At 50.9% G+C, this 70444-nt stretch overlaps 2 protein-coding genes across 3 annotated transcripts; both read right to left on the bottom strand.

The window, feature by feature from the left end:
* Positions 1–13868: 13868 nt before the first annotated feature.
* LOC124984808 (uncharacterized) lies at positions 13869–26610 on the bottom strand. The gene is made up of 3 exons (XM_047552862.1): positions 26138–26610; positions 15281–15838; positions 13869–14025 (listed from the first exon to the last, which is right to left on the bottom strand). The coding sequence occupies exons 1-3, from the start codon at positions 26608–26610 to the stop codon at positions 13923–13925; spliced, it is 1134 nt and encodes a 377-aa protein (XP_047408818.1). The 3' UTR covers positions 13869–13922.
* Positions 26611–31523: 4913 nt separating this feature from the next.
* On the bottom strand, positions 31524–61014 carry Ankrd10 (ankyrin repeat domain 10). Of its 2 annotated transcripts, none has more exons than XM_047552269.1 (6): positions 60658–61014; positions 57655–57807; positions 53724–53815; positions 43410–43645; positions 36358–36453; positions 31524–32966 (listed from the first exon to the last, which is right to left on the bottom strand). In XM_047552269.1, the coding sequence occupies exons 1-6, from the start codon at positions 60865–60867 to the stop codon at positions 32518–32520; spliced, it is 1236 nt and encodes a 411-aa protein (XP_047408225.1). In that variant the 5' UTR covers positions 60868–61014; the 3' UTR covers positions 31524–32517. The 2 variants fall into 2 exon arrangements, with proteins under 2 accessions (XP_047408225.1, XP_047408226.1); XM_047552270.1 differs by lacking the exon at positions 60658–61014 and adding an exon at positions 60083–60414.
* Between the last annotated feature and the right edge of the window lie 9430 nt (positions 61015–70444).

Raw genomic sequence — 70444 nt, 5'->3', positions numbered from 1 at the left:
GCTGCAAGCCCCACTACTCTGGAGGCTGAGGCAGGAGGATCAAGCTTGAGGCAATTTGGGCAACTCAGTGAGAGCCTGTCTCAAGATAAAATAGAAGGACCCCTCTGGAAGAGTGCTTGCGGGGGACGTGTGCAGACTGGGCCCCATCTCAGTACAAAAAAACCTATACTGATTTCTCAAGAGCTTTCCAGGGAAAGAACTTGAGGATTGTGGAAAACTTCAAAATGGCTCAGGGCCCTTGCTTCCTTCCACCCTAAACCTTGCCAGAGGTCTTTGTGGGCTTGCGTCAGACCAGCACCTGGGCAGTGCTGGGCTCAGGGAATTTCCCACTCCCCTGGACCGTCGCCCTTTCCCTAATTATACCCAAGCACACAGGGAGTCTGAGGAAACATGGAGGAAACTCGAGCAGAGGAGACAGCTGGGGAGAGCTTGGCCTGGCCAGGCCCGTCACGCCCTCGCAGAGACGAGGAGAGGGCTCCGGCGGCCAGCGGAGGCGGGGGCAGTGGCGGAGTTGAGTTCTCCCTCCTCAGGTTATAGGCTGTGCCGGGCACACCATCCAGTGCCCCTTGCGGCCAGGTGCAGACGTGCCTGGGTTCTGTGCTCAGAGCGTGAAGCAGGGTGAGTCCAGCAAGGGCCTTCAGGCTGGGGGTCTGCTCCGCCCCGTGCCCTCCTGTCCCGTCCTGCTGCAGCAGCCAGTGCTGACCCTGCAGATGGGGAGGTGGCCGGGAGCAGTGGAGCCAGCCTGGGAGGGCCTCACTCTCCAGCCTGCACTGTGGCTGAGGAGGGGACGTGGGGCCGTCGGGTCTCCCGAGGGGACGACGCACTTCGGCCTCGCTGGGCCCGGCTCCCTGCGCGTCAGCACAGTGTCTCCGTCACAGGAGAGGAGAATCCCAGCAGAAGCCGTGCGTGTGGGGACGCTCTCTGTCCAAGCACGGCAGAAACACGGCCACAGCGGAGGAACCGCTCGGTGGGCAGCTGCTGGCTGTCCACTTTCCTCAGAAGAGTCAAGTCTCCTTCCAGTGAGCATGGAAAGAACTGCCCCGGCCTGCGCTCACGAGGGGGTGGCCTGGTGTCTGGACAGGTGGAAAGGCTGAGCAGAGGGACACAGCTGGATGTCACTGCCCACCTTCCACTCTCCAGGGTCACTAAGTGAAGGGGCAGGACCATGTGGCCACGGCATCTCTGAGGAGACGACCCAGAGCAGTAACCAGAAATGACCCCCTGCCAGGCAGGTTAGAGAGGACAGCAGGTCTGTTCTGGGTACGGAGCACCTCACGGGCCCAGTCGCCCCTCACGGGGTCAGTGGCCCCTCATGAGCTCAGTCGCCCCTCACAGGGTCAGTCGCCTCTCACGGGGTCAGTCGCCTCTCACGGGCCCAGTCGCCCCTCATGGGCTCAGTTGCCTCTCAAGTGATGACCTTTGATTCTGGGGGAAAGCGTACAGTTTGAAGAACCAGAGGAAGACCTTGGGATGACCACCTGATCCATCCCAGAGGACCCCAAGCAAAGGGCCCAGCTAAGCCAGGTCCACACCATCAGCCATGGACACTGAGGCGAAGAATATAGCTCAGCCTGTAGGTCAGAACTCAGTACTTAGTGCAGATGAGCTGACATCTAATAACGAACAGGAGTTTGAGGTACATGCAGAAATTGGCAGCAAGAACATAACCAAGTGGAGGAGACGGAGGTAGTTGGGGCTCCCATTTCTCACCTTGGAGGCTGATCTGCATGTGGGGCCACCTGGCAATCAGGTGCTACTTGGGGTGCAGAATTGAGCTGGGTGGAGCAGACCGAGCTGGGTGATTCTGAGCCCACGTCCAGCTGTCAGCATCGATGGCCCTGTTGGCAAACTTCACAGGTCCCCAGAATCCCTGCCTCCAGCCACCCCCCTGCAGGCTGGGAGCCCCCCGAGAGCACAGTGGTTACTAAGATCCAGCAAGACCACAGGTTTGGATATAAATAATAGCCAGCAAATCAAACTCAAAGCCCCAGATGATCCCAATATTTATCTCCTTAAAAATAGCTGCAATGGGCTACCATGACACAGCCACATCCATGTTTATAGCAACTCAATTCACAATAACTAAGCTATGGAGTCAACCTAGGTGCCCTTCAACAGATGAATGGATAAAGAAAACGTGGTACATATACACAATGAAATATTACTCAGTCATAAAGGAGAGTGAAATTATGGCATTTGCCAGTAAATGGATAGAACTGGAGACTATCATGCTAAGTGAAATAAGCCAGTCCCCAAAAACCAAAGGCCAAATGTTCTCTCTGATATGCAGATGCTGACTCACAATAAGGAGGTGGCGAGGGAAAAATAGAAGTTCAATGGATTAGACAAAGTGGAATGAAGGGAAGGGAGGTGGGATGGGAACGGGAAAGACAGTAGAATGAGTCAGACATCACTCTCCCATGTTCATATCTGAAGACACCACCAGTGAGACTCCACATCACGGACAACCACAAGAATGGGATCCTAATTAGACCAAGTCATACTCCATGGATGTATAATTGTCAAATACACTGTCGTGCATATCTAAAAGGAGCAAATAAACAGAAACACTTAAAAAAAACAGCTGCAATGATCTTCACCTGCCTCTTCCTCCCATTCCTACAAATCGAGTTTCCTCAGGGATCCACCCTGAAGAAGAGGACAGTCCCCTCACCAATGCCATCACCGTTCCTCTCGTGTTATGGAATAAATCACGAACGTGTTTGAGGAAGGGATCCACGTGCTGCCCTGCAGGCCCACCTGGGTGGCGCCCCATGCCATCCGATCCAGGATTCCCAAGCCTCTCCTTGGAGCTCGCCACCTAGCCGTGAGCTGGCATGGAAACGCACCCCGAGCTTGTCCTGGGACCTCTCACATCGGCAGCAGACCACCCACTCTTCTGTGAACTGCCTCCCTCTGCTGGAGGCCCACCAGCCTCGCCTCATTCCTGGTCACCACTGAAGGGCGTTCTCCACAGCGCGAGGGTGTGGGTCACCTGCTTGCTGCCGAGGACCTTCTGCTGATCTGGACATTCTCGAAGACGCTCCCGCGGCACTGCTTCTCTGGGAACGTGCAAGGAGGGAACGTTCTGGACCCAGGCGGCCACCTCCACCAGACAGCTCCCCCTCTCCCAGTGGACCTTCCCGGGAGGGAGTGGGAATCCCTCTTTTTGCCACATCCCATCGTCGCCAGCGTTTGGCACAGCCCGACCTGTAAGTGTGAGAGGGCCGCTTAGTGGACTTTAGGGCTTCACGAGTGTCGGGGGCGCTGGCTTCTGAGCTCTCTCCCGTTTTTTCTAGCCTGTCTTTTTCTTGATCGTTGCAGACCTTCGCGTCCTGGTGTTGGTCTCTTGCCAGCCGAGCGCGTGGCCAGCACCTCTTCCTTCCCTGTCCTCCTGACCTCCTGACGCGCCTCCTGACGAGCAGCAGCTCTCGGCTTTCCCACAGCCAGCCCGCCACGCTTTCACGACCGTGCGGGGCTTGGAGTCCACGTCACGGCGCCGTGTGCAGAGTCTGTCCTCGGCCCACTGACTGCTGTCTGCTGACCTGGGTCTCCACCTGTGGCACTGAACAGGCACCACGGCCCTCGAACCTGCCGGCGCCAGGCCCACATCTTCACTGGGGCACCACCCACCTGCTGTGACGCCCGATCCAGAACTTCCCTGGGCTGCTGGAGGCGCCTCCCCACCCTCCTTCTCCTTCAGGAGGGTCTGGGCCTAGGTGGCCCTTCATTAGGTAAGTTCGAGAAGCACTGCTATCAAACGCCGTAAGGAGAAAACCCGCACTGAGACGCGAATGGGATCACACTGGCCCTGCAGCAGCGTTTTCCTTACAGTGACCGTTCCTCACTCAGCAAGGTGAAGCTCCCTGTGTCCAGCAGGGAGACACAGGAAGTCAGGGAAGGACCACGCCTGCCAGCTACCTCAAATGCACCGCCAGATAGGCACAGCTGACGTGTCCTGCCTTTTTGTCTGTATGTGCTGCTATATGGACACCCACTGAGCTGCGTGTGCCGTGCCACCCATGCCTGCGACACCCACCGAGCTGCGTGTGCCGTGCCACCCATGCCTGCGACACCCACCGAGCTGCGTGTGCCGTGCCACCCATGCCTGCGACACCCACTGAGCTGCGTGTGCCATGCCACCCATGCCTGCGACACCAACGGCTCCAGAGATTCTTGTCTCAAAATAAAAAATGATTTTAAAAACACTGATAACGTAGCTCAGTGGTAAAGCACTTGTCTAGCATGTGCGTGGCTCTGGGTTCAACCCCCAGTACTGAGAAAACAAACTAAAAAAATACCACACGAGCACACACATCCATGCTGACATAGTGTGCGCACATCACACATGCGTGCACACATGCAATGCATAGGCGGCATGGGCACACATCACAGGTGCATAGTACGTACGTGCGCACATGCCTGCACAGTGCGTGTGTGCACACAGCCACACGTACACAGCATGTGCACACGCACAAACGCACACGCCTGAGTGAGGTGTGTGTACACGGAGGCACAGTACATCGTATGTGCACATACACGTGGGTGCACATGTGCGGAGACGCGCATTCACTCGGGCCACGTCTTGTCGCGTGGATGCCCGGCTTTCCAGTGTGCGGTCTCTGGATCGCAGCCTGGTCCTGCTGCTCCGGACAAGCGGACCTCTGACCTTGCCTCTCGGCCTCCTCATCTGATCGGAGGCTGCACGGCCTCTGCCCGGTCCCAGGGCCGCTGCAGCTGTCCGTGGGCGTCGCCGCTCACCACGATTTGGGAGTCGGGACACAGGCCCCGACCCCGAAGCAGCACAAAACCCCCGCTGCCATCGTTTCTGCCCGTTTCCTAGTTACACAGCGAAGGAGGCGGGTGAGGGCGCGCCTGCCCTCGGCCGCAGGCGCTGTGCAGCGCGGAGCCTCCTTCCTCCGGCCACTTGGGGGCGCCCCTGTCCTCCGCGCTCGGCCCCGCCCGCGCCCGCGCCGCCGCGCGCCTGCCCCCTGCTGGCCGAGGGCGGCGTGGCGCCCCCGCGCAGGCGCAGTGAGGGCCGCGGCCGGGCGGGCGGCGACTTCCTCCCGGGCGCCCGGGCGGTACGCGGGTGACGGGGGTGCGGGCGCTTTTGCAGAACTTGGGTCCGCTTTATTTTGATCCATGTTCGCAGTGGTTTCTGGTAAGGTCCGCGCCGTGTCGTCTGGGGACTGACCTCTCGGCAGCGCGGCGGCGGCTTGCTCACGCCGACCCGGAACCGCGCCCCTCTGCTCGGTGCCGAGCGAGGCCCGGTGGGCCTCCGCCTCCTAGCCGGGCTCCCTGTGGCCATCTGCACAGGTGCACATCTGTGTCCACCTGCGTGGCTGTCCCTGTGGCCATCTGCACGGGTGCACATCTGCGTCCACCTGCGTGGCCTCCCCTGTGGCCATCTGCACGGGTGCACATCTGCGTCCACTTGCGTGACTTTCCCTTCTCTTTTGGGTTTAGTAGAAACTCACCTCATGCCTGAGCCTGACTCTGGCTGGATTCCAGGGCCCAGCGCAACTCGCTTGTGCCCACTCTCTGCAATGCGACTCGAAGACGGCTCTGAATACATGTATGCATGATGTCATGTGTTCAGAAGTGCCCTCGTGGACATGCCCCAGCCCCCCGCCCCGTCCAGCCATCAGTACCCAGGCTGCTGTGGGCACCGGCGCCCAGGACCTGGGCCTCACAAGGCCAGGGGCCGAGACTCCTCCCCTCTGGGGACCTAGGATGTGGGTTTGCAGCCCTGCCTGTCCTCTGGGAGCAAGTGTGGCAGAGTTGCTCAGAGAAGGCAGCTCTGTGAGCGCCACTGGCAGGGGACAAGGGCGGTGGTCCCCAGGCACCACGAGCCACCTCAGTCAGGCCTCCCAGGGACACAGTTCCTGGCTCTATGTCTCTCCCTTGAGATTTGCTCTCCATGTCTTCACGTATTTCTCACAAGCCGTGCACCTTCTTGCTGGTGAGCATCGCCAGCGAGCATCCCCTGGACGCGGCACCAGCCCCAACCTGTGCCTGTGGGATGCTACACAGTGGTGGCAGTGGCAGTTGGGTGACAGCAGGGCCAGTGCTCCCCTGGAAGGTGGGTCCTCCTGGACCTGCAGGGTGCTTACATCAGGAGCTGGCTGGATTGCTTGGACCCCAACTGTTTCGGGATGAATCACTATTCTGGAATGTTCTCATAGGGTCACAGAGACCAAGACACAAGGGTTTTCTCTTTACATTTCTCCCTCTTTTTCTGTTTCCTGAACCTTACGGCATCATTCACTGTAAGGCATTTGAATAGTGCCCCCCAGGATTCATGCCCACTCAGAATCTCAGTGCGATCTTGTTTGGAAAATGGTTTTTGCAGATGTCATTAGTTAACATGAAGTTATTCTTGATCCAGGTGGTCCCTAAGTCCAATAACTGGTGTCCCTGCAAGAGGGTAGGGCACATGAGGATCCCCAGGACAACAGGAGCGGAGATTGGAGTCCCGCATAGCCGAGGATCACTAGCCATTGCCTGTTGCTGGACGCGACAAAGAAGGAGCCGCCTGAGAGTCTCCATCAGGAGCGCGGCCCTGCACGGACAGCCCGTCCCAGACCCCCAGACCCTGCTGTGGCAGAAGGAGTTTCTGTTTTGAAGCCTCCCAACGCCGGGTCTGGGGTGCCTGTCAGCCCAGGAAACTGATCCACCCACAAATCAGTGAGGGGGAGAGCTGAGGGCTTCACGTGTCCTTTTGGGGATGAGGATGAGGGCAGCCCAGAAGGGTGAGTAGGATGTGGGAGACCCGGCGAGAGGGAGTCTCCGCCCTGCGACCTCCCAGCCCAGGTCGGTGGCACCAGGAGGCTCCTCTGCCGTCTGTCCGCCCTGGCTTAGGCTTGTTGCCTGTCCTCCTGGAGAGGCCCTCTCGCGCTTTCCTGTCCGCCCTGGGTGCAGCCTGGTTCTCTGCCTTCAGCACAGCTCGGCTCCTCGGGCCTCAGGCCTCCGGGCTTTGCTGCGAGGTCTGCTGCCTGGAACGTGCTGCTCACTCCTGTCCTCTCCTCGGCCGGCATCCTGCTGGGTTAGTGGAGGATGGAGGTCATTTTTTAGGCTTATAAATGTTCCTGCTCCCATGTGCTGCATAGCTGTCTTTGTCAAACCCTGCCGTTACCCAGCATCTGCTTCTGAGCCAGCAGAGGAAGGCCGCAGGATGCCACAAACCTCACTCAGACCCTGTCAGGCCGTGGACAGCAAGGCCAGGCCTGGGGGACAGAGCGTCTCACGTTGGTCCTCACACCCCACCCCTCGCTCCAGCTGCCCAGGACTGGGTCTTGTCCTGAATGAAGCACCGGTAACTATTGCTGGTGGCATTAATGGCCAGGCAGCTCCTGACCCGTGCATGGCCTCATGCTAGTGTCCCTGCTCACCTCATGCTAGTGGCCCCCCGTGTGGGTCCTCCTCACCCTGGGGCCCAGCAGCAGTGCATCCTGAGTCTGAGCATCCTGAGTCTGAGCATCCTGAGTCTGAGCCCCTGGCCACAGGGACTAGTTACCGTCCCCATTTGGAGGCACGGTCCCAGCTCTCTGGCCCTAATTCTTCTCATCCTGGACAGCAGTCTCTCAGGATGTCCTCACATCCCCATGGCCCCAGGTCTTGGTCAGACTCTACAAGGGGCCTCCCTGTGACCCGACCTGTCCTGTCCGTGGTGGTGGATCAGAGTGGCCCCCTGAGCCACCATTCCTCGTGGTTCACCAGGGTCTGGAGAGGGACTTGGGCCAGGGTCCTGCCCACCGATGGAGGCCAGCCGAGCATCAGGCCCTCCCAGGCCAAGAGGTGGGAGGGAGACAGGGCAGATTCCTCAGCAGAGGGCCAGGGAGCAGTGGGCAGTGTCCCACTCTGAGGAGGGACTGGACCCCACCTCCCTGAGGTGCTGTCCCTCCAAGCGTCCTGCATCCTCTTCATGGAACCCACTAGAAGCTGTCTCTGCAACTTTTCTGACAGAAACATATTACTCCAGGTGCCAAGGGCCTCTCTCTCTCTTCCTGGACCACGGAGGAGGATCTGGGCGGGCACAGAACTTCCGACTGCCACCTTCCTGCCAGCATCCCGTGGAAGAAGGGGCTGCTGAGGGCAGACGGGGACAGCAGAGGTGGAAGGGTCAGGAAGCCTAGTGACAACACAGGGGGACCAAGAGAACAGGGCCTCTGGAGGAGAAGAGGGAGGGAGTACTGGGGGAGGAGAGGCAGAGGACACAGGGGCGGAGGACACAGGGACGGGGGCCAGGAGGCCCTGGGCGGCTGTGAGGTGGGGAGATGCCCTCGGGAGCCTGCTGGGTCGCTGTGCTGCTGCTGCTCTGCACACGGCGTCCTTGGAGCTGGGTGGCAAGTCAGCGGCTCGTGGGTCCTGCCTGCAATGCGGGGAACCCAGAGGGGCTGCTTGCGGGTTGAGCTGTGTCTTCCCAAAACATGGGAGCCCTGGCCCCCGGCACCTGAGAGCCTGGCCTTCTTAGGAACAGCGTGAGTGTGGCACAACCAGTTGTGAGAGCGACGTTGGGGGACCCTGATCCAGTGACACTGCCGTCCTTGTGAGAGAGGAGACAAGCCAAGGGCAGCTGGCCACCAGAGACCCGCAGGAAGGACGCTCCCCATCCTGGGAGGGGTGGGGCCCAGCTGTCCCCTGAGCGCAGATGTTCAGCCTCCAGCTCTGAGGTGACAGTCCCTGTGGTCTGAGGCCCTCAGCCTGTGGTGCTGGGAGACCACTGGGTACCAGGAGCTGTACCTCAAGGCAGGGCCAAGGGCAAAGAAAGGCTCCTTCCACCATGGCACCCGTGACCAGTCCACTAGGCACCCCTAGGTAGAGGTTCTGCCATCTCAACATCGCCAGCCTGAGGACCGGGCTTCCAGAACATGGACATAGGGGTGACAAAACCCAGCAATGTGGGAGTCTGGAGCTCTTAGAGAGGCCATCATGCCACCTGCCAGCCCTCCGGCCTCCAGGCACAAGACACAAGCCTGTTGCAACTGACGGCCGGTCCTGCTGAATGTCTAACCAGCGTCTGTGGCGGAGCCCCATCAGGAAGCACCCAGGGCTGTCAGCATGATCTCTCAGCTTGTCCCTGTGCCACCAGTTGGGATCTGCTCAGAGGCCAGTGCAAGGTCCTTTGGGGACCAGCAGAGGAGCCCAGAGCTGCCAGGAACTGTCCATCCGACCGTCCAGGACTGGAAGGAGCCAGGGGCCACCAGGTGCTCTGACAAGTTCCCCTGAGGACACGGAAAGCATCCCGACTGTCCACACAGTAGTGTTGGGTGCACCAGGCATCCGGGGAATCCACCTGGCAGAGGCGGGCGTGGCAGACTGGGTGCAGCCCTGCCGCTGTCTATCAGATGCACGTTACGGCTCTACCTCGGTTTGGCCTTTGTTTTATTTCGGCGGTGCTGGGGGCCGAACCCGGAGCTTGTGCGAGGCAGCTGAGCTGCATCCCCAGCCCCCTGTGAAGGACCCAGACCTGAAATGATGTGAACGTTTATTTAAACACGAATTTTCATCTCAGGTCCAAGTGCAAACGAAGTAGCTCCAGTGGCTCTGGGTATCAGGTCCAAGCCCATGAGGCAAATGTGCCTCCAGGTGGCCGTGCACTTCACGGTTCTGACGCCTGTCGCCTGAGTCTGAGCCACAGTGCAGAACAGGACGCGATCATGGAGGAAAAGGTGGACCGTTTACCTGTCTCAGTCACAGATGCTCCGAGGAGGGTAGAACGCCACCCTCCCCGGAGGTGAAGCGGCTCCGGCCCGTGGTGCTGCTGACCAGCTAGCCACTGCCACGCGGCTAGGTCCCAGGAAGCCGCCAGGCTGTGCAGACGTGCGGTGCGGGCTTCGTGGTGTGTGTCTGTGTGTTGTGGCATGTGACGTGTGTGTCCCGGGTTGATGGGGCGTGTCGCGTGTCTCGCGTTGGTGTGGGACGCAACTTAAGAACAGACCGGTCACCGTTGAGAAGTCCAAATCTGAGAGTCTTTATTAAGCCGGCCGGCCGACTGTCTCACACAACGCCCCAGAAATGGCTATTGGGAGAACAGCCCTGACCACAGGGTTGTAGAGAGTCTTATACCAAAAATCACATCGATCATAAGTGTCTGTTGCTGTGATTCTAAATCACAAACTAACATCATGAGATCATCGACAGAGGGGGAAGTGGGTCAAAACAACCCTACCTAGGAACAAACTAAAGAACGGTTGCTAACATCCACACGATCATTATCGACTTCACCGTTCACATGGTGCATTGTTTAGGAGAAATAGGAATCAGCAATTTTTCATTTCATATTGCTAAACATGTCACGCTAAGCAACCAATGATGGGCACGGAGGCGGGTGTTCCCATGGGAGAAGCTCATTTCCTACATAACATGGAGTCTGTTGGTCATTGCCCATCTAGCCTGGCCTGTAACATTTCCTTGGAGGCAAACCTGTCGGCCCGTCTCAGTGCAGGAAGGTTTTCCAGGCACAAACACTGCTCTAGAAAGTTCAGCCAAGAATTGTCTTCACAGACGGGGTCAAATGTCCAGAAGCGCCTGCCTCTCCTCCGAACGGAGAAGTGTTGTCCATTTAGTAACTGCTGGGGAAAAGGCAGACACTCAGGTCTCCAGCCACGGCGTAGGAAGCGTTGTCTGTGGCTGATGAGAGGCCCCGCTGTGGGAACCACTGCCCCCAGCTGGCAGTCCCTGGAGGCCTTGCGGAAAGCAGCGCAGTTGTGCAGTAATCGCCAGCACGTCCTCTCTCCACCAAGGCCCAAGCTTGATGGAAACTGGACTAAATCAAGAACCAGAGCGGTGGGGCCCCACATGGCCTCCCTAGATTTCAACTTTGGCTTCCCGAGTGCGGGTCTGAAGTCGGCTGCCCCTTGCTCTCACCTGGGGAGTTCTGGGGTCCAGTCTGCATCCCATTCCATACCTGCGGGGCCGTGTAAGTGTTGCGTGAAGCCTCAGGTGTTTCTGATGTGCAACCACCTCGGACCACACTCCACCCTGGCCTTGACCTGGGGTTCCTGGGTCGGCAGTGCAGTTCACCTGGGAGTTTGTCAAATGCAGTCCTCGGGGCCCAGACCCACTGGACCGGAGCCTGTGGGGGACAAGACGCCCCCTGATTAGCATGCACATTAACGTTTGAGAAGCTTGGATCTGGAGTCTGTTTTCTACCTGCTTGGAACCTGGGGGCCACGTTTGTGACAATTCCTGCCAGCATGGAAGAAAACCTTTACCTGGGCCTGCATGCTCGTCTGGGTCCTTCGCCCAGCGGCTCCCGGGACCCCTGACGCCTACGCGCTCTTCCTTAGTGTGGGTCTGCCCGAGGCCACCTCCTCACCGTCGCCTCTGACCGCCCCTTCCCCGTTTGGCACCTCTCGGCAGGCAGCCCCCTCACGCCCACCCCACCTCTCCCTGGAGGTGTGTGCTGGCCTCACGCGCTGGCCTCCAGCGCTGGCCTCAATTGCAGGCCTCGATTGCTGGCTGTCTTTGCAGAAGCAGGCAGAGGACAAGCCAGGCTAAGGGGCCGCTTACGAGCAGAATGGGGGGACCAGGGAAAGGCGCCGGTGTCGGTTTGGAGCTGTGGTCAATGACTTGCACACTCCAGAAGTAAAATAGCCCCGGATGGGGGAGATACTCGGAGGCGAATGCCAGGGAGCGAGCTCCGCCTCCCAGGAGCGCTGCCTGCAGAGCGTCGGCGGAGCCCAGAGACCCCCTCTGCGCTCGCTCCCCTTCACGGCGGAACCTCGGCCCTCGCTGACACCGTGGCTGCTGGGCTCGGGTGCTGCTGACGCTCCTGTCGTCCAAGGACTCGGGTTCTGGTTTCCCTTCTGCAGTCGGTGACAGGGTTCTTTCTCCCTAGTGGACACAAACGTGACCTGTTGCTGGGTCCTGGGGCCTCCCTCTCCCCTGCTCCCTGGTGACCCTTCCTGGCAGCTGCTCCTTCCCTGGCTGAGCTGCCCGCTCAGGCTGCTCTCTCCCTTCCACTTGCTCCTGCCCCTGGCCATCCGGCTGGCCTCCCTGTTCTGCAGAGCCTCTTCTCATACGTGAACCTCGTTGGCGCTTTTCCAGCCTTGTCCTACCCAGGCTGCCAGCAGCCTCAGGCACTGATGCCCTTGTCCTTCTTGGGGCTCTCCTCCCAGCATGAGTCCCCCTGCTTCTTGGTTCTCGGCGGACACTGCCCGTCTCTCAGCCTCTCCTGTTCCTCGGGCCACCCCGCCCCCTCCTCTCTTCCCCCACCCAGTCTCCTTGGGAGTTCACCTGCTCCCCTGTCGCCTAGACCCCAATGGTGGCGTCTGCGCTCCATACCTGCCCAGATCCTCCAGTCAGGTGGAAACATTCACTCACTCAATGGCAACCAGATATTTTCACGGGGATATGGTTTGATTTCTTCCTGAACGATGGAGTCCTAGTCCCTGTACCTGGGAATGAGGGTATTTTCAGGTGATCATGTTGGGGGAGGTGAGCAGGGCGGGCCATGACCAAGGGTCGCTGCCTCCTTATGCAAAGGGAAAATTGGCACAGAGACGGACGGACAGACACAGGGCGTGTGCGCCCCACAGCCCGGGAGGACCAGCCCCACAACACCTTCCTTTCTGGCTCCTGGCTCCAGAACTGCGAGACACTAAGTTCCTCGTTTCACCGTACCAGTTTGGGGGGCTTTGTGCTGGTGGCCCTATAAGCAAGGGTTGCGAGGGGGACCCTCTGTGGTGCCACCTAGGGACCCAGTGCCCTCCGGGGACGTCTCTTCACCAACAGCTTAGCTCCACCCCGCCTGGGCAGCAGGTGTGCCCACTTCACAGCTGGGGAAGCAGGCGGGGCAGCCAGCAGGCGGCTCTCCAGTGGCCAGGCCCACAGCTCTTCTGCCGTCCCTCTGACCCACCAGCCCAGCCCATCAGGTAGCACCACTGCCCGCTCCCGCTCATGAGCATCTCCGCACTTCCCTGGGTGAGAGGAAGGCCAGGCCAGCAAACACATCCCGCCGGGTGCACCGGCAGGGAACCTGGACTCAGCTCTTCCTTAGGAGGTGCTGATCCACACCATGGCCAGACTTGGGCTTTAGAAGGAACTCCGGGAGGGCATGGAAGTTACAAGTCTTCCAAGTAGAAAGAGTCACTGTGTAGGACCAGGTGGAGACAGCAGGGTGGGGAGCAGTCGGGACTCTGGAAACCCAGTCAACCGGCAGGCCTGGTGGCTCCTGGGGTGAGGAGGAGCAGGCAGCCCAGGACACTGCTGTCCTCTGGCTTTGGGGCTAGGTTTCCATCAGCAGGAGAGGGATGTAGAGAAAGGTGGGTCTGCGGAGGAGGATGGGGCGCCAGCCGAGCCCGCAGGAGGTACGTCAATGTGCAGGGACGGAGCTCAGGAAGGTCCAGGCTGCTTAACAGATATCAGAGTCTGAAGCAGGCAAGGTGTGCGGGCTGACCTATTTGACTCCATGGTAGTGTTACGGGCCAGGCTACCTGGGGAATGACTAAACGATTCCATTCACCCTGAGACTCCATGTCACGTAGGAAATGCATCTCCTGTGGGAAGACCCCACCTCTGTACCCATCAACAGGTGCGTAGCATGTCATGTTTGGCAACACAAAATGGCAATTCTTATAAATGAAAAATTGTTCTCTTTTTATTTCCTAATTTCCTAAGCACCATGTACCATGTGAACAGTGATGTCAACAGTGATTGTCTAGATGTCAGTAACCATTCTTTAGTTTGTACCTAAGTAAGGTCATTTTGACCCACTTCCCCCTCTGCTGGTGATTTCAGATCCCATGATGTTAGTTTGTAATTTTAAATCATAGCAACAGACACTTGATTGATGTACTGATTTATGGTATAAAACCCCTGCAACCTATGGACAGGGCTGTTCTCCCAATAGCCATTTTTGGGGTATTATATGAGACAGTAAGCCCGCCGGCTAATAAAGACGATCAAATTAGGACTTCTTAGTGGTGATTGGTCTGTTCTTCAGTTGTGCCCCACAACACAAGGGTCTTCACAGACTCGAGTTGAAGGGGGCTCCAAAAGATGTCAGGCAAGCTCCACCACCTGGCAAAGAGGGATGGGAGGGAGGGAGGAGGGAAGGAAGGGAGAGAGGGAGGAAGGAAGGGAAAGAAGGGAGGAAGAAGGAAGGGAGGGAGGGAGGGAGGGAGGGAGGGAGGGAGGGAGGACAGACAGCTAAGTCCACCCCAGTACAGGAAAGAAGGAAGGAAGGAAAGAAGGCATTGTCCAGAGACCAACAACAAACACCATCTTAAATGATAAAATATTACAGGCATTACAGGAAGAAATAATTTAGGAAAGCACAGTTGCTTAATGCTGCTTCAGAAATTCCAAAGAAAACAGAGTACAAAAGTACTGTCAAGGGATTGGCAAGTAGCACTGGTTTTCTATTTTATAGTTGTAGAACTAGAACCTTGAAAAGTTTTTTAGTTGCGGATGGACACGATACCTTTATTCTTATTTATTTATTTATTTTTATGTGGCGCTGAGGATCAAACCCAGTGCCTCACCCGTGCTGGGCAAGTGCTCACCACTGAGCCACCACGCTTGTCCCTGACTAGAGACTTAAAGCCCTAATTTTAAAAAAAATGCTAGAATGAGAAAAATTCAGCAAGATGACTGCATACAAGATACATTTAAAGAAGAAATTCTTACATTGCTAGAAAAAAAGTTCTATTCATAATGGCAGCAAAAAGTGAGAAACACCGCCCTGTGAGCGTCCCCTGGATAGGTTCCTAGCGCCAAGCTGTGCCCTGTCACAGGGGCTTCTTACTGACAGGCAGCACCGCCCAGGACCTGGGCAGGGATGCAGCTTCTCCCGGGAGAGGAGACGTGGAAACGCCGCTCCTAGGTCCACCACAGAGGGTGGCTGCCGACTCGGAACCCCCAAGGGAGCGGGCAGGGCGTGACCAAGAGGTCCGGCTTCGGCGGGGCGGTGAGGTGTGAGGACAGCAAGAGGCAGTGGACGGACCTAGGCGCAGGGAGGAGAAGCAGGAGCACCGCAGGCAGCCACTGGTGCGTGTGTGGGGCCGCAGACGCCTGCCGCCTACCTAGGCAAAGGCCGATTTTAAGTGGACTAAGAACCAGATACAAAGCAAGGTCATAAATTAATAAAAGTAGGAAGCGAATATTTTTGAAATCCTGTGGGCAGGAAGCAATTTCATGTAAGAAATTATGTTCAGAAACCATGACAGCCGCGCCCAGATTTGACCACTTGTAGATAAAAACCTGTCCAGTAAAGACAGCAGAACGAGTGGAGAAAGGGACAGAGGGAGGCGCCCCCCGGGCTGCGAGGACTGACCTGTGCAAGAGCCGGGCTCCGCGGAGGGCGGGCAGGGAGCATCCCGAGGACCACGAGGGAGGCCGGCCCGGCAGAGGACACGCCAGGGTCGAGCCCTGCTTCAACCTGGGGGAGACACCGCATCCGTGGAGAGCTTCCAAACCGGAAGCCACGGGAGCTGGCTCCACAGCCCCGGAAGCTTCCCGCGCCGTGCGCCTCTGTTCCTCTGGGATCCACCTGAAGGAGCGGGAGGAAATGCCACAGGCCGCCAGTGCACGGCTGCTGTGAGTCCACAGAAGAGGGAGCAGGAGGCTCTGTGGGCTGCTCAGATCCCGCGGAGGGACGCTGCTCCTCCGGCTGCCTTTCCTGTCCTTGGTTGCTTGGAGGGAGCGCAGGAAGCAGAGCGCGCAGCTGATCACACGGGCTGTGGTGGCGACCAGAGGGCAGGCCAGCACTCCCCTGGCACGCACGGGGCTCCTGGTGACAGAGCAGCGGTCCAAGAGCAGAGGGCTCAGAAGCAGCCGGAGAGGCCGAAGACTCAGATCTGACCACCTGCCGGTTAAGACCTCAGGAGCAGGACTGGCTCAGGGCAGGGCGTGAGGACAGTGTGCTTCGGTTGTGCAGATGAAAACCGAGTCACCCCCGTCAGGGGGATGGTGAGCTCACACCAAGTCCTGGAGGCCCTGGGCTTCGGGGCAGCATGAGAAGCTGAGCTAAGCACGTCTGTGCTGCCAGCTGGAGGCACGCTGCTCCCAGCCTCAGTGCCGCGTCCAGAAACTGGGCACCTGGCTTCCCAGTCAGGGGGTACGGGCAAGGGATTCGCTCCCCGGAAGGGAGCTTGTGGCTGCACTAACCCGTTGTTATGGTTGGAAGTGAGGTGTCCCCAAAGCCCACGTGTGACACGAGACGACGCAGGAGTGTCCAGAGGCGAATGACCAGTGCTCGTGCCCTAGACGCGGCAGTGCATCGATCCGCCTCCGCCGATGGGATTAGCGCACACGGGCAGGTGGGGTGGCTGGGGAGCTGGGTCCCTGGCTCTCCATTTTGTCCTTGCGGAGGGAGTGCTCTGCTTCCTGCTGCCTGTCCCCAGCTTCCCTCCTGCACACCCTTCTGCCATGATGTGCTGCCTCCTCCCAGGCCCAGGGCAATGGAGCCGGCCGTTTATGGACTGAGGCTTCTGAAACTGAACCCCCAAATAAACCATTCTTCAAAAAATTGTTCTTGTCAGTTCTTTAGGTCACAGTGGCAAAGGAAGCTGGCCAAAATAACCGTCGAAAACATTTTGAAGCTACAGAAGTCACCAAAAACAAATTTAAAAAGAAATAAGAAGAAAATAAGCGTATATACATTGAAATATAAACATATACATAAGCATATATACAACAAAACACGTGGGAAACAGCGGCGGCGCGAGAGAAGTCTGTGATGGGAGTCCACACATTTAAAGAGAGGAGAGACGCCAAGTCAGTAATCTAAACTACCCCCTCAAAAACCCAGAAAAAGAAGAGCAAAATAAGCTCAGAGCAAGGGGAAAAGGAGAAAGCAACAAAGAGGAGAGAAATCAACAAAATCTAAAATAGGAAAACCACACAATGGAAAATGAATGGAAGAGCAAGCGTGGTTTTGGAAAGATCAATACAATTGACAAGTCTCTGGCAAGCGAAAGGGAGACAAGGCACAACCCACCGATGGAGAGTAAAACAGAGGCTGCCACCCACCGTGCGGGCAGCCAGGGAGCTCAGAAACGCCGCCAAGGCCACAGACGCAAAGTGGACCAGCTGCTCAGAGCCAGGCCATGACTCACCGCGCTGCAGTGACGATTTTAATAGCCCTGTGATCACTACCAGAACGGAACCTCTGATTTAACCCCTCCTGCCGCCAACCTCAGAGATGTCTCCAGGTCAAGACGGATTCTCTGGATAATTCTACGGAAGTTGAGAGCAATAAAGCAAGTTCTACGCAATCTCTTCCAGACAGGTGGACTTAGTATCTTTTTTTTTTTAATGAGTCACGGCCGCGTCCGGGGCATCCTGTCTTCAGGCAGGCGTCTCTTGCCCAGCCCACACTCCAGGGGAGAATCGGACGTCCTTCTGGGGAGGCCTCTGAATGGGCCCTGTTTAAAGGCCACCGCACGCTCTCCTCTGGTCAGAGGACCTGGGGAGCTGTTGGGAAGGGGCCAGACGCCAAGGGGAGCTCGGGCAGGGGCAGAGAGGAGGTGGGGAGAGAAGGCCTGTGAGACTCAGGAAGCCACTGTCCGGACACAGGTGTGCAACCTGAACCAGGGGACGGTGCGGTGGGGCAGGGCCTCGCCCCAGAGGCCACCAGAGGCCACCCTGTTGCCGTGTCTACCTGGCTCTGGTCCCTCCTCACAGCAGTTCTGGCGAGATCCCAGGGGAGATGGCACGGTGTGCAGGGTGTGTGTTCCTGACACAGAATGTTCTACTGTGCAGCTAGGACGAGGGGGAGCTGTCAAGGCCATGCAGCTGCTGACCAGCCCGCCCTGAGCCCAAAACCAGGCAGGTCTCACTGACTCTGAACCTCGAGTCACTTCCCTTCCTCAGCCTGGCTTTGAGGGACTGTTGCACGAAAACACACTGGGTCATTCTGCAGAGCTGGCAGAGCAGAACCAGGATAGGAACACGACCGGTCCTGGTTCTGCAGGAATACCAACTCACCCCCGAGGAGGACCCTTCTCAGGGGCTGGTATCCATCAGCTCGGTGCAAGGAGGAAATGGACATTTTCACACGTTCCTTACTTCTAAGCCTTCTAAGGACGAGAACGACACACAACAGAAATGCACAGCCCGAGTGCCTGCCGTACCCGAATCGCCAACCTGGGTCAGGAAGGGACACGGAGTGTCCCGCCCTCTCCACCCTTCCACCAGGACTTCCTCCCGCCGGCTTCTCTATCCTCCCCCTCCGGAACTCTGGACTTCCTGGCTTGTCCTGGACTCTCTGAAAACCAGTCCTTGACTGTCGGAGCCTTGACCTGGCTCCACGCACCTGTCCTGGGGGTTAGAGTTCATCTCCTAACGGTCCACATTCCCCGCGCTACCCACTGAGGTCAGGCGGTACCTTTGCCAAGTTCCTCTTCAAGCTGCCTGTAGTTTTACCAGGGACTGTCTCTCTTCTACACATAAGAGAAGATGTACTCTTTTTAAAAAATAAATAATATATTTACTTATTTTTATGTGGTGCTAAGGATCAAACTCAGTGCCGCCCACATGCCAGGCAAGCGCTCTGCCGCTGAGCCGCAGCCCAGCCCAGAAGGTGGGTCTTGACAGGAGGTGACTCTCAGTATGCTTTCCCATTCTCCAGCTCGCCCTTCTGTTCTCTTAATAACATCTGGACAAGAAAACATTCTTATTTTTAAAAATGTACATTAAAACGTTTTATAAAAATTTCAAATTTAATATTCGTGAACATGTTGTCAAGTCATATACCTGATAAGGGGTCAGTAGTCAGCATATATGCAGAACTGACAAGAGCAGCCACTGCAAAACATTCAAAAAGAGGAGAAAACGAGAAAGTCCCTTCTCCAAAGCAGACATACCAGTGGCCCATAAGCACGTGCAGAGATACCGGTGTTAAGGAATGCACGACCCACCGTCTCGCATCGGCAGGCGGCCCAGACGGAAAGAAAAATCCCTGGTTGGAACGCACGCCTGAACTCCAGGAGGCCCCCACATATAGCCCTCCTGGCTCTCCCCGGCCCTCCACCCCCAAAGCCCACTCCGCCTCAGCAGCACTTCCACCCTTTTCTGGGAGGGAGACAAATTAGGCAAACGTGTGACCCCAGGGTGCACAGGAGGGAACTTGGACTCAGTTCTTCATTAAAAAGTGCTGATCCAGCCGGGTGTGGGGGCTCGCTCCTGTAATCCCAGCAACTCAGGAGGCAGAGGTCGGAGGATCAGGGATTCAAGGCCAGCCTGTCCCAAACTGAAAAACTAAAGGGGCTGGGATCCAGCTCATGGTAGAGCACTCCTTGGTTCAATCCCGGGACTGGAAAAACAAATCCCAGAAACAGCAAGTGTGGTGTTGGGGATGTGCAGAACGTGAAGGGCCCAGACTGGCTGTCACCATGCTCCATGGCAGAGTGTCTGTTTCTGCCAGAGCCACCCTGCTGACCTCTGTAGCTCTGCAGGGCTGCTGGGGTCAAAGGTGTGTCTTTCAAGACTGACCACTATGTGAATTTGAGGATGAATTTTTTCATTTCTGCAAAAATCGCTATCTGAATGTCGCCAGGAATCCTGGCTTACTTTAGAGCCCTCTGTATCTTGGCCTGGCTTCCGACATTTGTCTGCACTCGAGTGGACGCTCCTCTGGACTGTGGTGTGGTGACGTGGAGACGTTACCCTGGGCAGGGGCAGACTGCTTGCCTAGTAGGCGTGAGGCAGCGTTAGGATTCGAGCTCAGCGCCCTCCCGGGCCGACGGCGCCCACAGCGCCGCATGTCGCGACCCGTTTGTCAGTCGCCTCCGCCTTTCTCAAAATACCTGAATTACTGCCCCATCCTGCCTGAAACTTGGGCACCTGCCTCCTACCAACAAGGATGCTCTCCCTCGTTGCCCACTGCCATCCATGTCAGGGCACACGGAGCCACCTGCCCTGGGTCCCCTGCAATGTCCTTCTTGGTGAAAGGTTCAGTTGGGAACCTCTGGGCACCAGCCGTGGGGTCCTGGCTCCGTCCCTGTGCCCCCCGCCCCCTGCCCTTGACCAGGCACAGCGTGTGGCCACAGAAGGTGCCGTGGGCTGGTGTCGGCTTCGGGCAGGTCACCTCTGCACACACGCACACGCCGTCCATCTGTGAAGACCTGAGCTGGCTTCGCTGCCTCCAAACCCAGCAGCCCGTCGGCTCTTCCCGCTCTGACCTGCAGCCGTGGCCTTCCGAGGGGACTCAGCGTTGGGGCTCCCACACTGTCCTCACAGCCAGGACCGGTCCTGGCTGTACCCAGGCCTGAGGGGAAGACGGTGCGTCTTCTGCACAGTCGTTGACCACCGCCACGTGATCACCCAGCGGCCGAGGCTGGGCAGCTCAGGGCCAGCAGAGCACTGGACAGTGACAGCCACCTCTCCACGCTGGTCCTGAACCCACGCCCACTGCACCTCTCTGGCTACACACTGAGGCGAGTCCCGCGCGGCAGGAGCACCAGGGCTGAGCTCCCGGGTGAGTGGCCTGGCCGTCAGTGTGGCCTGCTGCCCACCCAGCCCCGCTCACACCGTTTCTTCACAACGTGGGAAGGACTGGAGGGCGGGTCCTCTTGTCCTTCTGTGTCTGCGTTCACGGCTTTCTCCTTGCTTTTTGAACTCAGGAGGTGCACAGGACACACTCGCTGCAGAAAGGCAGGCGGTGCAGCAGCTTGTGAGGGAGAGTCGGCAGGGCCGAGATGGGCCGATGATCCCCGGCTCCTGGGTGAGGGCGAGCACTGCACAGCCCACGCAGATGTGCCCGGGGCAGCACGGGGGGCGAGCCTTGTGCCCGGGGCAGCACGGGGGGCGAGCCTTGTGCCCGGGGCAGCATGGGGGGCGAGCCTTGTGCCCGGGGCAGCACGGGGGGCGAGCCTTGTGCCCGGGCTGCACAGCCCTGAGCAGCAGTGGGCTCTCTTCCACCTGCCCCACGTCCCTCTCTGCACCTGGCATCTGCGTGTCACAGGTACATTCCTGCCCATGGGAACTGTCACTGCGCCTGGGCCACCCCGCTCACGCTCCCAGTGCCCACGGAGACCGGAGCCACTTCCAGGCCTGGCTTCCCGCAGGTCGCGTCCTGTGCGGGGCAGTCAGTGTCACAGGGCGCGGTGGTTTGCGTCTTTGTGCACGAGTGACTTCTGTAGGGATCCATCCTGGAAGGGCCTGGCCTGGGCAGTGGGCAGCCGCCAGCTGCTGGGAGAGTCCCCTTTCCTGCCCCACTTTTGGAGTGTCCACTCTCCACACCCCGCGCTGTCCATGCGGCAGAATTCTGGACATCCTGGGCCTTCAGCGAATTCACACGTGAACTGGAAACGACGGAAAGCCCGGGAGGCCCTCGCCCGCAGTCCACCGTCGTGTCTCGTCACCCAACCTTGGCCTCGAGCGCGTGGTGTGCGTTTATTGTGCCCTCTGACTGGCCAGTGTTGGCACCCAATCCAGGATTAGGATGAGGGCTCTGCTGCCCACACTACCCTGCTGGTTAGTGACCTCGGGGTCACTTCATCAGCCTGGGGCAGAGTGGCCCTGCTTTTCTCTAAGGCCCCTTCTCCATGTCCTTCTGAGAGGGACACAGACGCCGGCCAGGCATGGGGCTGAGCTCTGGGCAGGTCAGGGAAGCGCAGCTCAGCCCGGAGGCAGAGATTCACGTCCTGAGCTGGACGCCGTGAGGGGACTGCCGGCCGAGTCACTGTGCCTGGGGCTCTCCAGTTGATACTGTGACTGCGCCGTGGCCGTGCAGGCATCCGCTGGACCTAGGGGCAGTCATCTTGGCTGCCATGGCTGTTTGGCCTTCCAGGTGACCCCAGGGCCATCCCAAGCCCTGCAGGACAGGCAGTGTTGGTGACGCTTGGCTGAGCTGGGTGCCAGCGCCCGGCCTGGCCTGCCTCTGGTTGACGCTGACGTGCTGACACTTGGGACAGGCCCGGGCGTCTGGTTGGCCTCGGCCTGGTTCCTCTGTCAGGCACACCTGCTCCTCCTGCCTCGGGGTCAGCGTCCTCCTGTCCTGCTGCCACCCAAGACCTGCTGCTGTCCAAGGGCGCTTGAAGCTCAGTAGTGACGCTGCTCTGGGCTCAATCCCCAGCAAAGGGAAAAAGTGCAGGGCCGCCCCGCGTGGCCATTCGGAGCGCTCTGCGCTCTGCCCGCTTCCTCTCCAGCGCACCTTTGGCTGGCGGGGGTCCCGGGTGGTGGTCACGGCCCCGCCGCCGTCCCTGACTGCCCTGTGCGGTGTACACAGGGCGGATCCCACCTCGCTGTCTACCCTGGGGCCAGCTCCTCCGCAAGAGGGACGTGTCCTGTAACTGCTGGTAATTTTTATGATGCTCATAAAAACTTTAAACAGCTCTACCTTTTCAGAAAACCTGCAGAGGTCATACGGAGCTGCAGGTGACGTCTCGCGTCTGTGGGGTCCATTTGTCAACAACCCAAGAGTCCAGGCCAGTGCCCGTCTGCAGCTGTGGTGGACGGTTCGGATGGCCTTGGCCTTCTCCTGTCCGTCTCCTGGCCTGGCTTCCACTCATGCTCCCCCATGCTCCTTCTGCTGCTCTTGGTCGGCTGTGTCTGGCTTTCCTTTTTTCTGTGACAGGGCCCAGCCCAGAGCTCGGTGAGCCGGCAGTGCCCGCCATCAGCCCAGTGATGTCCCAGCCTGTGTGCCTCATAACCACAAAATCAGAGTGGAGACCGAGGTCAAGGGTAAGCAGGTAAACCTTTTATCCTATTTTAAGTCATTTTTATTGAGCGCTGTGATATAAATGGGAGATGCACTGAGATGCATTCACATACACACAGGAAACGTCTTGACGGATTTCACCCGTTCCTCCTCCCTCCTCCCGCCCTCCCCGATCCCCGTCTTCTGTGCTGCTTCTTTTTCACGAAAGCCCCTTTTTCTGGCTTCCCCGTGTGGGAGAAGATGTTAGGCCCCTGACTTTGAGTCTGGCTCACTTCATGTGACGTGAAGTTTCCTGCCAACGCCCTGGCTTTGTCCTCCTCTGTGGCTGCGCAGAACTCCCTGTGCAGTGGCCCACCCTTCTCTGTGCCTTCCGAGGGCTCCTGGGACTCCCTTCAGGTCTTCGTCTCCCTGGGCCTGGACATGCGCGCTCCCCCTGCTGCCACCCGCAGGCTCTGGCCGCACGTCCGCCTTCCTTTTCCTGTGTGGCCTCAGGGTTGAGGCCTTGTGGGCAGGATGGCAGCATCGCCCTGCCCAGTGGGCCTGAAGGGACCAGCGGGCCTCAGGGGCCTGTCACGCTTCCTGTGAGCCAGGCTCCATGGGTCCCAGGAACAGCCCACCGGGCGAGTCTCCAGAGCAGCGGGGCTCTTACACCACACTCTTCAGCAGACGTCACCCGACAAACCTGTCTTGGTCCCCAAGTTCTGCTGTGAAAACAGAAATCCCACCTGAAATCTGAGCTCATTCTTGCCTGAGGGGGCCTACAGCTTCCAAGGTCAGCACCAGGCACAGGAAAGAGCCAGCCCTCCCGCCCTCCCCGTGCACCTGGTAGGGACAGCCAGGCATGGTGAGAACATGAGGTTAAGGGATAAACGGGGTCCACTTTACTGACCCCGCATGCTTTGCCATAAGAAGGAATTTACCTGGCTGGGGGCGGTGGTGCACACCTGTAATCCCAGTGACTCGGGAGGCTGAGGCAGGAGGATTGTGAGTTGAAAGCCAGCCTCAGCAACTCATTGAGACCCTGTCTCAAAATGAAATATATAAAAAAGGGCTGGGAATGCAACTCAGTGGCTAAGCACCTTGGGTTCAATCCTCCATACCAAAATGAATGAATGAATGAATGAATGAATGAATGAATAAATAAATAACAAAACAAAACAAACAACCAAGACAGTTTACCTGCAGCCCTGCCTGGCTTAAGTCCACAGGATATGTACTCTCCTCAGCAAACTACCTTTATCTGCAGGAGAAACACAGGCCCTAAATGATAAGAGGAATGAAAGGAGGAGGAGGTGTGACCCTTACACAGACCGGTGGGGGAACCCAGGAGATAGGACATCCCCCTAACCGTAAGGTCTGAGCACAGGTTCCGACTGGAGCCAGTCTGCCTGGGTCAGTGACCTACCCTGGTCATGGCAGCAGGAACTTGAGAGTCCGACATCATCCCGTGCTCTGTCAAAGTCCAGAGGTGGACCTGGGCGGACTCTGGAAACTTCCCTGGGATCCCCACTAAAACCTGAGTGTGGGAGGCGTGTGCTGCCCCTTTCTTTGGCAGACCCCTCTCTCCCCCGAGCGCCTCTCTCCTTTCCCAACCCTTTTAATACACTCACGCCTGCTACTCAGAGTGCCGTGTCTGAACTCCTTCTGATTCAGGAACCGGGGTTTGAAGGGGGCTCCGCGGTGCGTTTCCTGCAGACCCCAGCCCTGCAGCACATCCACATCCACAGGCCCGATGCAGACCCGCCCGGCCCACTGCGTTCCCAGCAGCCCAGGATCCCGGGACGGCCCCTTCTCCCTTGACCTAGTTACAGGGCCAGAGCCTTCTGGGAGCTGAAGCGTGCGGAGCCCTCTCGCCCCAGGTTCTTGTGATCGAGAGCTGTAAGGTGAGCCCCTTCCTGGCTGCCCGCAGCGGGGAACGCGCTAGGTCCACTCCTGGCGTAGATAGGGACACAGTTCCTTCTCTTCACGTGGCCTGTGGAAGGCCCGGTGCTGCAGTTCTGGTGCTGTCCGCCACCTTGGGGCCAGCAGCCCGCAGGGCCATGTGGCCAGCCTGGTTCTTCGGGCGGCCTTTCACACACTCTGGTGGACGGCACTTGGGAACCCCTGGGGTGAGGCGGCAGCACCGCCGTTGCGCACTGAGACCTCACGTGCTATCGGAGGCACAGCTCCACGCTTACTTGCAAAACTGGCTTTGATCATCTTGAGTTATTGTACCGTCAGAAAAATCCCCCCACCTGAGGGCGACGAAAAGCCTCCTCCCCGGGGAAGGGAGCCGGAGCCCCACCAGCACACCTGGGCTGCACCTTCTGCAGCGGGTCCTGGGCTCTGATCACATCCAGGGCCAGAGTGCGCGGCCGCCTCGGAAGGGGCACCGCCAGCACCGAGGTCGCTCTGGAAGGTGCCTGGCGCGGCGCCCCAGAGGCCTGTGGCTTCCAAGGGGCCTCAGGAAACCAAGCAGGGCTGTTTCAATTGCTCCTCTGCCCCACCTACTTCCTGCCACTGCGACACTGGGCACGGTTCTGCCGGAGGAGAGGACCCGACACTGGACACGGTTCTGCTGACCGTCCTCCCTCTTGGGGGCCATGGGTGTGACGTGTGCCCATGTGTAGTTGCTTTTTAATATTAATCATCAATATGTCTTTAGAAACTTACTGGAAAAACATTGGGAAGGTTTTACTGTATTGGGACACAAAATAGTACAATAAAAATTTAGTAGTAATACTTAGATAAAATACATAAACGATTGTAGCTGTGCTCGAGTTAAAGGGAGCCTGTGACTGCTTTAGTATAATAATTTCTAAATATAGATGGATAGAGGCATTCCTCTGAGCTTGGATGCAGTGTTTAGCCTTTGTTGCTTTCCTAGTTTTAATACGTGATTCTAGAGATACTTTACATAATAAAAATATTTAGGTTAGTCATAAATATAATTTGTGTTTCTCCCACATGTAGTCTAATTCTTTGAGAATCAAAATAAGATTGTAGTCCGCCATTAAATGAAATAGAACAGACTAAATATTAACTGTAAGTTGATTTCTTTGCCCTTTGTTAATAATGGTAAAAGCTTTTCACTGTTAAACGCTGGAGTTCATGGTGGGGGTGTTTCTCAGAAAGTCTAGTGACGTGTTTGCTCTGGAGGTTGAAGGCTGGCAGATCGCGGTGCTCGGTTTGGCTGGGGACGGGGTTGTTTTGGTCTGGATGTCACACAGAGGGGCTGTGTACTTTGGGAAGAAGCATAGATTGTACTTTTGAAGGTTTTTCTTAATTTAAACTAACCGTAAAATGATATAATCATTACTAAAGAAAAATGCATAAAAAGGCTGGCAAACAATAAAGATCCAGACTCGGCCTCAGCACCCTTGTCTCTGCGGCTCCTCCACACGCCTGCCCATCCACCCAGGAGCCCGCTGCCAGGGCAGGCCCGGCACTCCTGGCTTAGACTCAGGCGTAGAGGCTTCAGCTCCTGAAGTACAGTGAAGGGACGGCACCCAGAAGCCCAGGCCTCCGGCCGCTGCCTGCCTCACTCACCTCACCTCGCGGCGCCCGCTGGGCTTCGCTGCTGCGCATCTCCTGATCCGTCCCGCTTGCCAGGGTGACACGCTCTGAGGACACTTACTGAAAGGCAGCTTCCCCGGGCCTCCATCTCTGTGCTGGGCAGAGGCCCTCGGCCCTCCAGGACCGTCCCGCCACCTGCCCGCCGCGACAGAGCCGGGAAGCCGAGGCCCGCAGTGTGCGGACGAGCCTGCAGCCTGGTGGACGCCCGTCTCGGCCGCCTGAGGGACACGAGCCCCGCACTGGGCTGCACGGAAGCCTCTGGAGGCCTGCAGCGTGCAGTCTCGACTTGGGCACAGTCGTGCCGTGACTGACGGCTGCTGCCGTGCCAGCAGTGCTTCCCGCGTTCCAGAATGGGGGTCGCTACGCCTCGGCCGAGTCCCAGGCACAGACCCTAGGCAGCCTCGGGTGGCGGCTGGTCCGCTCAGGACCGCCGGGCATGAAGCCATTCTGTCTGCGCTGACGTGAGCCAGTCCAGCTGCGAGGCCAGTCGGTGTCCCCAGTAAGGCTGCGGCTCTCGGGCTCCGTACGGGCTTTCGCTCTTGCTCCTGCCGTCTGTGGCCAGCTCGCTCCACGAGGCTGCTCTTACGCCACGCTGGTGACTCCGGAGGACTCTGGGCACATTCTCACAGGTGATCGGTGCAGACTCGGGCTGTTTCTGCGCAAAGTCGCAGATGTGGTCTGTTAGCACCGACCAGGGCCAACCGAGCTGTCAGGCCTGCGTGCAGCCCACCCCGGTGGGCTTCCCTACAGGCAGCCTTCTGGCGCCTGGACGTGGGCACGGAACACACCTCCAGCAGCACTCCGCACAGAGCCGGAAAGCCCAGCCGGAGCCCAAGGCCCGAGCTGGGAGCGTGTGGTGCACACGCCTGCCACGCACCAACAGCTGCTGCTGGCCTCCGGGCCTCAGGGAGCAGAATACACCCTCCTCCCGGTGACCGGTCCACTGGGGCCTCAGTCCATCCTCTCCAACCTCCTTCATCAACTCCTCGCAGGCACAGGCCAGGACAGAAGCTCGGTCACCAACTCTCTGAATCCCAAGACTAAGTGTCCCATCCCTGCCGTGGCAGCGACTCCCCAGGTCCAGTGCCCCGTCCCTGCCGTGGCAGCGACTCCCCGGGTCCAGTGCCCATCCTGTATAGTTTGGTCATTCTGTCAAACATCCTCTCAGATTGCTGTGGCTTCTGTCTGGCTGACGGACAGACCTCCCTGTACCCCTCCCGTCCTCCCTGGCCACCCACACGCCAGCCCTTCAGTGGCCGCGCACCCAAGGCGGCTCTCAGCTCTTGTCACCCTGCAGATGCTGGGCTCCTAGCCAGAACCTCCAGCGGAGGTGCTGGTGGCTTGAGGGTGACCCCGTCCTTCTTGCCCACCCTGCAAAACACTTAGGCTGAGCTGAGGGCCTGTGCACCTTCCTGCACTGTTTGTAGCAAAAAATAAGACATCCAACACCCCGTGTCCCCGAGACAAATCCACGGCAACTGTGGGCTGGCGACCGCAGCACCTTGAAGAGGAGCCTCGAGAGCAAGCCCCTCCCAGTTCTCCCCTGCCCACCTGCCCTCGGGTTCTGGCTCCATCTGCCCTGCACGAGGGCCGCACACAGTGAATGGCCACACCCGAGACCTTCCCGGGCCCCCGGAAGCCCCGGCCAGCTTAGCAGTGTCCCCCGGGGCGGAGCCGCTGCCTCTCGCCCACGCCCCACTGGCCTGGGAGGAAGTGCCGGCCTTCCTGGTCACCCCGCTGGCCGCACACAGCCAGTCGCCTCCTGGGGGCCCGCGGTGCTCCCTCGTTGCTGGGTTACCTCAGTGAACGCGGACCCTCTCCAGGAGAGGCGGCCATCTCCGTCCGGCACTTCTCCAATGTACTTTTCCATCTCCAAACTCTTGAGGACACGTCCCCTCTCAACCACTCTTGGCTCTCAAAATCCTTCAGGCTCTTCTGACTGGCGGACCCTCTCCCTGCTGTCCTTGCTCCTCGATCCGGGGAGTCATGACGAACCCCCCCACTCTCCAGAATTGTGACTTGGCTGCTGGCACCTCCCACCTCAGGACCATTCAGGGGGTCTGAGGGTCAACACCAGGATGCCCCTCGCCTTCCTCATAGATGGTTCTGGACAAATGGCGGATGGAGTGCTAGCTCGGAAGAGCCAGGGGCTCCATGACAGGGCGCCTGGTCGCTGGTCGCTGAGTTAGGGAGAAGGCCAGTTACTCAGGAAGGCTGTCCGAGCAGCGTGAGGTGACGAAGGGCCCGCAGGCCCAAGGGCGCTGTGGCCTCAGTGCCAGGGCCTTCTCCAGGGGCAGCACTGCCAGTGTCACCACGGAAGCTTCTGGCATTTCCAGAAGTCAGACTTCTACCTGAAAATGAGTGGCAGGTGACAGCGAGTGAGACCCAGAACTTGGCAGACAGGATTCTGAAGTGAAAAGTGTGCTGACTTTAAGTCCTGTGGGCAGAGACTGAGGAGGGGATGGCTGGTCAAATGGTGGGTCCATCCCAAGCTTTCTGAGGAGTCTCCACACTGCTTTCCAGAGTGGCTGCACCAACTGCAGCCCCACCAGCAATGTATGCGTGTGCCTTTCCCCACATCCTCGCCAACACCTATTGTTACTTGTATTCTTGATAATCGCCATTCTAATTGTGGTGAGATGGAATCTTAGGGTGGTTTTGATTTGCATTTCTCTTATTACTAAAGATGGTGAACATTTTTTCATATATCTGTTGGTTACGTACAGATCTTCCATGAATTGTCTGCTCATTTCCTTAGCCATTTATTGACTGGGTTATTTGTAAACTTGGTGTAAAGTTTTTTGAGTTCTTTATAGATTCTGGAGATTAGTGTTTATATGAAGTGCGTGTGCCAAAGATTTTCTCCCACTCTGTAGGCTCTGTCTTCATATTGTTTCCTTTGCTGAGAAAAAGCTTTTTAGTGATGCGGCTACATCAATGTTTACAGCAGCCTAATTCACAATAGCTAGATTGTGAAACCAACCTAGATACCCTTCAAAAGATGAATGGATAAAGAAACTGTGGTATACATACACAATGGAATACTATTCAGCCATAAAGAATAAAATTACGGCATTTGCAGGTAAACGGATGGAGTTGAGCATATCATGCTAAGTGAAATAAACTAATCCCCACCCCCCCAAAAAAAAACAAAGGTCAAATGATTTCTCTGATAAGTGGATGATGATACGTAATGGGGGAGTGGGGAGGCAAGAATGGAGGAAGGAGGGACTGTACAGAGGAAAGTGAGGGACGGGGAGCAGGAGGAGGGAAGGAGAGAGAACAGAATGAGGTAAACATCATTACTCTATGTACATGTATGATTACACAAAAGGTGTGACTATACTTTGTGTATTACTAAAGAATCGAGTTGCACCCCATTTGTGTACAATGGTTAAAAAAATAAAAGTTCACAAGGTGAGCCTGCCAGAGAAAGCCAGCTGACAGTTCGTGGCCAAGAGAATCTTAGTTTTCCGGCAAAAAACGTCAACTACAAAATTTGTACCCACCACAAGTCACAGCATCCCACCTGTGGCTTTTCTGAGTTGTTAGTGATATTTATGTGGTATATTGATAAACAATAACAAAATGTTTCAACACTTGAAAGATTTGCAAACTCAGTTAAAACGATACTTTCCAAATACCCAATGTGGAAGGTTATAAACCAGGCATAGGCTAGAGGTCCACTGAGCACTGGGCAAATGGACTTTAACTGAATACCTTCAGTTCACTGATGTGGATTTTTTTTTTCCTGTACCAGGGATTGAATGAACTCAGGGTCACTCAACCACTGAGCCACATCCCCAGCCCTATTTTGTATTTTTTTAGAAATAGGGTCTGAGTTGCTTAGTGCCTTGCCGTTGCTGAGGCTGGCTTTGAATTCGTGATTCTCCAGTCTCAGCCTCCTGAGCTTCTGGGATTATAGGCAAGCGCCACCATGCCAGGCACTGATGTGGATTCTGAGTCAACATTGCAATGAAGCTTTAAAAAAAATCACCAAATAACCACAAACTTCAGCTGCAAATGCTATTATCACTGCCTTTTCCAAGTATGTACGTGGATGAAGACAGACTTCCTCCACATCTTCCATCGAAATCATACCCAGCACTTCTCCTGGCAGCGCTTCAGTTCAGTGCAGAGGACTCGCACATCTTAAGAGAAAGGCCAAGGTCTCATGGTTTGGGTGCTACAGTAAATGAACTTGATTTTGTTTTCTAATTGCGACAAACATACAAGAACACAAGCATGGAAAAGGGTCTTCACACCAAAAAGGCTGAGAATCAGTGAATCATTCCAGTAGCTTGGTATAAACGTAGTCTTGGCAAGTTTGGTAAAATCCAAGCCTATTCTTGGCCAACGTCAAAATGACAACCACGGTTTTTTAAAGCACTCTTCTCCTTACAGTGCTAATCAGAAACAAAAACTTTCCCAAAAACACACACAGTGAGGATTCCTGTGTCTACCACCCAGTTCAGTGCCCAGTTCCCGCCCCTCCTGATCCGTCCACCTTCTCCCTTCCATTTCTATGGAGCAGATCCAAGGTGAGACACAATTCCACCACAACTCCCCAGTACGGCTCAGTGAGGGCGGGACGTCCCAGCGAGCTGGCTCTAACGAGACCGTAGGACCACCTGCTGGAGCGTGGGTGCTGCCCCTCCACAGGTGCTAGGCAGTGTTTCTGTCCCAGTCACAGTCTGTCCAACAATTCAGAAGCCTCTTTAAATATTCTGATCCTTAGCATCTTTCAAAAGGTTCACTGGATTCTCAGCATGAAGTCTCTGAAATACTTTAAAGTCCAAGTAGTGGGTGGCATTAAGTTTCATCTTCTTTAAAGACTCAGAGCAATGTGGTGGCTTCTGGGCTCTGTCTGTGAAAGAGTTTCCGAGGCCCAATCTGGATTCTGAGCTTGACAGCTGCTGACTGCTGTGGCTCACAGCTTCCCGCTTCTCCTGTTGGTGTTCACAGAGGGCCCGCGACTGTCGGATCACTCGATGCTGGAAAGGCTATTCGTTGCCATCAACTCACTGTGATTCACATTCTTAAAAGTCTACGTTCACTTTAATATTTGCTGAACCTAAGAAGTCTGGAAGATTATGTTAGCGATCTTTTATGAAAATAAGTATCTAAGGAAATGAGGCTAGCTGGCACATAATTTATATTCCCCCAAGACAGATCCAGTGAGAACAGGTGCCACAAAAGTAGAGGATTTTAACAAAGCAAAAGTGTTTTAAAAACACGATGGAGAACCTGGGAATGAAGTAAAACCTTACCAGCAAAATATAACACAACACCACCAAAGCCCTCCCTCCCGCTCTTCCCCCGCCGATCCCCCTGCCCCTGGAGAAAGCACACAGAGGAACAAAGTGACCGAGAGAGTTTTACTTGATTTGTAGAGAATGATTTGAGAACAAACGTTAGTTCACTCCTACAACACTGGTTTGCTCATTTGACATTTTCTCCATCTGCACCAATTGTTATTACAAAAATCAGAAAAGTAAAAATTCATTACAATATTTGCACAGTGTAACAACTAGTTTCTATAAAATCATAAACTTAATGCAGTTTTAAGAGATTCAAAAATTCTCTCAGTTACTAGATATACATAGTGATGTGTATGTATGTGTGTGTGTGTGTGTGTGTGTGTGTACATTTAAAGCAGAAAACCTCAAAAAACAAAAGAGAAAAAGTAAAAATAGTTAAATATTTTGATCTGACAGTTCCTACAAACAGTGATCTCTGCTATGTATAAAGGAAACCATTGCCTGTGGTAAAAATTCTAGAAAGCAAGTAGGAAATGTGGAGTGAAAACAGTCCACCAGAATCCACCCCAGGCTGGGCCTGCTCCCAGGGGAGCCCAGGGCACGGGTGGCACCGTGAAGCCAGTGTGCGCCACCACTAAGACCTTCACCACGTGGCAAGCTGCAGTTTCAGTGAGAGATGCCGAAAGAGACAAGTGCTCTTTTCTTCACTCAATCACGATGGGACTCTCGCTGAGGATGCGCCCACCGGGAAGAGGCGTGTGGCCAGGACCCACAGAGACAGCAAGGGGGCTCTCAAAACAACGCCCAATGCGAGAGGAAACTCGCCAGGCACCTCACGACTGCCCACTTATCTTGATCAGATACAACTTATGGAAAGAAAAACGGCAACCTGGTGACGGTGTTAAAAAGACCACGTAGACACCGGCACCAGAAACACCAAACCGCAAAAGAGCATCTTATCAAAGGACAGATACCCGCCAGGGACACCTCCGCACAGGAAGCCCTCTCGCGCACCACGCACGCACGGGGAGCTGCTGGGGGGACTCCACTTTCGTGCTCCGGGCCGGCCGTCGGGGGGCCAGCCTCCCGTCCTCAGGAGCCGCGGTGCAGGTGCATGGCCCCCAGGACGGCGCTGTCGTAGCGCTGCTCCACGCGCACGCAGCTCGAGTGCTCCACCACGCTGCTCAGCTCAGGAATGCTCTCGGCAGTGTCCCCAAACCCGTGGTAGTGTCCGTACTGCAAGTTCTCCCCCAGGTCCTCCACCCAGGAGGGCCTGCTGGCCACACAGCTGCTCGGGCTGCCATTCAGGTGCAGAGAGCCGCACATCTCAGGGTTGGCACTCACGCTCCTTTCTGGCTCCTCAGTCCCGTTAACACCGACAGAACCCACTAATCCACTGCTAATTCCATTAAGGCCTGTCAAGCACGGGTCACTCCTGCTTTCCATCCCACTGAGCTGGGCCATGCAGGGGAAGTCCACATGTCCATTGACGACACATCCATTTGTCAATGTATTCGATACGGAGCTACTGTTTTTCATATCTGCATTAAGAAATACACCTGTCACCAAAATTCAGAACAGGGTGGGAGACACTATACAATGCTTCATTGCTGCCACAATTTTAAAAGATTTAGTTTCTTTGCTGTTGCTTCTTTTAGACAAACCAGCTTCTTTTCCAAAATTAAAATGAACAGGTATATTTACACATAAAACATAAGAGTAGTATCTGCCTGGCAAGATACGGAAAATGTATGCATTTCAGTAGCACTGAGCAGTCATATCTGAAAACACCAGCTGACAAACACAATGCTTGAAAAATACCCACACTATGAAAAAACTGTCAAAAAACTTATTTTGGGACTACTTTTGAAGAGCAGTTTTAAACATAGTGCCTGAAAAGGTCCATCAGAACTGAACGTAGTTTCCTACAAAGTTAAAACTTCTCTAGTTCTTAAGGGGTGGGGTGGGAAGGAAGCAGGTGAGTTAGGAGAGCTCCAACCACACGCAACGCACCACAGGACGAAGCCTTGCTCCTCAGTCAGGAAGCACAGGGACAGGAGGAGCTGGCTTTTCTTTGTGATGCTCAAATCTGTTAAGGACTTCTGCCGAATGCTGCGTCAGAGCACCAGCAGAACAGAGAGCACAGTGAGGGCTGGGCACCCCAGTGACACTCACACGGCTGCGGGCTAAGCGCACAGTTCTGAGGAGTCTCTTCAGAGTCCAGCTCAAAATGACCACGAGAGCCAAGGTTTCCTGGTGTTAGGTCATTTTCAAAAACCACTTATGCTGGAAAAAATGCTGATAGTTTAACCTGCACATACTAACCCCCTCAGGAGGGACACGTCCCATGGATGTAAAGTTCATCACAAAGTGTCTGGGCATGCTGGAAGACAATTAATTACCAGTTACTTTTCTGTATGTTGGAATTAGAGAATGCCCAAGTTTTCAGAATTCACAGAACAATACAGAGAATGATCTAAAATTATCTCTTGCTTGGTAATAAAAAATTTCACCTCAAGGCCCTGTTTCATCAAAGTGAGGAGCAACAGCTAGAGAGGAGCTCGGGCCTAGTGACGTTCAGAAGGACCCACTTCACACTCCGGACACTGGCAGGCACCACAGCGCCACTCTTCCCATGAAGGGCTTTCCCGTCTGCTGCCTCACCAGCCCTGACGGGTCTGTGTCCCGCCTGTCTTCTGGCGAAGACAGGATCGTGGCTGGTTCAGTGAACACAACATCTTCTAAACATTGCATGAGCATACATTTTTTGGCAATTTCATCAATAATTAGCTTAATAACTGCTATAAATTCTTCAGGGATAATGGATTATTTTCAAACTAAAGGCTAGCTTTTCTATTTCATTAAAACTGAAGACTAGAGAGCAGTGTCCAAAGGACTAAATATAAAGAAATCAGGTAATTCCCAGGGGAAATTTTTTATTTTTTTCAAAAAATGAAAGTATTAATCACCTTATGTGATGGAACTCATAGACATGATGGCAACACTGGACTGTTTCCAGTACACTGTGTGTGTAGTTTTATACTGAAATAAAGTAAACTGAATTTTTCTCAAGTGCTCAGAACTCATCTTGTCTTGGGAACTCTAATAAAACTGAGCGTAAGAGCAGCAGCCTAGAGACTGTGTGAGATACTGGGCTGGGCCCATTCTCTGCAACGCTCCCTTGCTGGGTTCCAGCTGTACCTCAAGAGCCTTCTGTACTTCTTGTCCCACCACATGTCCACTTCCCCACAAGTGCCACAACATCCAAAGCACAAGGAGTGGGCTGGGAACCGCCTGAGGACGCAGCCTGTGATACAAGACCAGCAGTCCCAGAGGAAGCCACAGTCCTTCAGAAAAGGGAGGGCTCTGGACCTTGCATGAGGTTCTCAGATGAGAGGCATTCAAAATGTAAAGGCAATGTTTGAGCAGTTTTTCAAACAAACATTGTCTTTGAAAATAATTCTATAAGAACAAAGAACAAAGACAGACACTTGGATGTCCTTAGGGGAAAGCAGCCTGACTCCTGTGACTTCCTAGTCAAGAGAGGAGGCAGTTCCTGTAAACTTTCAGTGGACAAGGAAAGCTGTTTCACCTAAGAAAAATGCAAGTAATCTCCAGTGATTTATAAGCCTGTTTCTTCCATCAGATAGTATCTTAAGGCCACGGTGGAAAGCACGGGGAAGGCCTACCCCGCATCTGACCTGGTGATAGACAGGGCCAGAAGTGAAGCCAGGCACCACGCTTCACATGAAATCACCAGGAAGTCATGTGGGGAGAAGGCAGAGTGATTACCCTGCCCACGCAGAAGCACATAGCAATGTCACTTTTCCTAAAAGCAGGCTTTGAGTCTTGTTCATTTTTAGACAAGAACAAACATCCTGACTACAGAAAATGCACTATCCCATCAGAATTGCCCATGGCAAACTCTACCCGTTTCATATAATTATTTGGCAAAAAAGGTGACACTACATAACAATTTGGTGGCTCCTAGAAATCTGTATGTATTTCCTTTCATTTTGGTGAACAGAATGACATTTTCATGTGGTCTGGAAACAAAATACATGCTTTTTTCTTCCCAGTGAAGAATTTAGCATAAAAATGTATTAAAAAGTACTTCCGAAGTACTTTTAAAAAGTACTTCTAAATTGATTAACATGTCAAGAGAAAGGCTAAAATGTTTTTGTGGTCACCTAAATAAAAGAATGGCAAAAAAAAGGTGTCAGCGAAATAGATAAATCCTTTTAGAAATTCCAAGTGCTAGAAGAAATTGAGCTTTTGTCTTTTAAAAACAAAAAAATATGACTATTAGCTGTTTTAATGTTAAACATCCTAACACATGAATTGTTTTGTGAAATGATGTTCAGCATTTAAGACTTAGATGGAGGGCCAGACACCAAAGCAACCAAGCCCACGGGCCAAAGACCCGGCACTGGCATGGGTGGGTTCGAGCCAGCTCCACCGTACGACCGGTTCCCAAGGTGCACAGTGAGCTGTGCACTGCCTTGAAAAGACCAGCAATGGCATGACTGGCAGGTCATCCAAAGGTTGTCAGAAAGTAAAAAAATGCAACCTCATTAAAAATAAGCAAGGCACATTAAGCAAAAGCTTCAAATCAAAACAGGAAGATTGCACTTGTATTTCTCATTTCCAGAGAATGCACCAAAACACTTGTCCTTGTATCTACAAACTTGCCCAAGATATGCAAATTGTAACACTTTTTTGAAGACACTGGATGGCACAGTGCAAAAATGTCTGAGAGAAAATCATGTTAGAAATAATAAGCATACTGATTCTTGCAACGACAAGGGGTCTGCATTGCTGAAACAGTATATATTTCTATTTCTTTTGGTCCAACAGAACCACTCTCTCGTTGTGTGGTGTCTTCGACCATTGGGCTGTTGTTGCAGACAACGGGAAACTGTCCACTCCCACCTGTTACAGCAGGAAACTCTCTGTCGACGTGCATTCTGTCAGCGTCGTCTTCCGTCTCACCGTTCCCGAGTGGCATGGCACAGTCCAGGCTTGAAGCTGCACAGAAAGCAGAGGCTTCAGACTCCTGGACACACACGAGAACCGAGCGAGGCATATCTCCAATCCTTTATACAGAGATGAATGCTTTAAAACCGTCAAGTAATCACAAAAGACCACTAATGAAAGCTGTATCCTACTAGAACTTAACTTTCTACAACAAAAAAATATTTCTTGAAGTGTGCAGTTTCAATTAATATCATAGAATTCCAGATATATGTTCTAGATACACCTGATGGCAAAAATCCTAATTTGAAGGTTCTTGTTTACAGAACAGAGATTAGGCCTAGAGACAATTCTAAACATTTTCTTCTAGATGCAGCAAATATTTTTTTAAAAGAAACAGACAATTCTTAAAAAATGTAAAGTCATTAAAACAATACTGAGATTTTTTTTAAAATCCACTAAATTCACTAAAAAAGAAAGATGAAGGTTAAGGTTCAAGAGTGGCCCAAAGCACATTGCCTGAGTGGCTTTTGATCTGAGACCAAGATACAGAAAACTGAAGACACACTCTAAAAAACCTGGAGTCCCAAGGAACCTAGAGCTAAAGCTACACACGCACCTTCTCTCGTGTCCAGCAGTGGAAAAGGCACACATCTAGTCAGGCCCCCAGGTCAACACTCTGTACACACACACCTCTTCCCCAAACCCTGACAGCACTCGAATCTTGATTTTTCATATGCCACGCATGAATCCCACATTAACTAATTTCAAAAGGATCTTTGATTCACCATATTCACATGTACCCACCTAACCAAAGTTCCCTGAGGTCTGGGTGGCTCCACTCTTTTTCGTATCACAAATACTAAAGGCACTAATCTCCTTTACTCCCTAAGTTCTCCCTAACCCTCCACACTCCAAACCAGCAAAGCCAAGTCCTTACCTCATTACCAAACCAGTACTCACTTCTCCCAAATCCATGGTGAACAGGTCACCTTAAAAAAAAGTAAGTCAAAGTAAAACCTGGGGAGGGTGCAGCAGGGACGTGAGCAGGGTGCTCCGCTCACTCGGGGCTCCCCAGGCAGTGGCACCCCGGCTCACTCCCTCACCTCCATGGTGCTACTCAGACAGACCAGCGTGCTCCCTGAACGGAGGGACCCCGGGACGCCAGCATCTACGCACTAACACCTGGTCCTGCTTGGGATTCAGATGCCAATGTCTCTCGTATAAAATGGCAAGTAGAGGTCATTTTTGCCATTTCGTACTTCTGAAAAGGTTTGGGGAAAAAAAAACTCAGATAACAATGTGAAGACCCCCCCCCCACCACCAATAAGGGTGTCTGTCCTTTCATTTGCTAAGCCCAGAACCCAGGACAGTACCCAGGTCTGGGAATAAAACCCACTCACTAGGCAGAAACAAACTTGAGAGAGAGGAGGAGGAGGAGGAGGAGGAGGAGGAGGAGGAGGAGGAGGAGGAGAGAGAAAAAAGAAAGAAAAAATAACTGCAGGACAATAAAACCCAAGAACCACGACTGCCTCAGGAGGGCTGCACTGTGGAGTGAGGCCCGAGGGCAGCTGTGCCGCCAGAGGCCTGGGTTCCACCACAGCCTGGGAACCCGTAACACCTACCCCGGGGGTGCACGCGCTTGCTTAGTGGGTGCCTCTTGCTAATGCTCTTACTCGTAAAGGCGGCAGAAATGAACCAGGCGGCAGCCAGCAGGAAACGAGCGTGGGAAGCACAGAAACACCCTCGGAGGGCCTTCCCTCAGCCTGCCCCAGGAACTCGGGGAACACGACTACCAACGGACCGTCCTTCCGGTGTCCCTGGTACCTACAGTAGGTGCTCGAAGGCTGGGTGCTGGCGTCTGGGTTGATCACTTTTTAAAATGGCACACTACCAGCCATGCCATTCAACTGGCCCCCAGACCTTCAGAACCTTGGGATTGAACTCTTGCTGACACCAAGATCCTGTGGCAGCTCCTGCGGTTGCTTGCGGGGCCGTTTAAACACAGCACTCTGCCTGCGGAAGGTGGCCTGTGTAGACCTCTCAGAGGACCCAACATCGTCTCTGGTGACCACACTGTACTCTATACTCGTGCTGTGGGAAGGAAGTACTTCCACTTCCCACATTCCTACTGACTCGCAGTTCCAGGAAGACGGCTGAATATTCTCAAAACACACGTGCCGCGACCCTCACTTTCCGATGCCAGAGCGGCATCTGCTGAGAAGACTTAGGTGAGGCTGAAGGTGCGGGACACAAGACTCCCTGGATTTGGCCCAACCTCCCAGCTTCCCGGGCCAGAGAAGCCCGGTTCTCGACCTGGGGGCAGGAGAGATGCTTCCCTAGGGCCAGAGTCTCAGGCAACTCAGTGGCCACACGTCTTATGACTAAGAGTTAAAACAGCGGGGAAGGTCTCAGCCAGCTCCGAGCCATGAGCGCTGGCTGCACTAGGGAAGAAACGCACTGGACAGGAGGATGGCCACAGCAGCGCCTTGTGAGCGCTCCCCACCTCAGGACAGACACACACTCAGCTGCCAGGCAGAGCTGCAAGCAGACTGGGGCATGCAACCACCTCCACAGCAGATCGCTCCAGAGCCCAAAAGCCGAGCTGCCCGTGCCCAGGTCAGCTCCAGGGCACTGCTCCTAGGACCCACCCACGCTGGTTCTGTTCCCCAAGATCAGAGAAGATGCCCTCTCACACAAGCAGAAACCGCCGAGGACTTGTGTACAAGGAAGCCGAGGAGACTGGACCACATCAAGTTCATGACCAACGTCCAAGTGCTCAGGCAGTGGCCCCGAACCTGAGGGGTGGCCAGCTGCATGAGTGAGAAAGCTGACCCAGGGAGGATGCAACTTCCCAAGGAAGGAGCAGGTGAAAAGCATTTCCTTCGCCATTCCCACCAGACATGGGTAATTAGAACTGATTCACTTGAACGTCTACTTTTTTTCTTTAAAGTGTCTAGTTAAAACCAGAACTCAAGTGACCTTTTGTGAAACTTGTTCTCCTGCCATGGCCTGAATTCCAACAGGCAGACAGTGAGGATGACGCCAGGAGGCAGGGTGACACCCAGTGGGGAAGGAGACAAGCAGCAGTGCTGCCAGACTAAGCAGGGCTGGGGTTTTGGCAAGAGGCATGTGAAACAGACTCCACAAAACTGTCCAAAGCTGTGTAGGAACAATCAGACCGCACGGGTCGCAATGGAAACCAGACACTGTGGTCTCAACGTGACACAGTGTGCTCGCAGCATCTGAACACAGGGAGGTGTGATCTGCTGCTCTTAATTTCTAAAAACAAGTAAGAACCGCTGTTCACTACAGGTTTTAGAAGACCAAAGAAATCAGAAGTTAAAGCATCATGTGTGTGGCTGAATTAGGGGAATTAAATTAAAATTTACTCCTGGGGGGTGTCCTTAAAATCTCATGTTTAAGACATTAGCAATCATCTATTACTTACCAAACGAGCTAGTCACATCACTCTTAAAACCTGTACTCTTCAAGTCTGCTCAAGAGAGCAATTACAGACAGAAAAAATACACCAGTCCTTGTGGTGTACGTTTCTAACCCCAACTACTTAGGAGGCTGAGGCATGACTACAAAGTTTGAGGCCAGCCTGGGAAACTTAGACCTTGTCTCCCCATGGAATAAAAATGGCTGGGAGTGCAGCTCAGGAGCAGAGGCATGTCTAACATGTATGGGGCCCAAGGTGCCACCAGAAGAAACAAACAACTTCCCCCCAAACAAAACACAAACAAACAAACAAACCCCAAAACCAGAAAAATGGAGATTCTTGGTGTTAAATTCATCCTGGAAAAGTGTGCTGGGAAACTCTACTGCTGACTTAAAGTGACAAGGCTGTAGATGTTTTTACGTTAAACACTCATGTACCACAAATGAGAATCTAAGGTCAATACCTATTTGATTAAAATACCTGTGAAGTCAATTCAACTTCTGAGATCTGTTGTCACCACAGGCTACTCCTCAGGGCCATCATGGTCCCAACCACGGCATGAAAAGTTCCTGGGTCCATCTGGACCACCAAGAGAAACAATCACCAGCTGATAGGAAGGAGTGTCCACCTGTGGAAGGGACTGCATTCTTTCCTAGCCAGGAACGCCAGCAGGTTTCAGGATGGTCTGCAAGGACTACAGGTGTCAACAGTGCGCTGACACTCCTGGAGATGAACCAGGTACACCAACAAACCCAAACTTGCTTTTACAAAGCAGGCACAGCCATGGAGTCCTGAAGTTCTTTTGCCCATTCATTCTAACCAAATGGTAGATAGAGAGAGGGACCACTACCCAAGCACACACAGGTGCCAACCTGCACCAGCCCAAATGAACAGGATCCCATCCTGGGGAAGAGGTCACCTCAAAACACTTCTTAAGACCTGCTTCTCATCAACTTTAGCTCTATTGCACTCTCCAGAGTTCATACTTCCACGTCTATCAATTAACACCTCTGTTCTGACCAAACTGCATTTTGATACTACTTGAATGGCTTTGAGATACTTTAAAGTATGAACTTTTGTAGTATAAGTTGCTTCCAAAGGTTTATATTCAATGCAAAAAGGCCTGGTCATTTTTATCCATTTAAGATAGTTACAAATGTGAAGGGAAAAAACCAATTTAAACCTTTGTAAACATTTTTTATATGTGAAGTTACTCAAAAGGATTTTTTATGCATGTTATATAAGGAAATAAAACACTTACTCTGGCATAAGAATTAAGATTATCAAACAAAACCAGTAATTCAGATAGAGCAAAACTTGTGCTCATACACATTTAAAACAGCAAATCAAAACAAAATGCCAGAAATTATAATGAAAACAAAGTAGTGATATTATTTTGAATTAAAAACCAAAATACACCAGTCAAGAAGGTAAATAATTATATATTCAATCCAGGAGGAACTTCATTTAGAACATGCATAATGGGGAAAACTGGTTAATGATCAAGAATGGGCTCCAGGACTCCACGTTTCACACACAGCATGTGACAGTAGGAAACAAAGGAAAACAAACGGCAGGGTAGGCTGGAAATGCCCACTTGCGCAGTCATGTGCAAATGCAGGTGGCATGGGGCCACGTCCAAGGGCTTGCAACTATAGAAAGGACTGGGCCATGAAGCAGCTGCAAGATCGGTTACCACAGTAATGGTGAGCAAGCGGACACCAGGGACAGCTCACAGACAAGTGCATGAAGATGCAAGGATGTTACGGAGACGCTCTGAAGCTGCACCCATCACGTAAGATGCTCTGGAAGGACAGGTCACCTTTTAGGTGTGCATGATTGTTACCTGGAAAACACACAAGTCTCCAGCCACGTGCTATTCTGCATGAGCATCCTGGGCTGAGGACCATGCAGCGCAGGAAGTCTGCATGGTGAGCTTAATGTACAAGCTGAATGTCTCCCTACTGGACCGCTGACCACAGGAGTAAAGTCAAACCCAGATCAACTGGACTCTAACCAAGCTGGCTGTAGTAAGGCTAGGAAACCTATAGGATTCTTGGAAACACTTTTTAGGACACTTGGCAATGAGGTATTTGCCAATTCAGCTGACATTAAAAACTTCTGGGACGGGTTTTAAAAACTCTCTAGATGTGGTATTTCTGAATCTGATAAGAATGTTAAGTGACATCTTTTTTAAAATCACTGAAAGGAGTTACGACTACCAGTAATGAGGGAGAAATAAAGTATAAAGAACATTTAAATTAACACATACAATTGATGCACAAAGGCAAAATGAGGTCCACACTTAATACCATTTCACAATATTAACCATTAAGTAAAAGCGCAAAGAATACTGGGGAAAAGTACTCTTAAATAATTAGATACCAAAATTGTATACTTTAAAATATATTTTTAAAATATATTGGAACATGGTACAAATGACAGTGCTAAATAATGCCTTGCCACTAGAACCCCCATTATCAGTTCTCCCTTCATGTTATGCTTGGGATTTTTATACTTTCTAGAAACCAGGCCCAAGACTTATGGAAATCTTGATTTTGATAAACTATTTAAGTTCATACATTCATTTCTATAAACATTACAGAATCATGAGAATGTACACAGTGAGGAGACTTAGCCGGCTGTGAAGCACACAACAGATCTCTTTGATCTTACAGAACAAAAGTATTTGTTCTGCTAAATGAGGCACAGCTCCAGAAGAGGACTATTTGCCCCGAGCCAAGTTCACAGAAGTTGCACCTCTGAGGCACAACCTTGCACACATTTGGTGGTCAGCATTTTTAAGACCAAAGAGCAGGATGTTGGGATCATTCTCAGCAAGTCCCACCCAAGTCCAAAACTTCAGCAGGTTCCTCCACGCTGGCTCCTTCTACCGGGTTCTCTGCAGATGCCTGCCATCACTCTAAGACACTTTATGTGCAAACAGACAGACTCTCTACTAAAGGGAGGATTTTTCAAGTTAAAGAGTGATCAGTGGCTGCTATGCAAACTCCAAATCCATCCTTAAAAAATGGGGAAGAATTAAGTAACTTACCTCAGACTTGACATCAAACTAAGAAAGGAACTCACATACCACACAGGGCATGAGGACCAGTTGAAGTCACATCCCCTGTGGCAGTGGTGACAGTAAAGTTACCTTTCCGAATGTGAAAGATGTTTCATGTACAGATCATCTATAATTATGATAAGTTCAGGAACATTTTGCAAGAAGCAAACAAATCAGGTATGGTGGCAGATTTCTTTTAATGGTTATATTTTAAACAGATATAACAGATGACCAAAATCTTCCTAATTCCTGTCGAGAGTTAAAGGAGGGTGCTCAGAAGCTGCAGGGACACTCTTACAGGTGAGCTGGCAACAGGCCCCTGCCACATCCTGCCCTTGTCAGGTGATGCTTCTTCACAGTGGCAGACACAGTTCTGCACAAGGACTCTCCAGGCACAGCTCGCCATGCAGAAGGTGCCTCTCTCCAAGGCGTGCTCTGCCAGTAAGACGCTCGCTAGGAAAGGAAAGCCCCAGCCTTTCCCACCCCACACGGTCTCACCTCCAGTTCTGGCTTTCTTTACTGCCAAGGACTCCGAATCTTCTAAGCATCTCTTTCGATTTGTTCCCACACTAACGCGACTGGGAAATCCGTTCTCATGGCCCCCACTCAAGGCACCATTGTGACAGAAACGGTCCAGGTGACAGTTCTGGAGGTTCAAGAGAAACCGGGTGCACTCCTGGAAACCCTGGGTCTGTGCAATGTCTGCTGCTGTCAGGCCACGGGCGTTCCTCAAGCTGCACAACACAGAACACTGACTCACACCAGGAGCACTCGAACCCATCCTCCTCCTGCTGCTGACTGACTATCTGAAGGAGGCATGAAAAAGCCAGCAAATCTACAGCAAATCCTCATTACAGTAGCTAACTATGCTGACTCCATACTAAATTCTCTTATACACATTTGATTTCTAAGCAAGATTTGGGAGATAATGATTTTTTAAAAAATCAATATACTAAACTTTTAAAAAAAATTATAATTATACTTTTCAAAATGTTTTATTAGTCTGAAGAATCTAAACTTATGCTAACTTCAGACTCAACCTGAAACTGAATTCTACACATTATCTGCACTTAATTGTAATAACCCATCCTTTAGCTTTTGTAAAATCATAACAAACAAACATGTACTGAAATTGTCCATGGCATTCATACCAACTGGCTTCCTAAAAACAGTCCCAGTTCAGCAACAAGCCAGATTTTATGCTGGTATGTGACACTGTAAGTGGAAGTTTAGAAGAATGCCCTGACATTAAAATAAATTGCCACCAGACTCAATATCCCCAAAAGTTTTGTTTTGGGGGAGCCTAAGCAAACTTGCACAAGTCCTACATTGGCATGTCTACAGCATCTGAGTGGATGTGTCCTGTGAAAAGACTGCATGGTATCCAAGGAACTCATTCTGAGACTAGTCCTACCATTCAAAAGCACCAACATCTCGCTTGGCAGATGACACTAAAAGGTAAAGGTCTCCTGTCTTCTGTAGTCACTAAGACTCAGAGTATGAAGTGCTGGTGGGATTAAAGTGGAGACTCTGAATAAGACACGAGAGAAGCGGCTGACTGTGTAAACCTTTGGACACTGAATCTAAAGGGGCACAAAAGCAACTCCGTGTTAAAGCTCCCTGGAAGACAAGAGTGCACATGGCTCTGTGAAATACTCTGCAAAGAAGCAAACATCTTCCTGGCTGCAGGTGGGTAAACTCAAACAAAGAAGTCCTCGACAGCGAAGGGGCATCGTGACTGCAGCTGGCCATGCTGCATGTTCAGTAAGAGACCTGGCAACACAATCACCTCGGCTGTACCACTGAAGTGACCAGTCCAAAGTCCTGAAGCAGGTCGTCAGGGCGATCGGGAAGATAACAAAGGAGAAAAAAAATCCAAAAAAGGAAACTACAGACTAAGAGACAAACATTCTTATTTTCAAGGTCAAGTACAGCCTTGTATTCAAATTTCCAACCACACAAAGCTCCAGCTTCAGAAGTAAAAATCTATGTTTCTGGACAGTCACTGAACATGTCTACTTTTTAAACCATGAGGTATAAAAAAATAATGCAGTATGTATTCAGAAAGAAGGGCCAAGTCCAATTTAATAGGATACAAAGAGACAAGACTTAAGAATCCCAGAAATGAACAAAATTCTCTTAAAAAACGAAGGTAACAGTATTCAGGACTATTGGGAACTTAAACTAACATTTTTATTTGACCTAGGACCTTGTAGCTGTGAATCCTGATAAATATTCATCCTAGCATTTAAACTTTGAAATATGAATAAAATGAAAATAAAAACAACAGAGTGGGCAGGGTGTGTCACACTGACCACACAGGCAAGACCAATGCCGCTTGCGGCTGAAGCCTCGTGCAGCATCACGAACGCTGCCAGCTGCACGGCTGGTGATCCTCATCAGCTGCAGGCTGCATTTTCAGAGGACACCAGAGAAGATCCAGGCAGGTCTACTCTGTCAAGAAATATAAACCGCTATGTGAGACTTGCAAATTCTTAGAAATCTGAAGGTAAGGCAGAACATGAAGTTTACAAAAGGATGGTTTCTGTAGATGATCAATGGCCTCACTCTCCAAAATCCCCAAACCAGAGTAAAGAAACAAGAAGCTGCTATTCCATACAGGAAAAATATTAAGCACGAACAGCACAGCCAACAGTGAACAGCAGCACCTTTTAGTGGATCAGAATGGGAAAGAACAGCAATCCACTTTTAAGTGGCATTCACAATCATAAAGGCCCATTCAGTGGAGAAAATTAAGACAGGCAGGGTACAGCAACACGGAGACCACCAGCAACTCCAGACCCCACTGTAGTCGGGGCACCGCGTGCACCCAGGCAACACTAGCTTACCACACTCCTGAGGCCAGTCAACACCTTCCAGGTGGCTGCAGGCAGTATCTTCCTAAGTTTAAAGGAAGATCTCAAAGTGAGGGTTACAGCCACCTCATACTACATGCCCATGTTGAGGGCCACACCAGTAAGCACAACCACCAGTCAACTGAGCTTCTAACGGCTTCCCACACAATTCAGGGTTCTGACAACAACATGAAAGGGAGATTTAAAAAAAAATTGTAGAAAAGTGTACTGCACAAACAGCATCTAGGACACAGTAACAGAAGAGAGACTGATTCTGCCTACTGGTTAGGTGGCACTACCTGTTGGCATCATCAGGAATGGGAACAGCAGTATCCTCCCGCTGTTTCTAGGGACTGCGTAAGACCTGACGACGGTGTCTTCTGTCACCAGCGACTAACTGTAACAGTTGAACTTAGCAGTGTCTGCACTCTTCCTGAGTAGGACCTGTGCCGCCTGAAGCCAGTGCCAACAGAAGCCAGGCACCCCTCTGCTGCTCACGTCCACTGGCTGCCTACATGCTCCCTATGCAGGCACACCACTCCTCTCTGCCCACACCAGGAACTTTTCTGTGTGACTCTCTGCATTCAGGGTGTACACGACAGAAATGCTCATTAGGAACATCTGATCCAGGGTGGCACTTCCTCCACAAAGGGCTAGACAGTAAATATTTTAGGAGCTGCAGGCCACACACTCTCAGAAACAACTATTCAATTCTTGTAGCCAGAAAGCAGTCACAGATAAGAAGCAAGGCTATGTTCTATAAGCCTTTATGGGCATTTGAATCTGAATTTCATATGTCATGTTACAAAATATTACTATTCTCTTTATTTTTGTTCAACAACCTAAAAAAGCAAAAAACACTCCTAGTTTACGGGCCATATAAAAACAGCCAGCCAGATGTGCTGAATAATACACTGGTTAACTATCCCTCTACTCTCAATAATGGATTTCCACACAATATTCAACTCAAAAACCATATTTTAAAAAGTTGCCAAACCTGTCACAAAATCTTAAAAACCAAGAAAAAGGTTTCAAGTTAAACCAACTGCTCCACGTCCCCTGACACGCCCTGCTGTCCCCTGCACAGCAAAGTCAGGCAAGCGCCGACGTGCACGAGGGAGAGCCACCTTCAGGTCTGAGTTATATGTGGGTCTCTAAGTCAACATTAGAATAAATAATCACTAGATTGCATAATTCTCAAAATACTAGCTTTTAAAATGGTTTGCAGTGCTGGGGATTGAACTCAAGGTGTCAAGCATGCCAGGCAAGTTCTCTGTCACTGAGCCACGCCCCTAGCCCCCAAAACACTTTTATTTAAAAAAAAAAAAAAAAAAAAAAAAAAAGGCTTCGGTCTTAAAACTCTGTTTTCACCATGCTTCACTATTTGTTAAGCAATATTTATTTCAATTGTGGTATTTTAATAGTTGAAAAGTGATTCTGGTTAAAATGCATCAAATTCATTAAACCCTCATACTCTATTTAGTTTCCAAGTTTAAGTAGGTTATTAAATCTAGTAGTTTTAGTTTGCTGAAGTTCCTGGGAGGTGGGCACCTAAACTAAACCACTCACTCACTAAACCACTCACTCCTTCCGCTTGGGGTCTACATTATCAGCAGTCTACCTTCCATCTATGGGCCACTGGCATTCGCTGAGTGTGTTCAGGACTAGCTAATGGCCCCCGACACCAAGTGCAAATCAGTAAGAACAAAGCTGATCTGGACTGCAGTATCACACACATTCTTCTCACAGGAAACTTAAACTATCTGGAGGAACATGTTAAAAACACTCTCAAAAACTGCATATTTTATATATTTATTTTCTGTATCGGGGACTGAATCTAAGGGCACTTTACTACTGAGCCACATCACCAGGCCTTTTTGAGACAGGGTCTTGGTAAGTTGCTGAGGCTGGCTTTGAACTTTCGAGGCAGCGATCCTCCTGGCTCAGTCTCCCCGCCTGCTGGGGTTACAGGTGTGTACCACAATACCTGGCTTCAAAAACTATATTCTGATGAAAACTATGCTGGAGAAAAAACTGCACACTTGGTATTTTCAGACTGAAATTCAGAATTTCACACCCTTGAGGTGCCTGGGCATGCAGGTTGCGCCTGAGCTAGTTCATCTCTGTCCATGTCTGACAAACAACAAGCGTTCTAGAAGGTCATTCTAAAGCCCTTGTCCACTCTCGCTGCTCCTAACATCCACTGGAGAAATTTTTGAAACAGGGCAGAGATTTTTTAAAACAATAATCTTGATGTTCAAACTAATTATAATTTTGTTCAAGTTTAAACACTGATTTTGTTTAAAAGGAGGTTAGCAGGAGCAGATTCTTCTGTTGATATTCTAAATGTGCTGTGATTTCTTATGGGCACCGTGACGGCTGCTCCTACCTGTCACTTCCAGCTCCTGTACCATTCACGAAGACCATCAGAGCAGTCTCTGGACGGACGCCCATCTTCTCCAACACTTCCTGCTAGCCTTTCAGCATGGAATACCAGCACAGCCCGTGGAAGAATGACCTCCACTTCAGTTAAGTGTCCTGCCAACCAACTGGCAAAATAAATCAAACTGCCACTAGCTTTATGGAAATTAAAACACAAGTGCTTCTACTTTCTGTCAAAATATTTTGAATGGAGCATTAAAATTTATTATACCTAAGAATTCCTCCCAAGTGACTTTAGGCTTTTAATTTTCCACTTACAGTGCCACAACACCAGCAGAGAAGCCACTCTGATGAAAAGTTGATTTTTTTGTTGTTGTTGTTAACTTTGAAAAATCAAAGATCAGGAAATACCTGAAACACAATTTTTAGAACCCAAGGTGTCACATCACCTTCAGGGTGTGTTCTTTTTGTTAATGCCATGTGACAATAAAGATAACCACAATTTTTATATAAATAATATTTCTGTTAAATTTCTGATCTCAATTTAGCTATTGTTAGTTTACAAGTAAAAAGGTAGATATCATAAATTAGGGTAAGCAAAGCATGCAAATCTAAAGAGTCTATATCTGAATTCCTAGATTAGCATTAAAACCAATCACCGCAACAAATACCTCAACAGTACGCCTCGTGTGCAGAAAGGAAGCGATACTGAGCATTCAATGCCACAACCGTAAGGTTTTCGGAGAAGCACCTGTGGCAGTTTCAGCAGTTTCTATATGGAATGCTCCCCCTTTCTAGGATTACTTGAAAAAATCAAGTCAATTCGAATTACGTAGCTGTAAAACATTGACACGTGTAGTTTTTACAGATTCAGAATCTTCTGTGTGACTTAAAACGGGCAATGGTGCATACACAGGAAACTTACATAAGAAGGGATCACATTGCAGGCAACATTTGATTAAAAATACATACACGCATGGGGTGCAGAAGCAGTTGCTGAGCTACCCCACCGGCCGTGACCACCCTGCTGCCGAGTGGCTGCTCCCAAACACTGCCTGTCAAGTTCCCTCTCGTGATTTTCAGCATGAAGCCAATTTAAGTATGTCGATATTTCAACAAAAGTTAAGAGTACGGACTAAAAACCATCAACTCACGATTCTGGTTACTTTAAAATTTGGTATGCTGTATCGCAAATACATTAGTAACTATTCCTAGATGGAAATAAGCAAATAAATGGAATCATTAAAAAAAAGATAAAAAACATTACTAAATGTCCATTTGTACAGATAAAACATCAGCAAACATCTAGAATTTCTTCAGTAAAAAGAATACATGTGTATTTTTAACCCTTTGGTATCCAAATTTACATAATTAGGAAGACTTTCTTATAAACATATCTTTAGTTAACAACAGGAAGAAACTATTTTTTAAAAAAGTTTCTACCTGAATAAATTTGGTGCCAAGTTTTCATTTCAAGTTCAACATTACTGAGGACAGTTTTAAGCTGTAATTGAGCCACAATCAATTCTGCATACATTAAAATATAAGTACATCATTCAGGAGCATGCTAAGTATGAAACATGCTCCCACTATAACTCAGCAAGGGAGAAACATCAGAATATTCTTGGCTCAACATGGAACCATTACCTGTAAAAACGGTGTTTTAACAAATACTGAAATATGTGTATTTTTCAAGCTGTTAACACATAATCAAAATTCTAAACTAAATTGGTCAATGACCTGGGAACAGTCGGACTACATCTGCTCCTGCCTGGCAGGGGACCTACATTAGGACCTTCAGAAGGGACCCCCCACTCCCACCCCTACCCGCAGCACTGCTGCAAAGGGAAGAGCAGGAGACAGAGTGTTAGATAAGCTGTCCTGCAATCAGAGGAGGGGCAAGGGCTGGGACGCGAGGGCAGCAGAGCACAAGCCTCTGAAGGCTGGTTCCGTGGTGATTCTGACAATGCCTCAACTGGACTATTATCCTGAAGGACAAACAAGCAAGCAAATGAATTAGAAACCACAGACTTAAATGGCCACTGATTTTGAACCACAGTAAGTCAGTTCCATTTTAATTAAGAATTTCTAGAAGTTTAGCATTAAAAAAAAAAAAATCTGTTGACATCTCATTTTGGACTTATTATTACAGACATCTGTGCCAATTTTCTAAATTAGGCAAGAAAAGAATGCTTGCTCTACAGTGAGCCTTGCTTATCTCAGGTTAGAGCTTTCACAGTGAGGTGCCTCCCAAGCTCAAAATAATGAGGTTGATAAAATATAACCCACTTGATCTAGATGCTACAGACTAAATGGCTTCTAAGGATATCCTCTCCTAGAAAGGGCATGAGACTGCAGCTGAGCACCAGCCTCTTCATGAAGTGTGGGATTAAAAACAGACCTGTAAGCACATCTGAGGCTCAGGTAATTCTGGTGTCCCTCACATCCAGCTAAGCCCTCTTCACTCCTGCTCAGAGGAGTGAAGAAAAGCCAGATTAACATCTGGATGAAATGGAAACATTCTCCTTTCCCTCTCAAGAAAATGAAGACAAAATTGTAGCCAAAATACTGACAGTAAGCCTGCTATTTACAGCATTAATGTAAGGTCCTCTTATTAGCAAAAAGCAAAGCTTAAGTCTCTCTCCAAAATCATGTTGACTTCATCTTGAGCTCCTATTCTCTCATCCCAAGGAAAAAAGTGGGTGGCAGCTGTGTTAGTACATGTCCTCCTTCCAATCAAAAACACCAAGTGTGAGGCTGTGGCAGACACTGCTGCAGCGAACCCCCATTCCCTAGCAAGAGGAAGATCCCAATTTAAACACTCAGACCCAGATTTAGGCCCTTTAAAGTATATAAATGTGTAGTCTGTTCACAGAACTGAGTCTTGACTCTGTGTGCTTTAATTTTCAGATGTAAATAACAGCAAATAATAGTAACTATCACCTATGCCCAAAAGAGAAGTTCATTTGGAAAAGATAACTTGGCACCAAAACTCAAGTTTTAAATTAAGAGAAGAAAACAAAAGTCCGTTAACATACTCACGTGTGGTGCTAGAAAATTTAACACGATGCACAGGAGCTGAAATGCCTTATCTTAGAGTTGCAACCTACATTAACAAGGCAGTTGTAACAAACCACTCCAGACACTTAGCACACTGCCTGCAGCAGCTACCCGGTGACCGAAAGAGCACATTTAGACTTCGGCCACTTCAGTGCAGCAGATACAGTAAAGCAGAGCAGGAACTGAGCAAATTATTCACTTAAAAACACTGGTATAAGGAAGCTTTTGATCTACTCACAGAAGGAAAAATTTACACTATCGTCTAAACATTATGAAATGTAAAAGAAAGAATTAACAATCTACTGGTTTTAAACTGGAAAAAAATTAATCTTTTGCCTTTAATTAAAAGAAAAAAATTATTATTTGCTAGGATTACACTTGACCATTCGAGTGCATTATAGGGAACAAATAAAGTGGACCTAAGCATCATTATTTGTGGGATTTAACTGTTGTATGTTGGTATGACTAAATGGGGCAAACTATAAAAATGTGCACAACAGGTAAATAAGCAATTTTTGATTTAGCTTATTGGCAAAACTGACATTTTATTTAGATGTTAAAACTAAATAACCACGTATACAATTGCAATAAATAACGATTACTTGTGTTCTATCTCCAGGCCAAAGACTAAGAATTTTAGGAATCGCTTTTGGCTAGGTAGCTCAGGCTAAATATTTCTTCTAAAAAAATTTGAAAGACCAGTCCAGGGAAGTCACCATAATGCAGGGTCTTGAGGGGGTGGATCTTATACTGAGATGGGAAAGACTGGCACGCGAGGCCATGCTCAGCCACACCTGGTGGAAAAGAGACACTTGAGGGTCCTGTAACCAAGGACAGAATTGTAAATAAAAGATGCTCATTTTTAAAAAGACACCTACTTAAAAAAAGAAAGAAAGAAAAAAAGGACATAATGATAGATATTTATTGGCTTGAAGGATTAAGCTATCCATTAAAACGAATAAAACATCTTTGTAATAAAATGCTTAGGACCAATTAGAGTATTGTTTAGAAAAATGTCATTAATAAAAAAAATCAACTTTTAATTATCCATTATTTCAATAAATAAAGCAATGATGACTCTGTATTTCAAAATCAAAGTTATTTTTAAAGATCTGAATTTTGAATCTAAACACAACTAATAAAACTTCATCTGTAACTTTAAAACAATTCACTGAGAATCATCTCAATGTTTTAAAATTATATAATATATATTAATATTACCAACTTTTTATATCACCTTAAATTATGACTACATATTAAGTTATAAGGGTTCCCTGCAATGTAGCAGTTGATACAGGCCATATTTGCAACATTAATTTGCCACATTAAGTAAAGGATTCAAGCCAAACTAATGGCAAATCTTGCCAACACTTAATGAAACAGAAGCCAAGTCACTGAGACTGTAGACAGCCTCCAGCACAGAAACATGCTTTATGTTGACCTGTATGGCTTTGCTGCCCAGGTTTTATGTTCAGCATCTACTAGAATACAGAGTCAAAACAATGAAATGGAAACCAAAGGGTTAAACTTTTGTGGGGTTTACTTCTCCCAAAGTCTAGATCTTCACATTTCCAATTAAAATTAAGTGATTTCTATTTTTATGGTTATTCATAACACTTGAGGTAAAACAAAAAAGCTGGTATCCATTATTTAGGACATTACAACTCTATAGCTTACACTCAATATTTAAGGGTGAAAAACTGGATCCACTGTTAATGCTGTGAACTGTAGAAGAAAAATTTTATAAAATGAATCTTTAAGAGAAAGTTAAGACAAATGAATTTAATACCTAAATAAATGTATAATGCCATGGCTAGCTAAGGCTAGCTAATGATTTGCAAACAAGATCACATTTCAGAAATAACACACTTAAAAACTGTTCTAGTGATGATAAATAAGCTAGCTGATATAAACGGGGCAACACCCAGGATTTCAAAAACAATGCCACCGGCATCAAAGGCTCACATCAAGTCTGAGGTGTTTAATGTACATGAGTCCCACTTTACAAGGAGTCATAAATCATTAAATCATAATGGGCTAAATACTGAGACTACCGATAGCCTCCAGCACATAATGTTCTCACATCTGCTAAGATGAGGAACTCAAAATTTAGAAAAGCCCATAAGTCAAAGAGGCCTGCAAGGAAATTCTAATTCAATCCAAGCCCTTGGTTCTGATATTAAAACCTGGCAAAGGAAAGTGAAGACCCGCCACAGAAAGACATCTAGTTAGAGGCGAAGTCAACAGTGTCAACTCTGAAATTCATTCATTGACTGTTCCTTCTTAATTCACTCTCTCATGACAAGAATTGGAGCTGCCATGGAACTAAGCTCCTGCTGCTAGTCAGTAGTCAACTCAATTTACAATCTTGCTAACACCCACTGATCTAAAAAACAAAACTGCATGACTAATTAAAAAAAAAGATTCTAGGGCTTTTGCTTGCTCTAAATACTGTGGTTTGAATACAGCACCTTGACTACATCTCAAGCTTGGGAGGATAATTGAAGGCACTTACTCGGTACGAGCCCCGTTCGCCACCAGGGCACTGATGCACTCGAGGCTCCCGGAGCGGGCTGCCTTGTGAACGGGAGTCTCCCCCTCACAGTCCTGAAACACAACACACACACTCAGATCCAATGCCACCCACATTTTAAAGAGAACAATTAGCACAGACCAGAGGTCTTCTTGTTCATCTCTGATATAAACAAGCTGAGCATAATTTGAAGCAGAATACAAAGGAGCATCTAGGTGAAGAGAAGACAAAGACCAGAGAAGGGGGCATGTTCTCCAAAGCATTTAGCTAGAGGTCAATATCCAGAAATCTTGGGGTCTCTTCAGTAGGGATAGCATGAATGCTCTCAATGGGGATTCACAAATCTTTCTATCCTGGATCTTGGCACTGATGTGCACACATAAACCCCCAATAATTATCTTAGGACAAGTAAAAAAATTCACATAACAGCAAATAAGGCCAAGAAAGCACATATTATTAGCTAACTTGCAGTCCAAACTACTCATGTTCCTCTAAAGCCACCACGGTGTTGACCTGAGTCAAACCAACAGTGTATCCACCCTGAATTTTTTCTTGAATTGGAACCATATTTTAGAAAAGATGGTTTGAGGTCAAAGAGTCAGGCAAAGAGAAGAATACCACAAGGGTCAGACACAGACACAGGTCAGACAAGCCCTGCAGTCTAAAAAAACCTCTGTTTTAGCAGAGTGGTTACAGAAGGCAAAAAAGGGGAAGAGAGGCAGAAGCAAGCAGACTCAGGGAAAACACTGTGGATCTAAAGCAGTCAACCAAAAAGGGATGAAACTCTTTACACCTGTTCACAGGTTACCAGGCAAGTAACAAAGAAGCAGTAAGATTCAAGCAACCAAGGAGTCATCACTTCTGTTAGGAAAATTAAGAAAATTTTTTGTCCAGGAAATCCTGAGGGTAAAGCAGCCAGAGTTCTTCAATCAACCCACTTCAAGGTCACTGGAGCTGCAGCTACCACACTTGCCTACGACATCACCAAGAGATAAAGAGGAGTGAGCAACTGGGCATGAGGTGCAGCACTGGGAAAGCAGTTCATGCATAAACCCCGTGGCCACTGAGCTCCTTCCCAAGGCACACCAACTTGCCCAGAGGACAGTGAGGTGAAGTCCACCCAAGTAAAAACAAACGTGGGCATTACTTTGCAGAAAACGGAACATGAAAGACTCAACAGCAGACTGAAGAGTGTGTACATGTATTTGAACCAGGGTCCAAAAGGCTCTAAACAGAATATATAGACATCTAAAGCCCTAAAAAACAAAAATTTTTCTATTTTTGAAAAAAGAAAAACAGTAACTATGAGGCTATTCAAAAAAGTGAACTCTTCCAAAGAGAAGGGGAAAGGAGAGAAGTGGTACAAATAAAAACTAGACAAAATTATTGCCAAGAAAACTACAAGCAAGATGAAAAACCTCAAGAGTTTGCTATTCTATTTCAAAAAGATAGTAGGATATTAACAGATATTAAGGAAGGCACTGAAAACTATCCAGCAGAACTATCCAGCCCCTGGTTTGTTACACAAGAACAATATTGGAGGGCAGAGCAAACATTATTTAATGGCATCTGCAGCCAAGAGAAGATACTAAGAGCAAAAGGCCATGTGAACAGTGAGTCTCTAGTTCAGACCAATCACATCTCAAAATACCTAAGTGTGCAATGTGAGTCTAGAACCACAGCACACTGCGAGAAAGAAGTAGGTAGAGGTGCCAGAAATTCCAAGGGCAGCAGGGCACCTTGATTTTTAACAAAGGAAACTCTGATTTCTAATCTAGATACTAGAAACTAGAGCTTGCTTTTAAACACCAAGAAAAGCTAGTCAAAAGGAGCACTAAAAATACACCACATGAAAGCCAGCTTCACTTCCTCTTTGGGGAAGCACAACAGCAGGACTGCAGACAGCACACCAGCTTTCTACCACCTCTCAGCTCACCTGACAGATGGCCAAGGAGGTCTGTGTGACACCTGAGGAAAACAGACGTCAAACTGTCAACAGCTTACATGCAAAAGGTTAACAGAAGAAATGGTACGCCAGGCTCAAAAACTTACACACACACACGTTTTCAGAGAACAAGAAAAACTATACCTCAAGAAAAGCCGGTGGTGCACTGGGAGCTGCCAAAGGGCTACTGTGACCTCAGGGCTACAAAGTCCCCGTCACAAGAGAGGTGGGAGTCCAGGCACCACAGGTTAGGAGCAATGCATGCCTGAGATCCAGACCACAGCTCTACACCTCAGGGGACGAAAATAACCTGGTAGCCCCTCCAGGAGACTCTAGGTGCCTAACAATGCCCCTGGGCACTCCAGGTGTGTGCGAGGACCTGGGCACCTCTGACCAAGCGTGTCTTTCAATAATGGAAGCTGCCAAGAGAGAAGATCAGGTGGTCTTACCCTGGGAAGCAGAGCGCAGAAGAGGTGCTGCCTGGGGGCCCCTGAGAGGATGCTGCAGGCACAAGAGCACGCCCTCAGCCACCCTGATCAGCTGAGTCCTGCCCTACCACACTAGATGAAAAGGGGGCTTCTAGATTCAAAAAGGCCCGCAAATCAATACAGGCAATTTCCTTAGACCTCTCTAAATTAAATGTCATATAACAATTTAAAGGACATTCAAATACAGAACGTTGTATACTCAAATTCCATTCTATATCCAAATACTAATTACTGCCACTCATGGAATCATTATCCACATTCTACTGATAGATTGAGCCACAGTCTAAGTGACTTTTCCCAGGTCACAGTGCCCTTTCCACTTGCAGAAAGGGAGTCCAGGGTGCAGGACCTGAGGTAAATGAGCAGTATGCTGATGCCCAGCATGGAAGATAATTCCCAGGAAGAAAAGTAACACAGCAGCAACAAAGGCATGTATGAGTGCAGAGGAAAGGAAGGGGAGGGAGTGTGACAAGCACACAGGTGTGCGTACCAAGCCCAGCACAAAGACAGGAACAATCCCATCGGTATAATAGGAAATACCACACAATATAATTACCACATAGTGACAAGTGACATTTTTGTTACCTTTTTTTGTGTATGTATAAGAACAAATTAATTTCTTCCTAACACCATGCAAGACTCTCCTCACAGGGTCTTTCCTACAAATCTCTAAGAGAGAACAAACTGCCCAATTATGTCCTGCACACTCCTTTCCCACTTATCCATGTTTCCAACCATGGCTAAAACACCCTTCCTCAACCGCGGCACTTAGGGTGAGCAGCTGCGCCATCGTCAGGAAGGGGACTACTTCTACTTCGTACCTGTTATCATCAAGGAAGCTATCTTAGGAAAGACAGAGAAAAGCAAGAGGGAGGAAAGAAGAGCTGCCTAGCATACAACAGGGCTTTCATTATTAGGTGGAAAACTACTGAAACAACCAGTAAACTCCAGGAACACTCACATTCCAATCTGCACACTTATTAAAAAATTTTATTGGCTCATACTTAAATACAAAAGGCTGGAATCACTTATTCTTCCCACTCAGTAAATGACAGTGACTTTTCTGCACCCAGTCATCATCCCAAATGTGTATCTGAAGCAACATAAACTCACCTTGAAGCTGAACTAGGCCACTCCTTTTGCTAGCACAGACATGTTTTTAGTAACTGTGAAGTGAAGCCTAGGCAGCGGGAAACCGGAAACCTGGGCTGGAGGCCAGCACCATCAATTACTAGCTGTGACCTTGGGCTAATTACTCTGATGGCAGCAGATGATCTGGTAAATCACACAATAGGCAAAAGCACTCTAAGAACACAGAGTTCAAGCTTCTGGAAAGGGTCTACTATCCACAATAACTAAAGGAACGGATTCCAATCTGCCCTCAGGTAGACACTTCAAACTCTAATCAAGGCCTCAATTTAAAACAATATCCTGGGAGTACTTAGAACTAGAAAAGCAGACTCAACCCCCACATTCTTACCGGTTTGTTAATATTGGCTCCTGCTTGTATCAGCCAGACTAGGCACTGGGGATGTCCTCCAAAAGCGGCAATGTGGGCCGGGGTCTGGGCAAAGCGTGTAGTGGACACATTCAGTGTGGCGCCAGCTCTCACCAACTGCATTAAGCACTCCAACTTTGCACACAGCAGAAGGGGATATGAAAACAGACATGTCGGTATAATAGGAAATACCACACAATATAATTAACACATAGTGACAAGTGGCATTTTTGTTACCTTTTTTTTGTGTGTGTATAAGAACATATTAATTTCTTCCTAACACCATGCAAATTTAAAAAGGTATTTAGAAGACATTTTCCTCATCCTTTTAAAAAAGCTAACAGAAATAGAAAGAATGCAAAATATTAAAAATATTTTTATTTCCCTACAAAAGAAAAAAGCTCAAATTAGAAAAGATCAGAATGCATCACTCTATCAAGACTTCGACATATACCATTCCAGACAATAATAAAGTCACAGTGCTTGGTAAGTTACAAAAATTCATGTAGCCATAGTATACTCTCTATGGTGAAAGACTTCTCCACTGTGCGCAACTGTACTGCGCACCCCCAGCTCTTTTTTGTTTTTTATTTGAGACTCTTAAGTTGCCCAGGCTGGCCTCGAACTTGCAATCCTCCTGCCTCAGCTTCCTGGGTAGCTGGGATTACAGGGGTGTGCTACTTAACCAGTTTTATTTTTAGTCTTTAAAATCTGTGTATGGAAAGCATGCAAAACAGGCAACATGGCTGAGCTCTACACCCAACAGGTGGATAACAGGAAGACTGGCAAGTTAAGACAAGGATTTGCAGCCAAGTCTAAATACTATGCTAGCCTCACATTCAACACATTTATCCAGAGTCCACCACGTGCCCAGCAGTTTTTTTGACTGGATCACATGTTCTCCAATGCTGTGGAGGAACCCATTTTCTACTCATGGACCACAACCAAGCTAGTGAGGCAGTTATCCTGGATGCAACTACTCCCCTGTTGAGAGGACGACCACCAGACACTGGCACTCCCTGTGATCCCAGTGACTTGGGAGGTGGAGGCAGGAAGACTGCAAGTTGAAGGCCAGTCTCAATAACTCAAGAGAGATCTGTCTCAAAATTAAAAAAAAAAAGAAGGGATGGAGCTCAGTGGTAAAGCTCCCCTGGGTTTAATCCCCACTACAATAATGACTAGAAGACAGACCTCACACAGAGAACAAACAGCAGATGTTCCACGGTAGCCAAGTTGTAGGCCTGTGAGCTGAACTCAGTTCAAAGTACAAAGATTTAAAATGTGGTGTTTTTAAACAAATGTAAAACTGGGAGTGAAGGCAGATTGAGCAGTGCCTTATTACTGAGTGAAAAATCAGTATCAACTAGCAATAAAATGAACAGGTGTCATACCCAATAAAAGTGAAGTGGTTAATCTTTAACATTAGTTTAAACTAAGCCTGTTAAAAACCGGGTGTGGAATTCTGTAAAGTATTTTAAAATATGGTACCTTGTAAAAAGCATGGTATAATTAGATATTTTTAATGTTTAGTACTCCAGGAAACAAATACGCCTCATAAGGTAACTTGGGTGCCTTGGGCACATTCTAAGGACACATGCCGGAAACGGTATAAAAGGAGGTAACCACTGATAAAAAGCCTGGGGAAGCTCTGAGTCTGGCCTAACTCCTGCCCTAAGAGCTGCTGCTCACAGGTGGGAGCCTGGACACCAGACGAGGCTTCCCAAGATTCCTTCCTTATCCTTATCCCTACGGTCACCAATTAGAGTGTGGAAATAAAGTACCTGCCTCTGGGACAATTAGAACTAGTCTCCAAAGCAAATATGCCACTTCCTCTATACGAATAAAGACCTTTTAAAAAAAATCTCGTTCGTTTTTAAAATCGTGCTAAAATACACACTGCATGAAATATTTTAAGTCATTAGGGCTATTGTCCTCAAATGTAACTGGGACGGCCTTGGGTTGGTAAATAAGTACTCCAAAAGACCACTGCGTGAAAGGAAGGAGCCAGCATTCCACAGACTGCAGACTGTCACAGTCCTGGGCCGCCGCAGGGTAGGCAGGATGGAACCGGCAGAAAACCTTAAAAGAGAAAAGGTGGCTCCTGCCTGCAAGAAGACCTGCTCCCTGAATCGGGGGACAGGAAAAACACCGAGAGCTTCCCAAAGCTCGGTGCGAAGACAATCCCTAGCAGGAGCGCTCTGGAGGGAGGCTCGCGGCCCGGCGTGCCCGCTCCGGGCTGAGGTCAGGCGCCGTCCCGGAGAAGAGCGGACGGCGAGGTCCCAGGTCCCCGGCAGGCACCGGGTCCCCCACCTCGTCGCGCGGCCCCGGCACCCGTGCCAGGCCCAGCAGGGCGCCTCCCGCCCCGGCCCCGCGCCCCTGCACTCGGGGACCCGCCCTCCAATTCGCTCACCGACTCCGGGTGAGACGCGTCTCCGAGGAACGGCCGCGGACCGCACGGCTGGGGCGGCGCCGCTCCCTCTAACTGTTAAGTGCCGCCGTCTCTGCAGCACCGGCGACTCAGCGGACCCTCGGGACAGCCGCCGCCCCTGCCCACCCGCGCCCGGCGCCACAGGACTCCGCGAAGCTCGCACCACCGCAGCGCAGTCCGCTCCAAAAACAGTCCCTGGACAAAGCTCCCGCCGAAGCGACGGGGCGCCGCGGGCGCCGCCATCGCCTCGGCCAGGGTCTGGCGGGAGCCGCCTTGGGAGCCCGAGGGTTTGAAACCCAGGCAGCCAGACGCGCCGCCGCACATGCGCCCTGGGCCCTCGCGGCGCCCACCCCGCTTCCGCCCGGCGCTCCCGACACGCCCCGCGGCCCCCAGGCTCCCAACCCGCGCGCCGCCGCACATGCGCCCTGGACCCCTAGGGGCGCAGCGCCACCGACCCCGCTTCCGCCCCGCGCTCCCGGCACGCCCCGCGCCCCCGCCCTTCCCGGGCCCCCAAGGGAAAGCCGCGGAAAATGGCGCCTTAAAGTGCCCGTGCCCACCTTGCCGAAGTGCGCGGCCCAGTGCACTGGCGTCCAGCCGTAGAAGGAGTCCTCGGCGGTCAAGTGGGCGCGTGGCGTCTGCTGCAGCAACGAGCACAGCGCGGCCAGGTCCCCGTCGCGGCAGGCGCGGTGCAGCGGGAAGCGAAGTGACAGCAGCTCCTCGCTGGAGAAGCCCGCCTCCACGCCCGCGCCTGCTCCCGCCGCCGCCATGGTCCGTCGCTGGAGAGCGCGGGGTTGGCGGGCGAGAGGACGCTCCAGTGAGAGCCCGCGAAGCCGCCGCCGCCGGAGCACAAAGGAGCAAGAGCAGCGCCGCCACCGCGACCCACCGGCTGCCGAGCTGAGCGCGCACTGAAGGAAGGCGGGGCCTGCGGCGGGGCGGGGCCTGCGGCGGGGCGGGGCCTGCCGCGGCCGGGACTGGGCGACACCTGGGACTACGGGGCGGGGGCGGGGCCTGCGGCGGGCCTCCCCGCGCCGCCCCACCGGAGAGTGGCGGTCGGCCTCCCGGGAGCGGCTCGGCGCGCAGGGCTGTAGAAGCCCTCTGGAGGCTCCGCGGGCTCTGGGGCTCAGGTGTCGGAGCGCACGAGAGGCAGTGCTTCCGCGGCCTCGGGGCTCTTCCCGGTACTGTTTATCGGGCGCCTGCGGCGAGCGCCTTGAAAACCCACAGGGGCGGGCAGGTGCCTCGTCTCTGCCTGTTTATTGGGAACGCCTCCCTGGAAACCGAACCCGGCTGGTTTCTCTAGGTCTGTTTCATTCACCATATACTCAACAAATGTTTGTTGCATGAGTAGGTGGCTGTGCTTCCTTAGTTAAACGTTTCTTGCTCCATAATCTATCAGGTGAGGCAAGCAAGAACATTTTAAGTTTAAGCAACATTTTTTATTTTTTGGACCAGAAGGGTAGAAATAGACTGTAAACTCTTCTCAGCTTTGTTCACTCTACAGTTCAATTTTCTTTGCACATAACTATAATCATAGTTATCTCTTTAATATCCTCTCATAATGACTTCCTGGCTCCTTAAGTGCCCCAGTTTTCAAAAGGACATAAGCCTGCCTTCCCATTTATGATAAAGAGAGGCAGGCATTGCTCTTCTGTACCCTACATTCCAGGAATGATGAATCTGAGACAGATAAACAGGAATTTGCCTAAAGACAAACTGCTTGTCTGTGGCAGAGCTCGAAATCAGGTCCAGGTCTAGTTTCTAACACACCACTAGGTTTTGCTCTTTTAACCTTGGATTTATTTTGCATAGACAATATTAAGACCTGACCAAATCATGTATGTTATAATGATAATGATAGGCTACTTCTTCAATTAAAATTTCGGTTTTCTTATGACTGTTTGGAGTGTATACAAATTTATATAGCTCTACTGAAATAAGCCTACATATATTTGATGGTGGATCCTCAAGATCTGCCTTATGGAGATCGTGGATACCTTGTATCCAATCAGTACTCTCAAATACTAATGTTCCAGTGGATGGTTCTCCCAAGTTTTGCCTAAATCTTATAATTATTACTGTTCAACTCCAGGACTTCAAATTCCCCAAGGGTACTTATTTACTGATCCCAAAGAAAGAGCTTGGAGGACTCAACAGAGAGGTTTGGACTGTTATTTTCTTCTCCAGCATGGATACAATGGAGAGTCGCCCTGTTCCTACAAGCAGGAGAATGTGCAGAATAGGTTGCCCATTATGCAGATGGGTTTCCTCATATGTTTTGTGAGTACACTCCTTTACAACCAGGGTCACTGTTTAGATCCTCTCCAAAGGATCAGAGATACAGGAAATGACCAGCTCCCCTCTGCATTTCCTTTATTATCATGTTCTTTAGAGACCTTCTTATCTCACTGGAAGCTTTCCTGAGCCCTGATTAGTGTTTACCCCAAAATTAGCAATCATAGATTTCTCTTAGAGCTCTTGTTTCTAAAAAGCAAGAAGAAAATAGCTTTATAACCAATGTCCTTTGTTTAATTTGATTAAGCAACCAGAAATAAATAAACCGCTGTTCGAAGAAAGAATCCAAATACACAGAAGAAAACAAGACTCAACATTCAATGTATTAAAAACAAAAACAAGCCTCCTCCTTTAAAATTGGAATTGTATTTTTCCATAAAGGATTGCATTGTGTGAGGGATCAGTCTGTGGGGCACAGCTCATGGTTGGGGGGACCCATGTGAGGGTGGCACATCATAGGAGTGTGGGGTGGAAAAATGGTTATGTCATGAGCCAGGAGACAGAGACTGGGCTCTGCAGTCCCCTTCGAGGGCACACCCCCAGTGACCTAAGGACCTCCCACCAACCCTTACCCCAAAGCTTCCATCCCCTCCTGGGATGCCACCCTGGGGACCAGGTGTTCAACACATGGGCTTTGGCATGCACACCATAGCAGGTACTGACAAAAAGAGGAGAAGCAGCAGGCTGAGCAGAGCAGGTGCCTTCAGGAAGGAAGTCAGCGGGGGCCTCTCCTGGGAAGGCTCTGGGTGAGGGTGGGACAGGTAAGGTCCTGATGCCCTGACTTTTAACTTGGCCACCATGCAGTCATTAAAAATGTTTTCAGCTGGTTCTAGTTTCTCCTAGTCATTGCCATAGGGAAGTCCCTGGCTAGTCATTGCTACTATTAAAATGTGTCTTGGGGTCCACCTGAGAGGGGTGTGGACATGGTCCCCACAGAAGCCGAAAGTCCCCAGTTGCTACCCAGAGGCTCAGATGGGGATGCCCAGCTTTCGGGTAGAGGTTGTTGACCCTCCACTAGCTGGTCAGGTCCCAGGTGCCATCAAAGGGATTCACATCTTCCTTGCCTTCCTGAAAGTATCTCTGTTGTATTTGCTATATAACAAGACCCTGGACATGAGCACTGACCTGCCAGGACTCTTCATGACGTGAGGTAAAGGAATCCTAAGTCTCATTCTAGGACAGAAATTCAGTGAAATTAAAACAACCCTTGCCTGTCATAACCTAACAGCATGTTCACTGAGCCAGTGCTTGTGCTATGATGTGGTCTTTAGCAGGAAGACAAATTCTTGACTGTCTTCTAGAACCTTCCACCACCCTTCCTGGTCCTTTCAAACTCCAGAGTAATCTCTAAGTAGCTGATGGGCATTTAGGGAAGCAGTTGAAATGGGGCAGAGGCCAAAGAAGGCAGCCCTGCCTTCTGGCAAGGGAGAGGCACAGGGGATGGCTGCCAGGACAATTTCTCATCATGCCAGCCCTTCTTCCTTTCTGTTTCAGAGGACTGGGTTGGCATATTTGGAAGGAATGTGCAGGCCTTCTCTGCTGGAGGGAGTTTTGTGACCTCTCTGGCTTTGTTCCCACCTTTATTTAAGAAGATAATAATTACCTTCTCCAGGTTAAAGGGTCAATGTTCAAGGTCAGATGAGAAAAGGATTGCAGGTGTGAGAGGGATTTCTAGATTATAAAGATGTAAGTTACTAATAATTATCCAAAGTACCTTTATTAATTTGTACTCCCACTGGCAATATTTAGAAATCTCAGTTACCAATTCTTTCTGATTTTAGGTATTACTTTTAGATAGTGTTGTTTTTCTCCAACTTAGGGCCTCCAGGGGATTTGGTTGTCAGGGTCTGGTAACACTTGGGGTGCATGGCAGCTGCTGAGCATGTCCCTGGTGCCCACTCAGTTCCTCTTGCCCTGCTTCTTGTTCCAGTGGCACTGGGATGTCATCCCTGCTGGGTGCAGCCTTCTGACCTCGCTCCCAGGCCCCCTCACCCACGATGTGGGACAGCCCTTTCCTCTTAGTTCTCCAAAGCACAGCAGACAGCAGCTTGTAACTTTGATCTCTTGACTTGAAGTTCGAGTACGCTGGCAAGGACATGCTGCTCTACAGAGAAAAACTCAGAAAGCTCACTGTCCAAGTCCCAGTCGCCTTGGCACCCCACCCAGCTTCACCCCCAGCTGGCCTCCCAGAGCAGTGGGCAAGAAAAGAGGTGAATTAAGGCTCCACCTCACACCCCACTGAAAAATCTGTTCCCCATGGATTACACTTAAATAAAAAGCAAGATTGCAAAAGATTGAGGAGAAAATAGCAGAACGTGTTATGACAGCAGCAAAGGATTTCCTAACAAGACACATAAAACACAGCCATTAAAGAAAAAAAAGGACATATTTGACTGTAATTAAAAACTTCATTTTGACAAAAGTTACCAGAAAGTGAGAGACAAGCTACTGAAACAAGGAAAATTGTTTGCAAGTCATTTAAAAAGTAAAGGATTTGTATTCAGTATATATAAAAAATAGATGGATAATGGAAGAAATGCTCAATGGCTATTGGCAGGCCCTTCACCTGAAGGAAACCCAAAGGTCCAGTAGGGAGGGTGCTCACTCACGTCATTGCTGTTGCCCTGCTGAGGACACTCACCCACAGCAGTTCTACACCTCAAAGTCACCGCAAACCCCCTTTGCCTCACACCCTTGTCTGCCACCGTCCATCTCTCTGCTTCCTTCATGGGAGAAACAGGCATGGTCCTTGCTCCTGTCCCTCCCCAGGCCCTTTGTGCTTGCCCTCAGCCACAAGCGTTCCCAGAAAATAGCTCCAGTCAGATTTATCACAGACCTTCATGTCTGCCAAACTGGACGGTCAGTTCTCTGTCTCCCAGGAGCAGAAGGTTGGCCACGAGCTCTTGCTTTGACTTCTGTGACAGATGAGCCATCTCGTTTGACCTCTGAAAAGCTCAAGGACCACATGGCTGACACCCAGATACATGGTGGTTTTCTGTATTTTCTTCCCAGGAATGCCTTGTATTTCTACCCCCCAGGCTGTGTGTTGGCGATCCTCGATCGATGTCTTTAGCCCTGGAACCCTGTCCCCTCCAGCCCTAGACTGTTACAGCCCAAGGCTGAGCTAGGATCTCTAGTATCTCCATTTGGGTCTCTTAGAGGCATCTCCACTTGTGCCCCAGTGAAATTCTTGGGCCACTCGAGCAGCACCTGTCACCCATCCTGTGCATACATAGTGTTCCCCAGCCCTGTAACTGACACCAGTGTCTCTGTTCTGTGGCTGGAGTCCAGCCCTGGGGGTCGACACTCTCTCCTCCCACACACAGTCCAGCTGCTAGCCCTGCTGGCTCTAGGTCCAAGTACATCTCAGTCTGTCCACTTCCCTCCTTTTCTGTTCTTCCCTTGCTGATCTGTCTCCTGCTAAAATGGATGGAGTAGCCACTCCACTGCCCCTGGCAGCTGGGGAACCTTTTCAAAGTGAAGATCTAATAATAGCACCAGCATACAACCTTGGAGGCAGGTCTTTGGTCACTGTCCCCCTGAATCTGTTCTTTCTGGCATGACCAGGATAATCAAAGCTTTTTCCTGCCCCTCACCACTGCTCATCTGCTTACTTGGCAGATTGGAACGTGTAGCCAAGGTGGGTTTGTTCGGCCCCCTTGAGGAGAGGTCCCATGTGCCACAGGCAGCCTCAAGTTCACAGCAGATGCTCAGAATTTGTTAACTGAATGTTCAATGAATAAAGTAAAACTCAGTGTATAGTAAAGTTGCATCTTTAGGGATTGAGCTATCAATTTTAATGCTTTGCCACTTTTCTGGTCATGCAAACCACCTTTGAGAATCTCTTTAAGCTGCTTATGAAGCACAGCACAAGTCCCATGGTACAGCTACTCATTGAGGCCTTTGCCCCTGAACATGGCCCTTACGACTGAAGAACTAGATCTTATGTAAGTTACTGAGGGTCTGTCATTGGTACAGGGAGACAGGGACATTATGAAAGTTACTGAGGGTCTGTCATTGGTGCAGGGAGACAGGGACATCCCTGGGGGCTCTGCAGAGCTCCTGCCCAGAGGATGCAGTCCCTCAAACCCCCCACCCCAGCCACCCCAGGACCACCAGAGTCAGTGACTGCGTGGCAGGCCCGTGTCCACCTGCCCACTGCCTGCACCCTGCAGGGTATTCAGGCCGCCCCAGTGGGACCAGCTCTGCCTGGCAACTTCACCGCAGTGGCCACAGCCCCAGGTTACCTGGAATCTGGAGCCCCATCTTGTGGGTGTGGGTTTCTCTGGAGAGCGCTGACGGTGGGCTCTGGTGCTGCATCTTCAGGCTTATCCTGTTAACCACAGCTGCTTCAGATGATATTATTTTGCACACTAAGATATATTTCCAGTTCCTTTTTGTTCGTTTGTTTAAGGACCAAGAAAAAAAAAAAAACATATTAACATGGCTTAGTGTTTAAACGTGTTAATTTTATTTGGTGTCCTTCAAAGCATTTTCCTGACGTGGAATGGTTTTGATTCTGCTTCATCTTTGCCCAGGGCGGGGCGCTTAGCTCCGGGGGTCTTGTTCCTCAGGCCAGGCTTAGTCTTTCTTGTGGTAAATGGACGTCAGCATGCTCTCATGCAGCCTCTGTTTGTTCTTGAGACTATACCCTGTTGGGAAAGAGGAGATCTCCCTGAGAAGTCGCAGCTGCTCCGCGGCTTGCTGCAGGCTGCAGGTCAGTCCCCCAGTTCTCTCATGACCGTGGTGGTCACACAGTGATGGCCTGTTGGCCTGGCGCTTGTGGGGGCAGGGGGACTTGGATGTCGTTGGCCCATGCCAGTTCCCTCTGGGCTGTGCAGGTGTGGTCCTCACACAGGTACAGGTGAGTCCCAAGAGCTCCCTGTGTGCCAGGCTCTGTGACCACACCCTGCAAACACCATTCTCTCGCATCCCTTCAACTCCAGAGACAGGGCTGCGATTGTCCCACTGGGAGGAGCCAGCTGAGGCCGTCACTTGCCCAAGGTCTCCCCAGGGTCACATGGCTTGTGGTTTGAACCTAGGTCAGACTGACTCCAAAGCCTTCTTGCTTCTTAACCCTGACCCTACTTCCTCCTGTGCTGGGTCCATAAGGGAACAAGGAGCTGAGTAAGTGGATTCTTGTGTTGTTTCCCAGGAGGACACTTTGCAAGGGAAAGGGAAGAGCAAGAAGAGAGGTGTCAAGTGCAGGTGGCTTCAGTAGGAGCGGCCGGTGTGACGTTCTGGACATCTCTCCTGCTGACGCTCAGCGTGCATCGAACTTCGGGAGAGGAATCCCTGATCTGGCAGGGCTAAGGAGAGCGTGAGGGGTGAGAGCAGGGTGTGGGCTCAGATGAGGCTGGGGGCAAGCGAGAGGAGGTAGGCAGGATCCTGGGGCTCCTGTGTGTGAGGAAAGAGGCACAGGAGGCCCTGCCAGAAACAAGGAAAGAGCCAGTGGAGAGGCAGGACAGCCGCACAGATGCATCCCAGAGTAGGAGGGACACTGGCAGTGTTGGGCAGCAGCCACTCCCGCAGCGGGCCTGTGTGATGCCTGTCCTCTGTTCCCTCCCTCAAAAGCCTGAAGAGCTGGGAGCTCTGGGCGGGGCAGGGCTGCTCCCCACTCCTTTCCTAGGGCGACCAGCCTGGGAGCCTGTTTCTGTGAGGCCAGCCTCTCGATTCTTTGCTATCCAAGCTTGGCTGGGACCATAAGCCCAGTAAGTCCCCTCTGTCACTTCAGGAACTTCTATCATCTCCCCCCAAAACAAAGAGGCACTAGATTAGTTCATGGAGACTTGCAGGCCCGTGTCCTCTGATATTTGAGCTGTAGCAGACCCTTCTTGGAACTACCAGGTCCAGGGATTTGGGGACTGGACAAGAACTCTCACGAACCCCACTCCCATGCACCAGCAGTCACCTGGATTACAGGAGGACTGGGAAGCTTGTGATAGGTGAGCAACCATCAGCTGCCCCTTCTGCCACTGCCAGGTCCCATGGCAGGCTGAAATGGTGAGCCTGCCCACCCTCCTCTGGCATGTACTTTTCCTGAGCGGGTTTGTGGTAAGTGATAAGGTGCTCAAGGGGTGATAAGTGGTAGGCGCTCAGCAGATATCAGGTGAATGTTGAACGGAATCTCCCAGTTTTAAAGGTTTGGTCCTGGGCTCAGAGCTACAAAAGGCCAACAGTAGGTGGCTCAGCAGGGGCACATGTGTCAGCTTGAGATGAATGGTGCCCATCTCGGCCCTGGCGGTCTTAGGATGCCAACAGGCGCGTGACTGTAGACAGAACGCAGGAAGGTGAGGTCTAAGCCCTGACACACAGAACTGCCAAGGACTGTGCACTTCCACCTCAGAGACTGGAGGACAGGAGAGCTGCCTTGGGAAGGACTGGCTTGGAGGAGAGGCGAAAGGGTGTTCGGAAGGTCCCACAGAGATGCATGCGGTCGCTGGCAGAGCCATGGGAAGTGCTTGCCAGCTTCTAGCAGTGAGATCAAAATAGAGCTATCTGGAAAGGGAGCATGCAGGGCAACAGCGAGGGACCCCCACGTGCGGAGTGGGGAGTGGAGGAGACTCAGCCACAGCCAGAGGCCTCCTGCCAGATGGGTGGCCTGGGAACCTTCCTTGGCCTGGACACTCTGTGGCAGGCTATGGTTTCACAGTCTCACTGTGGTTGAGAGCAGGCATGAGAGTGATGGCAGTCTCCCAGGCCTAAGTATTCCCCCGGGAGGGGAACAACCTGCTCGGTAGGGTGGAGCCGGGAGAGGGCCCCTCAGTGACCTGCTCCTGAGGCAGAGCCCCAGAGCAGCTCCTGTGCATTTGGGACCTGGGCCACCTGGTCTCCAGAGCAGCAACTCCCTGTGGCTGAACTGCCATCTGGCCCCTTCAGTGACATGACCCGTGACTGCTTGTATTGGACTGTGCATCAAAGTCCAAGAGGAAACCCTGCGGAGCTCCAGCCAGAGGCTCAGGGGATGAGGAGCGGAGCTGGAGCCCGCCTTTCAGTGTCTCCTCCTCCTCGCGGAGAGGGAGCTCCAGGCCCAGCAGCCATCCTCCACCCCGCACCCTGTCACTTCTGGTCCTGTTCCCTGTACCTATGATCCTTCGCAGACTGTCAATGATTTTTTCCAGAGCCGCAAGGCTTTTAATCTGATAAAGCGTTTCTCTCTCCTCTTCTGTGGGAAAAATTAAGGACAATGATTAAGATTTGAAAAACTATTATGGCTGAACTCCAAACTCTTGCTTTTCTTTTCGCCAGACCCGCTGACCTACACTCCAAGCTTGGAGCCTCCACCCAGCACTGCCCCACAAGTCCCTACACCCCCCCATTCCCAGTTCCCTCCACTGTCCGTGAACTCAGAGAGACACTGAGAGGGTCAGCGGGGCCCCCGCTTCTCCTCCATCTGGTCACCACTAAGCACACAGCAGGTCACTGCTCAGGGCCTCTTTTCCTTGGTCTTCTGAGACCATGCCATGGGACAAATATTAAGAACCAAATATCCGGGCTGGGGTTGTGGCTCAATGGTAGAGCACTTGCCTAGCATATGTGAAGCAATGGGTTCGATTCTCAGCACCACATGTAAATAAATGAATTAAAAAAAATGTCTATCAACATCTAAAAAAATTTAAAAAAAGAATTATTGAAAAAACAAATATGAAAGACTATTTTTAAAAAAGTCAAATTGCAGGAAAAGGAGAAAAGGCAATGCACATTCCATCATAAATCTTTGTGGTGTAGAAACATTCCTAGTCCAGAAGAGCAAGGGAGCTCCCCTGGTTTCCGCTGCCGAGGTGGCCGAGCCTTCCCTGCTCATTCCTGGGAGCCCCACATTGGCACTCCTTTGCTTCAAAACTCCAAGGTGTGGCTCCCGAGAACCCTGCTGTGCAGCCCACACTTCCGTGTGCCTGGGGTGTCAGTGGTAAGGCTCAGCTGGTCCTGAACAGTGAGGACCAAGAACCTTGGGGCTGCTCTGTTTGTGGAGTAAATGATACGGAGCTGACAGCTGGGAGCTGGGCTTTGTGCGGGCATCTGAGTGTCCCCTGGAAGGAGGAGGAGGAGGAGAGG

Source organism: Sciurus carolinensis, chromosome 5, assembly GCF_902686445.1.
Source record: "Sciurus carolinensis chromosome 5, mSciCar1.2, whole genome shotgun sequence".
Classification (NCBI taxonomy): domain Eukaryota; kingdom Metazoa; phylum Chordata; class Mammalia; order Rodentia; family Sciuridae; genus Sciurus; species Sciurus carolinensis.
This window is presented reverse-complemented; position numbering and strand designations above follow the sequence as displayed.

What these genes read in the sequence shown, in the direction of transcription:
- LOC124984808 (XM_047552862.1), bottom strand. Translation starts at nt 26,610, where the DNA reads ATGGCTTCATGCCCGGCGGTCCTGAGCGGACCAGCCGCCACCCGAGGC. An exon ending in AGCGGGCGCCGCGAGGTGAG is followed by an intron (nt 15,839 to 26,137) that starts GTGAGTGAGGCA and finishes GCCCTGAGCCAG; the next exon opens with TCCTGCTCCTGAGGTCTTAA. An exon ending in GGAGCCCGGCTCTTGCACAG is followed by an intron (nt 14,026 to 15,280) that starts GTCAGTCCTCGC and finishes CCTCTTTGCCAG; the next exon opens with GTGGTGGAGCTTGCCTGACA.
- Ankrd10 (XM_047552269.1), bottom strand. Translation starts at nt 60,867, where the DNA reads ATGGCGGCGGCGGGAGCAGGCGCGGGCGTGGAGGCGGGCTTCTCCAGC. An exon ending in GGGCCGCGCACTTCGGCAAG is followed by an intron (nt 57,808 to 60,657) that starts GTGGGCACGGGC and finishes CTGTGTGCAAAG; the next exon opens with TTGGAGTGCTTAATGCAGTT. An exon ending in AGAGTTTCCTGCTGTAACAG is followed by an intron (nt 32,967 to 36,357) that starts GTGGGAGTGGAC and finishes TTCTTAATGCAG; the next exon opens with ATATGAAAAACAGTAGCTCC.